This window comes from Rattus norvegicus, chromosome 1, assembly GCF_021556685.1.
Source record: "Rattus norvegicus strain SHRSP/BbbUtx chromosome 1, alternate assembly SHRSP_T2T, whole genome shotgun sequence".
NCBI lineage: Eukaryota > Metazoa > Chordata > Mammalia > Rodentia > Muridae > Rattus > Rattus norvegicus.
The window spans coordinates 237,747,175-237,808,122 of NC_141534.1; the positions used below are offsets into that span (position 1 = coordinate 237,747,175).

The 60,948-nt window shown below is 42.7% G+C and overlaps 1 protein-coding gene across 2 annotated transcripts; it reads left to right on the forward strand.

The window, feature by feature from the left end:
* Window positions 1–24,658: 24,658 nt before the first annotated feature.
* Window positions 24,659–44,424, forward strand: Kcnv2 (potassium voltage-gated channel modifier subfamily V member 2). 2 transcript variants are annotated; one of them, XR_015620089.1, is made up of 3 exons: window positions 24,659–26,254; window positions 35,525–36,272; window positions 44,084–44,424. XR_015620089.1 is itself a non-coding variant. In NM_001106370.1 (2 exon segments), coding segments are annotated over 2 exon segments (1,686 nt in total). In that variant the 5' UTR covers window positions 24,741–24,850; the 3' UTR covers window positions 35,807–39,216.
* Window positions 44,425–60,948: the final 16,524 nt, after the last annotated feature.

The following is a 60,948-nucleotide window of genomic DNA, read 5'->3' on the forward strand; positions in this document are numbered from 1 at the left end:
TGTCTATTATCATATCATGTGATCAAGTTGCATGATAAAAACACTCTGATCAAAAATAATGTGGAGAAGGAAAAGATAGATTTGGCTGGCACTTAGCAGTCACAGTCGCATGGGAGAAAATGAAGAAAGGAACCTGAAAACAGGCAAACTTGCTATTTCACACAGCATTAAATCCAATCCAGGAAATCAATTCACACCCAAAAAGTACAGCAGGAACAATGCAGGATGCTGCTAGCTAACTGGCTCCTAGGCTCATGTTTAGTAGTTTTTTCATACAGGCTAAGGAATGCCACCACCGACAGTGGGCTGGGTCCTTCTACATCCATTAATAATCAAGACAATCCCCCACAGACATATTCATAGGCCAATCTGACCTGAGTAATCCCCCATGGGTAACTCTAAGCTGAGCCAGGTGGCCAGGTAAACCTAACTGGGGAAGCACACTTAATGACTATCTTCAAAATAAAATAATTATGTTAATGTACTCAAACGTCTTCAAAATGTGTAGTAACCTGGAAAAACAGCATTGTGTCCTGTCCTGTGATCTGTGTTAATGGTAAGCAGATCACATAAAGATGGGCAGATTGTTTTATCATATGCTCAAATATTCCTGTGGAAAACATAGCCAGAAAACAATAATAGTGTTTGCTTCCTTGGAGGGAACCTGACAGCTAGAGGCTGTGGTGGGAAAATGGACTATTACTACTATAATGAACCTTTGTAGCTCATGAAGTTTTTTGGTTTTTGTTGTTCTTTTGATGCTTTTTATTGGATATATTTCAGTATTAACATTTCATATGTTATTCCATTTCCCGGTTTCCAGTCCATAAGCCCCATATCACCTCCCCCTTCCCCATATGGTGTTCCCCCATATCTATTGCCTCCCAACATTCTGCTGCACTGAGGGTCCAACCTTGGCAGCACCAAAGGCTTCCCCTTCCACTGCTGCTGTCTATTTTCTGCTACATATGTAGTTGGAGCTCTGAGTCAGTCCATGTATAGACTTTGGGTAGTGGTTTAGTCACTGGAAGCTCTGGTTGGTTGGCATTGTTCTTTTTATGGGGTTGCAAGCCCCTTCAGCTCTTTCTTTTTTTCCCCCATTTTTATTAAATTGGGTAATTCTTATTTATTTCAAATATTATTTCCTTTCCTGGTTTCCTGTCCATCAGCGCCCTAAACCCTCCCCCTCCCCTCCTATATGTATGTTCCTCTGCCCATCCTCTCCCTATTATTGCCCTCCCCAACAATTCCCTACACTAGGGTCCAACCTTGGCAGGACCAAGGGCTTCCCCTTTCACTGCTGCCTCTATTCACTGCTACACATGCAGTTGGAGGCCAGGGTCAGTCCATGTATAGACTTTGGGTAGTGGCTTAGTCCCTGGAAGCTCTGGTTGGTTGTTATAGTTGTTCTTAAGGGATTGCAAGCCCCTTCAGCTCTTTCAGTCCTTTCTCTAATTCCTCCAACGGGGGTCCCATTCTCAGTTCAGTGGTTTGCTGCTAGCATTCACCTATGTATTTACATGTTCTAGCTGTTTCAGGAGAGATCTATATCCAGTTCCTGTATATATATATATATATATATATATATATATATATATATATATATATATATATATTATGGGCCACATGTGGGGCAGGCTCTGAATGGCTGTTCCTTCAGTCTCTGCTCTAAACTTTGCCTCCCTATCACCTCATATATGGATATTTTTGGTCCCCTTTTAAGGAAGGAGTGAAGCAGCTGCATTTTGGTCATCCTTCTTGAGTTTCATGTGCTCAGTGCATTGCATCTTGGGCAATTTGACATTTGGGCTAATATCTATTTATCAATGAATGCATACCATGTGTGCTTTCTTGTGCTTGGGTTACCTCACTCAGGATGATATTTTCTAGTTCCATCCATTTGCCTATGAATTTCATGAAGTCATTGTTTTTGATAGCTGAGTAGTACTCCACTGTGTAGATGCACCATATTTTCTGTATCCATTCTTCTGTTGAAGGGCATCTGGATTCTTCCCAGCTTCTGGCTATTATAAATAAGGCTGCTATGAACATAGTGGAGCATGTGTCTTTGTTGTATGTTGGAGCATCTTTTGGGTATATGCCCAGGAGAGGTATAGCTGGGTCTTCAGGTAGTGCAATATCCAGTTTTCTGAGGAACCTCCAGACTGATTTCCAGAGAGGTTGTACCAGTTTGCAATTCCACCAACAATGGAGGAGTGTTCCTCTTTCTCCACATCCTTGCCGGCATCTGCTGTCAACTGAGTTTTGATCTCAGCCATTCTAACTGGTGTGAGGTGGAATCTCAGGGTTTTGATTTGCATTTCCCTGATGACTAAGGATGTTGAACATTTCTTTAGGTGCTTCTCAGCCATTCAATATTCCTCAGCTGAGAATCCTTTGTTTACCTCTGCACCATGTTTTTTAATAGGGTTATTTGCCTCTCTGGAGTCGAACTTCGTAAGTTCTGTGTGTATTTTTGATAATAGCTCTCTATCAGATGTAGGATTGGTAAAGGTCTTTTCCCAATCTGTTGGTTGCCCTTTTGTCCTAACGACAGTGTCTTTTGCCTTATAGAAGCTTTGCAGTTTTATGAGACCCCATTTGCAGATTCTTGACCTTCGACCATAAGCCACTGGTGTTCTGTTCAGGAAATTTTCCCCAGTGCCCATGTGTTCGAGATTCTTCCCACATTTTTCTTCTATTAGTTTGAGTGTGTCTGGTTTGATGTGGAGGTCCTTTATCCACTTGGACTTAAGCTTTGTACAGGGTGATAAGCATGGATCTCTTTACATTCTTCTACATGCTGACCTCCAGTTGAACCAGCACCATTTGTTGAAAATGCTATCTTTTTTCCATTGGATGGTTTTGGCTTCTTTGTCAAAAATCAAGTGACCATAGGTGTGTGGGTTCATTTCTGGGTCTTCATTTCTATTCCAGTGGTCTATCTGTCTGTCTCTGTACCAATACCATACAGTTTTTATCACTATTGCTCTGTAATACTGCTTGAGGTGAGTGAGGGTGACTCCCGCAAAAGTCCTTTTATTGTTGAGGATAGTTTTAGTTATCCTGGGTTTTTTGTTATTCCAAATTAATTTGCAAATTGTTCTTTCTAGTTCTATGGAGAATTTAATTGGAATTTTGATGGGGATGGCATTGAATCTGTAGATTTCTTTTGGCAAAATGGCCATTTTTACTATATTATTCCTGCCAATCCATGAGTATGGGAGATCTTTCCATCTTCTGAGATCTTCAATTTCTTTCTTCAGAGTTTTGAAGTTTTTATCATACAGATCTTTCACTTGCTTGGTTAAAGCCACACCGAGGTATTTTCTATTATTTGGGAATATGTGATTTGTTTGATTTAATTTGATACCCAGCCAGTTTGCTGAAGTTGTTTATGAGGCTTAGTAGTTCTCTGGTGGAACTTTTGAGGTCACTTAAATATACTGTAATATCATCTGCAAATAGCGATATTTTTGGCTTCTTCCTTTCCAATGTGTATCCCTTTGACCTCTTTTTGTTGTCTGATTGCTCTGGCCAGGACTTTGAAAACTGTTGAATAAGTAGGGAGAGAGTGGGCAGCCTTGTCTAGTCCCTGATTTTAGTGGGATTGCTTCAAGTTTCTCTCCATTTAGTTTAATATTAACTACTCGTTTGCTGTATATGGCTTTTACTATGTTTAGGTATGGGCCTTGAATTCCTGTTCTTTCCAGGACTTTTATCATGAAGGGGTGTTGAATTTTGTCAAATGTTTTCTCAGCATCTAATAAAATTACGTGGTTTTTATATTTGAGTTTATTTATATACTGGATTACGTTGATGGTTTTCCTTATATTGAACCATCCCTGCAGACCTGGGATGAAGCCTAATTGATCATGACGGATGATCGTTTTGATGTGTTCTTGGATTCCGTTTGCAAGAATTTTATCGAGGTGATATTCATAAGGGAAATTGGTCTGAAGTTCTCTTTTTTTGTTGAGACTTTGTGTGGTTTCAGTGTAAGAGTAATTGTGGCTTCATAGAAGGAATTGGGTAGCGCTCCATCTGTTTCTATTTTGTGGAATAGTTTGGACTGTATTGGTATGAGGTCTTCTATGAAGGTCTGATAGAATTCTGCACTAATCCTATCTTCTCCTGGGCTCTTTTTGTTTGGGAGACTTTTAATGACTGCTTCAATTCCTTTAGGAGTTGTGGGGTGGTTTAGATGGTTTATCTGTCCCTGATTTAACTTTGACACCTGGTATTTGTCTAGAAAATTGTCCATTTCCTCCAGATTTTCAAGTTCTGTAGAATATAGACTTTTGTAGTAGGATCTGATTTTTTTTTTTTTTTAGTTTCCTCAGATTCTGTTGTTATGTCTTCCTTTTCATTTCTGATTTTGTTAATTTGGACACACACTCTGTGCTCTCTGGTTAGTCTGGCTAAGGATTTATCTATCTTGTTGATTTTCTCAAATAACCAGCTTTTGGTTCTGTTGATTCTTTGTATAGTCCTTTTTCTTTCTACTTGGTTGATTTCACCCCCGAGTTTGATTATTTCCTGCCTTCTACTCGTCTTGACTGTATTTTCCTCTTTTTGTTCTGGAGCTTTTAAGTATGCTGTCAAGCTGTTGATGTATGCTGTCTCCTGTTCTTTCTGCAGGCACTCAGAATTAAGACTTTTTCTCTTAACACAGCTTTCATTGTGTCCCATAAGTTTGGGTATGCTGTGCCTTATTTCCATTAAATTATAAAAAGTCTTTAATTTCTTTTATTTCTTCCTTGACCAAGTTATCATTGAGTAGAGCATTGTTCAACTTCCATGTGTGTATGTGGGCTTTCTATCAGTTTTGTTGTTATTGAAGGCCAGCCTTAGTCTGTGGTGTTCTGATAGGATGCATGGGATTATTTCTATCTTCCTGTATCTGTTGAGGCCTATTTTGTGACAAATTGTACTTCCTTTGTTTGGTGTATTTGATGTTTTGACTATTATATAACAGGAGCAGTTTCTTTTCTGGTCCAATCTATTTGGAGTTCTGTAGGCTTCTTGTATGTTCATGGACATCTCTTTCCTTAGGTTAAGGAAGGAAGTTTTCTTCTATGATTTTGTTGAAGGTATTTACTGGCCCTTTAAGTGGGAGTCTTCACTCTCCTCTATACCAAGTATCCTTAGGTTTGATCTTCTCATTGTGCCCTGGATTTCCTGTTTGTTTTGGGCTAGGAGCTTTTTCCATTTTCCATTACCTTTGACAGTTGTGTCGATGTTTTCTATGGTATCTTCTGCTCCTGAGATTCTCTCTTCTATCTCTTGTATTCTGTCGGTGATGCTCGCATCTATGACTCCTGATCTATTCTCTTGGTTTTCTATCTCCAGGGTTGTCTCCCTTTGTGCTTTCTTTATTGTTTCTATTTCCGTTTTTAACTCCTGGATAGTTTTATTCATTTCCTTCTCCTGTTTGGTTGTGTTTTCCTGTAGTTCTTTAAGGGATTTTTATGTTTCCTCTTCACAGGCTTCTACTTGTTTACTTGTGTTGTCCTGTATTTCCTTAAGAAAGTTATTTATGACTTTCTTAATGTCCTCCATCATCATGATAAAATGTGGTTTTAAAACTAGATCTTGCTTTTCCGGTGTGCTTGGATATCCAGTGTTTGCTTTGGTGGGAGAACTGGGCTCTGATGATGCCAAGTAATCTTGTTTTCTGTTGCTTGGGTTCCTGTGCTTGCCTCTCGCGATCATGTTGTCTCTGGTGGTAGCTTGTCTTGCTGTTTCTGATGGTGTTGTCAGCACTCCTGTAGACCTGTTTTCCTGTTTTCTTTCAGCCAGTTATGGGAAGAGAGTGTTCTGCTCTCAGTTTTGTAGTCACTCCTACGGCCTGGCTTTCAGCTCTCAGCAAGGGCACCAACAGGAAGGGCCCTGCCCCTACTGCTCCTAGGTCCGTGTGCGCAAAGGGCATAGATGGCATTAGGTGTTATTTCCTAAGTCGGGAATGTGGGCAGAGAGTCGTCTCCTCTGAGTTCTCAGAAGTGTCCAAACCCCTGAGGGTCTGCCTCTCCCATGAACATGTGAATTGGGTATAAGGAGCTGTTTGACCGGTTCAAGTCAGATCCAGGCCCAGATCTGGACCACGGGGCTCCTGCAGCTGACTGATCATATATTCCTGTGTCCACAGGCACTGTGCAGTTTCCTCTTAGGACAGGAATGAGGGCAAAGTTTGGCAGAAGTCTGGCCCTGCAATCTAAGAATTGCCTGCACAGCTAGGTGTTCAGCTCTCTCTCACAAGTGACATGAGAGCCACTTATGAAGTTTTAAGATGACTATGTATGAGCTAATCAAAAAATCTGAATTGCAAAGTGAAATCCCCATTCAAAACAAATGCTTTCCACTTATGTACCTCACCTGTTCCCTTGCTTTCTGTCAACATCCTTGCTTACATATATGACCAACAGTGAACTCCTCCAATAGCACTCTCTCTCCCTTCTATGCTACCACCTCAGCATTTGAAAATCATCTGAAAGATGATAAAAACCCTCTCCCTGAAAAGAAGCCTGACTCATTTGAGAAGACATTACAAATTTCTTACATTCAGATCTGAAATTCTAGTTTGAAACCTGTTCTTATCTTTTAAAGCATTTTTCTCAACCTCTGTGTCATGACCTCCTTCAGGGAGGGATATTGAGCGACCCTTTAACACTAGGCTCCTAAGACAATCAGAAAACACACACTTATAAAATTGTGATTCATACCAGTAGCAAAATTACAGTTATGAAATAGCAATGAAAATTTTAAAGCTAGGTTCTGATAGTTAAGTGGTTCTTAAACAAGGCTTGAAGCCCCACACTTTGCCCACATGCAATGAAGGTATGAGTTCTAAGTGAAAAACTAACAGGAGGTAGAATCCAGAGACTGGGAGACGGGCAGGTTTACTGACCTGGAGTTAGAGAAGGTTCTAGATGATACCAACTGGCGAGTCTGTGGGATGTTGAGCAAGTGAAACCTGTGCTTCCTTAGTTATAAAGTGAGCACTGGAACTACAGGGCTTCAGCATCACTCCCTGCTTAAAGGTGGCAGTGTCCACAGGCAGCAGTTGTCCTCACTTTGTGCTGAAGTGCATTAATGGCCAGACAGATAGTGAGACCTGTTTCTCTTGGGGCTGAAACACTGTCTTAGGGTTTCAGTGTTGTGAAGAGACACCATGACCAAGGCAACTCTTATAAAGGACAACATTTCATTGGGACTGGTTTGTAATTTCAGAGGTTCAGTCCATTATTGTCATGGCAGGAAGCATCACAGTGTTCAGGCAGACATGGGGTTGGAAGAGCTGAGACTTCTACATTTTGAACCAAAGGCCCCAACATGAGACTACTGGAATAGCACACTGGGTGTAGCTTAAACATAGGAGACTTCAAAGCCCACACTCACAGAAACACTCCCTTCAACAAAGCTACACCTACTCCAACAAGGCCACACCTCCCCTAATGTCTACTTCCCATGGACCAAGATATTCCAACTTCAACCATGGCAACTCTTATAAAGGAAAACATTTAATTGGAGCTTACTTAACAAGGTATACTCCATTATTGTCATGATGGGAAGCAAGGCTGAATTTTCCACATCTGGATCCACAGACAACAGGAAGAGACTGATACCAACTTCCTAAAAGTGACACTCCCTAGGGCCTGTGGCATCCCTTTTCATCCTAACTATCGCATTCTATTCCCTGGCGCCCATAGGCTTATAGTTACATCATAAAGCAAAGGCATTTAGTCCAACTTCAAAAGTTACCATGGTCTATAGCAGTCTCTAATGTGTAAAAACTCAAAGTCTGTTTTAAGGCTCATGACCATCTCTTAATTGTAATCTCCTATAAAATCAAAATCAAAAAAGCAGATCATTTACTTTTAACATATAATGGCACAAAAAATACTTTATCATTTGAAAATGTAGGAATGGGAGCACAGTGGGGATATACTGGACAAAAGCAAGACCAAACCTTAGCTGGGCAAACTCCAAACCCTGCATCTCCACATCTGATATCAAAAGGATCTTCAGATCTCCAACTCCACACTTGTCTCTCTTGGGCTAGGTTCCACTCTCTGTTAATAGGTCTCCTTGGAAGATACTCATGGCTCTGGCATCTTCAGTGTCTTCAGGGCTCCAAGGCAACCAGGCTTCGCCTTCACAGCTTCATACAATGGCCTCTCTGGCCCTCCCTTCAGGGACACCTCTGACACATGCCTGGCCTCAGAGACTATCCGTATAGTTACAAAGAGCTTGCTCCTAGGACTCTAATCTTGACTATGACTTCTATGACTCTAGAACCCCTTTCATCTGCGACTCTACACTCAGAACCATGAGGGTGAAGCTTCCAGGTTCTACTGCTTCCTGCTACATGGTCCCATCATTCATAAAGGAAATATTTATATGAAAATCTCCCCAAAGGGTAAATTTTTAAAATGTGCTATCCAGAATGCAGGTAAACAATCTAGATGCCTTACACATTAAACTCTTCTGAAAATTACCAACTATTAAATGGGAAAAAAATTCATGAACAGATAATTCTAAGGAAAAAAACATCACATCTCTTAATCACATAAATGAATGTTCATTCATGAGTATAAACAAACAAACAAAAACAAACTATGTTTGCAATGGTGGGGGGCAGGCAGTGGCAAGATGTATAATTAGCCAAAAACTCAGAAAACCTAGAAAAGAGCACACATCCAACATTGTAAAGACTTGGCTTCTGCCCCTCACCACAACAAAAATGAATTGAAACAAAATTAAAACTAGCACATACACTATTTTTTGTACCTGCTCCAAAAATGATAATAAATTTTATCTAATGAAGAAAATTAGTGTTTAACCTGGAAAATTTCTGAAAGGGGAAAATCTTGGCACTATCCATCAGTTTTCAGTGAGTATCTTTCATCTTAAAATTTCTAACAATTCACCCCTCATCTACCCTGAATATGTAAAAAGTGGTATACATTCAATGTCATTCATGGCTCCATTGATTTTGTTGTTATCATTGCTTGGTTTCTAAGAGCAAAGAAAGAAAATAGCCTAATTGTCTATTATCATGTCATGTGTTCTAGTTGCATGATAAAAACACTCTGATCAAAAATAATGTGGAGAAGGAAAAGATAGATTTGGCTGACACTTAACAGTCACAGTCTCATTGCAGAAAGTCAAGAAAGGAACCTGAAAACAGGCAAACTTGCTATTTCACACAGCATTAAATCCAATCTAGGAAATCAATTCATATCCAAAAAAAATACAGCAGGAACAATGCAGAATGCTTCTAGCTAACTGGTTCCTAAGTTCATGCTTAGTAGCTTTTTCATACAGGCTAAGGAATGCCACTACTCACAGTGGGCTGGGTCCTCCTACATCCATTAATAATCAAGACAATCCCCCACAGACATATTCGTAGGCAAATATGACCTGAGAAATCCACCATGGGTAACTCTAAGCTGAGCCAGTTTGACAGTTAAACATAATTGGAGAAGCACAATTAATGAATTCTTCAAGATGAAATAATTATGTTACTGTCCTCAAGATCTTCAAAATGTGTGTAACCTGCAAAAACTTCAGTGTGTCCTGTCCTATGATCAGTGTTAATGGTTAGCAGATCATATAAGATGGGCAGATTGTTTTATCGTATGCTCAGATATTCCTATAGAAAACATGGCCAGAAAACAATAAGAGTGTTTGCTTCCTTAGAGAGAACCTGAGAGCTAGAGGCTGTGGTAGGAGAATGGATTATTTCTACTGTAATGAACCTTTGTAGTTCATGAAGTTTTAAGATGACTATGGATGAGCTAATCAAAACAAATGGAGTTGCAAAGTGAATTCCCCATTAGAACAAATCCCTTCCTCTTCTGTACCTCACCTTTTGTCAACATCCATGCTTACAGGTATCACCAACAGTGAACTTCTCCAATGCCTCCCTCTATCCCTCCCATGCTGTCACCTCAGCATTTGAAAGTCTTCTGAATGATGATAAAAACCCTCTCCCTACAAAGATTTCTGAGACATTTGAAGAAGGCATTACAGATTTCTCTCATTCAGTACTCTGGGATTCTAGTTCGAAATCTGTCCTTAACTTTTAAAGCACTGTTTCTCAACCTGTGGTTGAATGACCCCTAAACAGGTGTGCCCTAAGGCAATCAAAAAATACACATGTATGACATTGTGATTCATAACAGTAGCAAAATTAGTTATGAAATAGCAATGAAAATTTTAAAACTAGGTTCTGATAGTTAAGTGATCCTTAAAGAAGGGTTGAAGCCCCACACTTTGTCCATGTGTCATGAAGGTATGAGTTCTAAGTGAAAAACTAACAGTGAGGGAGTTCCAGAGGTTGGGAGAGGGGCAGGTTTACTGATGTGCAGTTAGAGAACGTTCTAGAAAGATACTAACCGGTGAGTCTGTGGGACCTTGAGCAAGTAAAACCTGTGTTTCCTTAGCTATAAAGTGAGCACTGGAACTACAGGGCTTCAGCATCATTCCCAGCTTGAAGGTGGCAGTGTCCCACATGCAGCAGGTGTCCTCACTTTGTGCTGAAGTGCCTTAATGGCCAGACAGACAGTGAGACCTGCTTCTTTGGGGCTGAAACACTGTCTCAGATTTTCAGTGCTGTGAAGAGACACCATGACCAATAAAGGACAACATTTAATTGAGGCTGGCTTTCAATTTCAGAGGTTCAGTCCATCATCATCATGGTAGGAAGGATGGCAGTGTCCAGAAAGACATGGGGTTGGAAGAGCCGAGAGTTCTACATTGTGATCCAAAGACAGGAATAGGAAACTATTGGAATTACACATTGGGTGGAGCTTAAGTCTAAGAGACCTCATAGTCCACGCCCACAGTAACACTCCCTTCAACAAGGCCACACCTATTCCATCAAGGCCACACCTCCTCTAACTTCTACCATGTGTTCTCAACCATGGCAACAATTATAAAAGAAAATATTTAATTAGGGCTCACTTACTGAGGTATAGTCCACTACTATCACGTTGGGGAGGATGGAGGAGAGTTCCACATCTGTATCTACAGACAAAAGAAAGAGACTGAGACATGCTTCCTCCAACAAGGCCAGACCTATTCCAACCTCCTAATAGTGCCACTCCCTAGTGCGTATGGGGGCTATTTTTATTCGTCTTCTCATATTGTATTCCTTGGCCCCCATAGGCTTATAGCTATATCACAAAGCACGATGTATTCCGTCCAACTTTAAAAGTTCCCATTGCCTACAGCAGTCTCTAATCTATAAAAACCCCAAGACTTTTTTAAGACTCATGACCATCTCTTAATTGTAATCTAGTATAAAATCAAAATCAAAGGAGAAGAACACTTACTTCTAACATATAATGGCACAAAAAATACATTACCATTTCAAAATGTAGGAAATGGAGCACAATGGGGATATACTGGATCAAAATAAGACCAAAACTTAGCTGGGCAAACTCCAAAGCCTGCATCTCCATTTCTGATATCAAAAAGCTCTTAAGATCTTCAACTCCACACTTGTCTGTCTTGGGCTAGGTTCCACTCTCATTTAGCAGGTCACCTTGGCAGATACCCATGGCTCTGGCAACTTCAGTGTCTTCAGGGCTCCAAGGCAACCAGGAGCTTCATATAATGGTCTCTCTGGGCCTCCCTTCAGGGACCCCTCTGACATATGCCTGGCTTCAGTGACTTTCCTTAGTTACAAAGAGCTTGCTCCTATGACGACTTCTATGACTCTAGAACTCCTTTCTTCTGTGACTCTACACTCAGAACCATGAGGCTGAAGCTTCCTGGTTCTAGTGCTTCCTGCTCCATGGTCCCATCATTCATAAATGAAATATTTATGGGGAAAAATCTCCCCAAATGTGTATGCAGTCCAGAATGCCGGTAAATTTAACTCCTTTGAAGATTACCAAGTATTAAATTGGGAAAAAATTCATGAACAGATAATTCTGAGCAAAAGAAATATCACATCTCTTAATCACAGAAATGAATGTTCATTCATGACTATAAACAAAAATCAAAAACAAACTATATTGGCAATGGTGGGGGGGGCAGGAAGTAACAAGATGTATAATTAGTCAAAAACTCAGTAAAAGAGCACATCCAACATTGTAAGGACATGGCTTCTGCCCCATACCGCAAGAAAAACAAAATAAAATCAAATTAAAACTAGCACATATATTATCTATTATACCTGCTCCAAAAGTAATAATAAATTTTATCTATTGAAAGAGTGTTATAAACTGGAAAATCTTTGAAAGGATAAATACTTGGCACTATCAATCAGTTATAGGTAAGTAACTTTCATCTTAATTCCATCTTTAGCAATTTATCTCTCATCCTCCCAAAATATGTAAAAAGTAGTATACATTTGATGTCATTCATGGCTCCATTGGTTTTGTTGTTATCCTTGTTTGGTTTCTAAGAGCGAAGAAAGAAAATAGCCTAATTGACAAATGTCATGTGTTCTAGTGGCATGATACTAACACTCTGATCAAAAATAATGTGGAGAAGGAAAATACAGATTTGGCTGACACTTAGCAGTCAGTCGCACTGGAGAAAATCAAGAAAGGAACCTGAAAACAGGCAAACTTGCTATTTCACAGCATTACGCCTAATCCGGGAAATTAATTCACACACAAGTAGTACAGCAGGAACAATGCAGGATGCTGCTAGCTAACTGGCTTCTAGGCTCATGCTTAGTAGCTTTCTCATACATGCTAAGGAATGCCACCACCCACAGTGGGCTGGGTCCTCCTACACCAATTAATAATCAAGACAATCCCCCACAGACATATTCATAGGCCAATCTGGCCTGAGATATCCCCCATGGGTAACTCTAAGCTGAGCCAGGTGGCCAGGTAAACCTAATTGGGTAAGCACAATTAATGAATATCTTCAAAATAAAATAATTTTGTTAATGTACACAAATACCTCCAAAATGTGTAGAAACTGGGGAAAACAACAGTATGTCCTGTCCTATGATCTGTATTAATGGTTAACAGATCATATAAAGAGGGGAAGATTGTTATATCATATGCTCAAATATTCCTGGGGAAAACATAGCCAGAAAACAATAATAGTGTTTGCTTCCTTGGAGGGAGCCTGACAGCTAGAGGCTGTGGTAGGAGAATGGATTATTAGTACTATAATGAACCTTTGTAGCTCATGAAGTTTTTAGATGACTATGTATGAGCTAATCAAAACAAATTGAGATGCAACGTGAATTCTCATTAGAACAAATCCCTTCCTCTTCTGTACCTCCTCACCTGTTCCCTTGCTTTTTGTCAACATCCTTGCTTACATGTATCACCAACAGTGAACTCCTCCAATGCCTCCCTCTCTCCCTCCTCTGTTTCCAACTCGGCATTTTAAACTCTTCTGAAAAATGATAAAAATCCTCTCCCTACAAAGGGCCTTGACACATTTAAAGAAGTCATTACAGATTTCTTCCATTCAGGTCTGGGATTCTAGTTTGATACCTGTCCTCATCTTTTAAAGCATTGTTTCTTAACCTGTGTGTCATGACCACCTTGAGGGAGGGAGGTTGAGTGACCCTTTAACAGGAGTTACCTAAGACAATCAGAAAACACATGTATGACATTGTGATTCATAACAGTAGCAAAATTACAGTTATGAAGTAACAATGAAATTTTAAAGCTAGGTTCTGATAGTGAAGTGGTTCTTAAACAAGGGTTGAAGCCCCACACTTTGTCCACGTGCCATGAAGGTATGAGTTCTAAGTGAAAAACTAACAATGAGGTACAATCAGGAGGTTGGGGAAGGGGCAGGTTTACTGACCTGGAGTTAGAGAAGGTTCTAGATGATACTAACTGGCGAGTCTGTGGGACCTTGAGCAAGTGAAATGTGTGTTTCCTTAGCTATAAAGTGAGCACTGGAACTACAGGGCTTCAGCATCACTCCCAACTTAAAAGTGGCAGTGTCCACAGGCAGCAGGTGTCCTCACTTTGTGCTGAAGTGCTTTAATGGCCAGACAGATAGTAAGACCTGCTTCTCTTGGGGCTGAAACACTGTCTTAGGGTTTCAGTGTTGTGAAGAGACACCATGACCAAGGCAACTCTTACAAAGGAATACATGTAATTGGGGCTGGCTTTCGATTTCAGAGATTCAGTCCATTATTATCATAGCAGGAAGCATCACAGTGTTCAGGCAGATATGGGGTTGGAAGAGCTGAGACTTCTACATTTTGAACCAAAGGCTCCAACATGAGACTACTGGAATTGCACACTGGGTGTAGCTTAAACATAGGAGACTTCAAAGCCCACACTCACAGTAACACTCCCTTCAACAAAGCTACACCTACTCCAACAAGGCCACACCTCCCCTAATGTCTACTTCTCATGGACCAAGATATTCCAACTTCAACCATGGCAACTCTTATAAAGGAAAACATTTAATTGGGGCTGCCTTACCGAGGTATAGTCCATTATTGTCATGGTGGGAAGCATGGCTCAGTGTTCCACATCTGGATCTACAGAAAATAGTAAAAGACTGATAACAAAACTGTTAGAAGTACCACTCCCTAGGGCCTACGGGGGCCCTTTTTGTTCTATCACATTCTATTCCCTGACCTCAATAGGCTTATAGTTAAAGCAAAGGCATTTAGTCCAACATGAAAAGTTCCCACAGTCTATAAAGTCTCTAATCTATAAAAACCCAAAGTCTGTTTTAAGACTCATGATCATCTTTTATCTGTAATCTCCTATAAAATCGAAATCGAAAAAGCAGATCAGTTTCTTCTAACATAAAATGGCACAAAAAATACATTACCATTTCAAAATGTATGAATGGGAGCACAGTGGGGATATACTGGACAAAAGCAAGACCAAAACTTAGCTGGGCAAACTCCAAACCCTGCATCCCCATGTCTGATATCAAAAGTTTCTTCAGATCTCCAACTCTACACTTTTCTCCCTTTGGCTACATTCCACTCTCAGTTAGCAGGTCTCCTTGGAAGATACCCATGGCTCTGGCATCTTCAGTGTCTTCGGGACTTCAAGGCAACCAGACTTCATTGTCACAGCTTCATACAATGGCCTCTCTGGGCCTCCCTTCAGGGATACCTCTGACACATGCCTAGCCTCAGTGACTTTCCTTAGTTACAAAGAGCTTGCTCCTATGACTCTAGACTTGACTATGACTTCTATGACTCTAGAACCCCTTTCTTCTGTGACTCTACACTCAGAACCATGAGGCTGAAGCTTCTAGCTTCTATGGCTTCCTGCTACACGGTTCCATCGGTCATGAAAGAAATATTTATATGAAAATCTCCCCATAGGGTCAATTTTTAAAATGTGCAGTCCACATCGAGGGTCAACAATCCAGACACCTTGCACATTAAACTCTTCTGAAAATTACCAACTATTAAATGAGGAAAAAAAATATGAACGGATAATTCTGAGGAAAATAAATATCACATCTCTTAATCACATAAATGAATGGTCATTCATGACTATGAACAAAAAACAAAAACAAACTATGTTGGCAATGGTGGTGGGAGCAGGCAGTGGCTAGATGCATAATTAGTCAAAAACTCAGTAAAAGAGCACACATCCAACATTGTAAGAACTTGGCTTCTGCCCCTAACCACAATCAAAAAAAAATGAAATCTAATTAAGACTAGCACATATACTATTATTTGTACCTGCTCTAAAAGTAATAATAAATTTTATATATTGAAAGTGTTATAACTTACAAATCTTTGAAAAGGTAAAATCGTGGCACTATCAGTTATAGGTAAGTAGCATTCATCTTAATTCCATTTTTAACATTTATCACTCTTTTACCTCAAATATGTAAAGAGTATAACACATTCAATATCATTCATGGCTCATTGGTTTTGTTTTTATCCTTGTTTGTTTTCTAGGAGGAAAGAAAGAAAATAGCCCAATTGTCTATTACCATGTCATGTGATCAACTTGCATGATAAAAACACTCTGATCAAAAATAATGTGGAGAAGGAAAACGTAGACATGGCTGACACTTAGCAGTGACAGTCTCACTGGAGAAAGTCAAGACAGGAACCTGAAAACAGGCAACCTTGCTATTTCACACGACATTACATTCAATCCAGGAAATCAATTCATCCCCAAAACAGACAGCAGGAACAATGCAGGATGCTGCTAGCTAACTGGCTCCTAGGCTCATGCTTAGTAGCTTTTTCATACAAGCTAAGGAATGCCACCACCCACAGTGGGCTGGGTCCTCCTACATCCATTAATAATCAAGACAATCCCCCACAGACATATTCATAGGCCAATCTGACCTGAGAAATCCCCCAAGGGTAACTCTAAGCTGAGCCAGGTGCACAGTTAAAGCTAATTGGGGAAGCACAATTAGTGAATATCTTCAAAATAAAATAATTATGTTAATATACTCAACATCTTCAAAATGTGTAGTAACCTGGAAGAAAAGCAGTGTGTCCTGTCTTATGATCATAGCAGATCATATAAAGATGGGCAGATTGTTTTATCGTATGCTCAAATATTCCTGGAGAATACATGGACAGAAACAATAAGAGTGTTTGATTCCTTGGAGGGAACCTGACAGCTAGAGGCTGTGGTAGGAGAATGGATTATTTCTACTATAATGAACCTTTGTAGCTCATGAAGCTTTAAGATGACTATGTATGAGCTAATCAAAACAAATGGAGTTACAAAGTGAATTCCCCATTCAGAACAAATCCCTTCCTCTTCTGTACCTCCTCTCCTGTTCCCTTGCTTTTTGTCAACATCCTTGCTTACATGTATCAACAACAGTGAACTCTTCCAATGCCCCCTCTCTCCCTCCCATGTTGCCAGCTCTGCATTTGAAAGTCTTCTGAATGATGATAAAATCCCTGTCCCTACAAAGAATCCTGTGACATTTGAGAAGACATTACAAATTTTTTTCATTCAGGTCTGGGATTCTAGTTTGAAACCTGTTAATATCTTTTAAAGAATTGTTTCTCAACCTGTGGGTCATGACCTCCTTGCGGGAGGTTGGTTGATTGATCCTTTAACAGGAGTCATCTAAGACAATCAGAAAACACAATGTATATCATTGTGACTCATAACTAGCAAAATTACAGTTATGAAGTAACAATGAAAATTTTAAAGCTAGGTTCTGATAGTTAAGTAACTGTTAGACAAGTGTTTAAGGCCCATATTGTGTCCAGGAGTGATGAAGGTAAAAGATCTAAGTGAAAAACTAACAGTGAGGAAGAATCAGGAGGTTTGGGGAGGGGCAGGTGTACTGACTTGGAGTTAGAGAAGGTTCTAGAAAGATACTAACTGGCATTTCTATGGGACCTTGAGTAAGCGAAACCTGTGTTTCCTTAGCCATAAAGTGAGCAGTAGAACTACAGGACTTCAGCATCACTCCCAGCTTAAAGGTGGCAGCGTCCACATGCAGCGGGTGTCCTCACTTTGTGCTGAAGTACCTTAATGGCCAGACAGTGAGACCTGCTTCTCTTGAAGCTGAAACACTGTCTTGGGGTTCCAGTGCCATGAGGAGACACCATGACCAAAGAACTCTTATAACAACAACATTTAATTGAGGCTGGCTTACAATTTCAGAGGTTCAGTTCATTATCATAATGGTAGGAAGGATGGTGGTGTGCAGAAAGACAGGGGTTAGAAGAGCTGAGAGTTCTACATTTTGATCCAAAGGCCCCACAGGAGACTACTGGAATTACACATTGGGTGGAGCTTAAGCTAGGAGACTTCAAAGCCCACACCCACAGTAACACTCCCTTCAACAAGGCCACACCTATTCCAACAAGGCCACACCTCCTCTAAGTTCCATTTACCATGGGACAAGAATATTCAAACCACAACCATGGCAACTCTTATAAAGAAAACACTTTATTGGGGCTGACTTACCAAGGTCTAGTCCACCATTGTAATGTTGTGGAGGATGGATAAGAGTTCCACCTCTGCATCTATAGACAACAGGAAGAGACTGAGGCATCCTTTCTCCAACAATGCCAGACCTATTCCAACCTCCAATAGTGCCACTCCTTAAGGCCTACTGGGACCATTTTATTTGACCTACCATTCTATTTCTTGGCACCCCATAGGCTTATAGGTATATCATAAAGCAAAATGCATTTAGTCCTACTTTAAAAGTTCCCCTAGTTTATAGCAGTCTCTAATGTATAAAAACCCAAAGTTGTTTTAAGACTCATGACCATCTCTTAACTGTAGTCTCCTATAAAATTAAAATCAAAAAAGCCGATCACTTACTTCTGACATATAATGGTACAAAAGATACATTACCAGTTCAAAATGTACAAAAGGTTCCACAGTGGGGATATACTGGACCAAAGCAAGACCAAAACCCAGCTGGGCAAACTCCAATCCCTACATCTCATATCTCATGTCAAAATGCTCTTCAGATCTCCAACTCCACACTTCTCTCTCTTGTGCTATGTTCCACTGTCTGTTACCAGGTCTGCTTGGCAGATACCCATGGCACTGACATCTTCGGTGTCTTTGGGGTTCTAAGGCAACCAGGCTTCACCTTCACAGCTTCATACAATGGCCTCTCTGGCACATGCCTGGACTTAGCTACTTTCCTTAGCTACAAAGAGCTTGCTTCTATGACTCTAGACCTGACTATGACTTCTATGACCCTAGAACCCCTTTCTTCTGTGATTCTACACTCAGAACCATGAGGCTGAAGCTTCCAGCTTCTACTGCTTCCTGCTACATGGGTCCAGTGAAATATTTATAAGGAAAAATCTCCCCAGATGTGTTTGCAGTCCAGAGTGCAGGTAAACAATCTAGATCATGACACATTTAAACTCCTCTGAAGATTACCACGTATTAAATGGGGAAAAAATTCATGAACAAATAATTCTAAGGAAAAGAAATATCACATCTCCTAATGACATAAATGAATGTTCATTCATGACTATAAACAAAAAAAACAAAAACAAACTATGTTGGCAATAGTGGGGAGGCAGGCAGTAGCAAGATGCATAATTAGTCAAAAAACCAGTAAAAGAACACACATCCAATATTGTAAAGACTTGGCTTCTGCCCCTAACCACAAGGTAAACAAATTGAAATCAAATTAAAACTAGCACATATACTATCATTTGTACCTACTCCAACAATAATAATAAATTTTATCTACTGATAGAGGGCTATAATCTGGAAAATCTTTAAAAGGATAAAATTTTGGCACTATTAATCAGTTATAGGTAAGTAACTTTCATCTTAATTCCATCTTTAGCAATTTATCTCTCATGCTCCCCAAATAAGTAAAAAGTGGTATACATTCAATGTCAGTCATGGCTCCATGAGTTTCCTTGTTATCATTGTTTTAAGAGCAAAGAAAGAAAATAGCCTAATTGTCTATTATCATGTCATGTGTTCTAGTTGCATGATTAAAAACACTCTGATCGGGCCTGGGGATTTAGCTCAGTGGTAGAGCGCTTACTTAGGATGCGCAAGGCCCTGGGTTCGGTCCCCAGCTCCGAAAAAAAAGAACCAAAAAAAAAAAAAAAAAAAAAAACACTCTGATCAAAATGAATGTGGAGAAGGAAAAGATAGATTTGGCTGACACTTAGCAGTCACAATCTCATGGAAAAAGTCAAGAAAGGAACCTGAAAAGAGGCAACCTTATTATTTCACACAGCATTACGTCTAATCTAGGAAATCAATTCATACCCAAAACATACAGCAGGAACAATGCAGGATACTGCTAGCTAACTGACTCCTAGGCTCATGCTTAGTAGCTTTTTCATACAGGCTAAGGAATGCCACCACCCACAGTGGGCTGGGTCCTCCTACACCAATGATAATCATGACAATCCCCCACAGACATATTCATAGGCCAATCTGACCTGAGAAATCCCCCATGGGTAACTCTAAGATGAGCCAGGTGGCCAGGTAAACCTAATTGGGTAAGCCCATCTAATGACTACCGTCAAAATAAAATAATTACATTAATGTACTCAAACATCTTCAAAATGTGTAGTAACCTGGAAAAACAGCAGTGTGTCCTGTCCTATGATCTGTGTTAATGGTTAGCAGATCATATAAAGATGGGTAGATTGTTTTATCGTATGCTCAAATATTCCTATGGAAAACATGGCCAGAAAACAATAAGAGTGTTTGATTCCTTGGAGGGAACCTGACAGCTAGAGGCTGTGGTAGGAGAATGGATTATTTCTACTGTAATGAACCTTTGTAGCTCATGAAGCTTAAAGATGACTGTGTATGAGCTAATCAAAACAAATGGAGTTGCAAAGTGAATTCCCCATTCAGGATAAATCCCTTCCTCTTCTGTACCTCCTCACCTGTTCCCTTGCTTTTTGTCAACATCCTTGCTTACAGGTATCACCAGCAGTGAACTCCTCCAATGACTCCCTCTCTCCCTCGCATATTTCCACCTCAGCATTTGAAAGTCTTCTGAAAGATGATAAAAACCCTCTCCCTACAAAGAATCCTGACACATTTGAAGAAGGCATTACAGATTTTTCTCATTCAGTTCTGGGATTCTAGTTTGAAACCTGTCCCTATCTTTTAAGGTATTATTTCTCAACCTGTGGGTCACGACCTCCTTGGGGGAGGGAGGTTGTGTGACCTTTAACAGGAGTCACCTAAGACAATCAGAAAACACACATGTCTAACACTGAGATTCATAACAGTAGCAAAATTACAGTTATGATGTAGCAATGAAATAATTTTATGGCTGAGGGGTACCACAACTTGAGTTACTATATTAATGGGTCACAGTATGAAGACTATCCTTTTAAGGGAAAGTGGAGAGAATAGAAAGAAAAAGAAAAGAAAAGAAAAGAAAAGAAAGATGGAAGGAAGTAAAGAAAGAAAGAAAGAAAGAAAGAGAGAGAAGAGAGAGAGAGAAAGACAGACAGAGAGAGAGAGAGAGAGAGAGAGAGAGAGAGAGAGAGAGAGAGAGAGAGAAATGGTGGTATAGACCTGACTCTCTTGCAGTATTGTTAGGGAAAATCACGTGGAGACATTCAGCTGTGTGAGTGAGAGGGAAGATACTCACCCTGTAGATTCTATGACCTCATAATGGCCTTGCACTATTACATCATCACATCTTGCCTAGCAAGTCAGTGTGGTTTTTGATTGGCTGGAAGTCCTGCTTCACAGGGAGGGACGCTATGCTTTGTCTTGTCATCCTGGTCAAAAACCTGGCATTGGGAAAGGTTATTGGCCCTGGAATGGAACCTGCTCTTGTTATTTTGCCTAAATGATTGAATTGTCTTCCAAATATTTCTGCTTAATACCCATAGATCCATGGGAAAAGTTCCTGTAGGGGAGAGCAGTCGATGGCAAAATATAGAACTGTTCAGAGTACTGAGAATAAGAGAGTAGGTGCTCAGCTCTGTAGGACAGCCAATCAATCACAGCAGCACCAAGATTCAGGGACCATCTTGGAAAAGGAAGAATGCAAATTGAGAGGCTGAGGAGGAGTGCTTGAAATGCTTTCTGGACCTGGCATGGCTGACTATCACAATCATGAACTCACAACAGTTCTGTGGTTACCTGCATAAGATCTACCTAAGATCAAGCCAGACAAAACGGTAGCATTGATTGAGTAGACAATCTCCTCTTACTGAGGTGTTATTGGCAGTGGGTAGTTGTCAAGGAAGGGTAAGTTACTCTATTTGGAGGATGTGTCCACTGATCCATTTCCCATGATCTATTGGATTTCCCTTTCTCATGCACATATAGGCAGCATTAACTGTAGCTAGTGGATATGGTGGTTTCCTTAGACTCACCAAATGTTCCCATTTGGTCACCAGTTGGTGGCATTGCTTGGGGAGTTTGAGGAGGTACAGCCTTGTTAGAAGAAGTATGTGCAGAAGAGCGAGTGCTGGCTTTGAGAGTAGGTAGAGTTCACTTGTTTATCCTAGGGGTTGAAGTGGTCTCGAAGCTTCCTCCCCTGGCCCCTGCACACCCCTGCTCTTCTTCTCCTTATGCACTCTTACTGTGGAACCATAAGGCCAAATAAATGCTTCCTTCTATTCAGTTGCCTTGGCCATGGTAGCTCATCAGAGCAATGAGAGGGTAACTACTACAGTAAATCATAATAATATAAAAAGAAGTGAAGTTGGAATGGGCCCTGTTAGGGGGACAAAGAGAGGGGAAATGGTAGGGTAGATAATGTTCCATTGCATACTTCTATGCCAAGTCTTAAAAGTAAGGAGATGAGTGCAGATGCTATAAAATTAAAATAATGGCTTTCTTTTACCCCGCACTAGATCTGCACTAGATCTGGCACCATAGTGCCCCAAGACATCTAGAGGATGTCTTCATCTCAGTCAGCAAAGCGCTTCACCCACTCCGCTCTATCCCATATCACACTGCCTATGGCTACTCTCTGAGCCTGGCAACAATCTCTACCCATCTAGTTCCCAAGGCAGGCTGCCACCATGCCAGACATACACATCCCAATTCCATGGCAGCCCAGTGTCTCCAGCCACCACAAACTCTCTTGAATTCAATTAAATCACCACATGAAAGAACACACAACACAATAACTCTGATCCAACTGATAAGATATAATTGCCCACCTAAACATACAAAGCCCTGTACACAGCCATCCCTTAAGAACATTCATAACGACCTGTAAACGTGCAGAGAGGAATCTTAACATCAGCCTCCATGCTCTCTCCACTGCTTCTTCCTTCTCACTCCAGTCTCCTCCTCCTCTCTAAAACTTTTTTCCTGCCTATCCTTCCTTCTTGTCCAATGACAGGCCTCATTCTATTTTGACCTGCCTACACCTGCGTGATAGCATCATCCTACAGGGCACCACAGCGGCATAAATTTGGTGGGAGTAACCAACCAATATCTGATTCAAGTTAAGGCCACTCCATGAAATGGAACCCATCCCAACACTGCTAGGTGCCTAGGATCCTAAGGCAATGCAGCTCAGGGATCTAGGAGAAAACCATCTACCACTGTTCTGCTAAAACAATGTGACCATAAAATGACTCCTACATCCATAGATCTGTGCCTTGCTAAGCTGTGCCAGAAGCTTCCTCAGCAGATGGGGAACAATACAGAGACTCATGTCCAAACAATATGAAGAGAGAGATTTTTTTGAAACACCAAGCCTGAAAGGGATTTCTCCATCAACTCCTTCTCCTCAGGCCTCAGGGAGCTCTGCAGAAGAGGAGGCAGAAAGATTGTAAGAGCCAGAGGAGATGAAGGACACCAAGAATCAAGGTCTTCTAGATACAAGATCGGAGCCCATATGAATTCAGAGACTCCTGCAGCATGCACAGAGCCTACATCAGCCTGCACCACATGGGGTCCTAGAGCTGAAGAGAAATAGGCACATGCCCTCATCCCTGTCACAGAAACTCTCACCTATGGATAGACACTTGCAAACAAAATGAGTTTTCTCTAAGGGAGACTCCTAGGGGAAACAAACCACGCTTTGGGATAGGCCTCATGCCCAGCAGTAGATGAACAAACAGCACAATGCTATCTCAGTGGGGGATCGGAGAGATGGCTCAGCAGTTAAGAGCACTGGTTGCTCTTCCAGAGGTCCTGAGTTTGATTCCCAGCAACCACATGGTGGCTCGGTAATGGGATCCAATGCTCTCTTCTGGTGTGTCTGAAGACAGTGACAGTGTACTCATATATAAAATAACTAAATCTCAAAAAATATTTTTAAAAATTATCTCAGTGATGTCTTCAGAGATTCTCTGTCTCAAAATGTCAGGGCTTTTTTTTTTTTTTTTTTTTTTTAACTTACAGGTCCTTTGCGGAAGTATTATGGTTTCTGGTCTTGAATTTTTATATGATTCCTCTCTTCCCTGTCTGTCTCTCTGTCTCTCTGTATCTCTCTCTGTATCTCTGTCTCTGTCTGTCTGTCTGTCTCTGTCTCTGTCTCTCTGTATCTCTCTCTGTATCTCTGTCTCTGTCTGTCTGTCTCTGTCTCTGTCTGTCTGTCTCTCCCTCTCTCTCTCTCTCTCTCTCTCTCTCTCTCTCTCTCTCTGTCTCTCCCTCTCTCTCCCTCTCTCTCTCTCTCTCTCTCTCTCTCTCTCTCTCTCTGTGTGTCTGGATCTATGTGTTTCTTGTGTTTTTTCTTCACCTCTTTTTCTTTTTGGTCACTGTGTCATATGCTGATATGTTTGATTTATTTTTATTTGTATTATTATTCCTTAAATGCCTGTTTCCCCCCTTAGGGAGAGATAGAAAGGGTGTGACTTTGAATGGGAGGGTAAGTGGGAAGGAACTGGGAGAAGTGGGGGAGGGAAAACCATAACGAGAATATATTATATGAAAAAATATATTTTCAATAAAAAGAAAACCTTCTAGGGAATCTAAACAAAGGGTCCTAAGCTGACGAGTCACGAGGTCAGCTCTCTGCTGTCATTACTTTCTATGGTGGGATTTCCGAGGGCAGGGGCTTCAATCTCAGGTTTAAGGATGAAAGCAGGGGCATCCATCTCTAGCTAATTCAGTTGATTTTATCTCAGCACACATATCCTAAGCACTTCCCCAGGGCAAGGCTGACCGACATTTTTATTAGCAATAATCTCTGCCTTCTTCTGATTATCTGGAGATTTAAGACCACATAATCACCCTCCGCGTCAGAGGTGGGGGGGGGGGCGGGGAGAACTGGCTAAGAGGCCCAAATCCCTCCTAACGCTTGCTTCTTCCCTATCAGCAAGATTAGAGCACTCAAGTCTCTCTGCCACTAAGTATTCAGATCTGGCAGGCTAGCCTGGACTTTTTCAGGCCAGGAGAAAGAGCAGCTTTGAGAGTAATGCCTGGGGCCCCAGTCTGCTGGTCTCTCTAAAACAGTACAGGGCAGTGAACGCTAGAGACAGGCAAGGGGTCTGACTCTGAACGCCATGCTGAAACAGAGCACCGAGAGGAGATGGTCCTTGAGCTACAAGCTCTGGAATACCTCAGAGACTGAGGATGTGCCCAACACTGGAAGCAACCAACACCGTAAGAGCATCTGCTCCATGGGAGCCCGCACTGGCTCTCAGGCCAGCATCGCACCACAGTGGACCGAGGGCAACTACAATTACTACATCGAGGAAGATGAGGACTGCGGGGAGGAGGAGGATTGGAAGGATGATCTTGCTGAAGAGAACCAGAAGCCCGAGGGCCCCCCAGCTCCACTGGATGGCCACACTGACACTCCAACCCAGCTGTCTACGCTAAAAGTAAACGTAGGCGGCCACAGCTATCAGCTGGAATGCTGTGAGCTGGCCAACTACCCCAAAACGCGCCTGGGTCGCCTGGTCACCTCCACCAGCCGCAACTGCCAGCTGGGCCTGTGCGATGACTACGAGGCAAAGACTGACGAGTACTTCTTTGACCGTGACCCGGCGGTCTTCCAGCTCATCTACAACTTCTACACATCAGGGGTGTTGCTGGTGCGAGACGAGCTGTGTCCACGAAGCTTCCTGGAGGAGCTGGGCTACTGGGGCGTGAGGCTCAAGTACACGCCACGCTGCTGTCGCATCTGCTTCGAGGAGCGGAGGGACGAACTGAGCGAGCAACTGAAGATCCAAAGGGAGCTGCGTGCGCAGGCGCAGGCCGAGGAGGCCGAGGAACTCTTTCGGGACATGCGCTTCTATGGACCACAGCGTCAGCGCCTCTGGAACCTTATGGAGAAGCCCTTCTCTTCCGTAGCCGCCAAGGCCATGGGGGTGGCCTCCAATCTCTTCGTCCTCATCTCCGTAGTGGCCCTGGCGCTCAACACGGTGGAGGAGATGCAGCACCAGGCGGAGCAGGGCACAGGTGGTGGGGACCCCAGGCCCATATTGGAGCACGTGGAGATGCTGTGCGTGGCTTTCTTCACTCTGGAGTTCCTGCTGCGCCTCGCCTCCACCCCCAACCTGCGGCGCTTTGCACGCAGCGCCCTCAACCTGGTGGACCTGGTGGCCATTCTGCCTTTCTACCTGCAGCTGCTGCTGGAGTGCTTCACGAGCGAGGACCAGAGGCATGGCAAGGGCTCCCCACGGGAACACGACCTGGAGACCGTGGGCCGTGTGGGCAAGGTGGGCCAGGTCCTGCGCATCATGCGCCTCATGCGCATCTTCCGCATCCTCAAGCTAGCCCGCCACTCCACAGGTTTGCGGGCCTTCGGCTTCACGCTGCGCCAGTGCTACCAGCAGGTTGGCTGCCTGATGCTCTTCATCACTATGGGCATCTTTTCCTTCTCTGCAGCGGTCTACTCGGTGGAGCACGACGTGCCTGGTACCAACTTCACCAGCATCCTCCATGCCTGGTGGTGGGCTGCGGTGAGTAGCGTGGCACTTGGGCTATTGCATCCTTCCTATCAGCACAAAACACTCTGATTCCCGCCCCACCCCGCCCCGCCCTGCCCCCAATCCTTTGGTCAAGCTTGTCAGAGCACCTCTTCACCACGTGGTTGCCTCCAGCAAAACCTGGATGGATAAGGTTGGAGCAACATCATGATTGTAGTTTCCTATCTGAGGTTTACATGACCCTAAATTTTTTTCAAATCCAGATTTAATCTTAAATTCCTTGACGGAGGGAGAGCTGGTTAGGTGTAGCATGAATCCTGTAATCCCCGCACTGGGGAGAGAGGAGGACTAGCCCACGTGTTAGAGGCCAGCTTGGGTTACTTGAGACACCTATTATCTCAAAAAAAAAAAAAAAAAAAAAAAAAAAAAGCAAAACGTGGGTGGGGGAGAAAAATTTGACAGGCAGAATTTTGGAAAAGTGAAAAACGATTCATGTTTTGCACATTCAGTCACCTCTCATTGGACACTTAGTGTCCTAAATATTTTGTAAAACTGACTTCATGTAAACATAAGAAGCACATGGCTGTTGTCACCATTTCTTTTTAAGAGGACGAAAAGCAGCACCAGTCTTTGAAGGACACTATAGATACCTTACAGAAGAGGGTAAGCGTTGGCTGAGCAGTGCTGATCCTGAGGACTGGCTGCCTCTTGTCCTGGCCCAGTCTAAAATAAGTCTGTCCTGTTCTAAGGTCCACAACCTTTCCTTGCTTTACCACTGTGTCTCACAGGATTTGTCATACCTTGCTTAAACTGACTGTTAATATCTGAGTTATTCTTATCACTGTCTTGAGAGCTTGACTCTTCAAAGTAACCCAGGCCATTTACTTAAAAGGCCTGTTTCTGGTTTACTAGATGAATCCTTTTTGAAAGATGCTAGCTGACCGACTCATCTCAGAGCAGTGAGTAATTGAATAGATCCTTGGGTTTTCTTCTGCCAAGCAAACGGGAAAATCTTTAAAGACATTAAGCAAAAACTGAAAAGATTGGTTATTTACAACATCATTGAGGGTGTCAGCATGTAGTCTGGTATAAAATTCTGAGATAAACTAACCCCAAGGCTATTGACAGAGCAGTGTACCATGATGGGAGACGTAGAGGGGCTAGCCTCCAATATTCCAACAGTTAACCATACTTCTGGCTAAGAAATGTGAGATTCCATGCCATCATTCCCGTTCCTCATTCCCGTGTCTCTGGAAGAGGAAGTTGGACTCAATGTTCCCTGCAGTTCCACGAGTCTTCCTTCCTTTCCATGATTAAAATAAGCTGAACTTTCCTCAATGGCGGGCTATGGTATCAGGCTCTTCTGAACAGGCTTGTCAACGGCTGCTGCTCTGATCATTCTATCTGATATCCCAAGAGACAAAAGGTCATCTCCATAGGAGATAAACCATGTGACAGATGGAGTTCACAGAGGATGATTTATCCCCAGCAAATGACATTTACTTTGGAGGTGCCGAAAGTGGGAATGCAAACAGTCAATCCACACACTGATGATATAATAGAGTTTTAAAGTCGAAACTTTGCTCCTCCACAGATCTTACTGTGTATAGGCAGCAGTATGATGGGACCTTCAACTAGTTTTAACCCACAGTATTTGTGTTAATATGCTAATATAAATATTTTACTAGGCCTGTTAATACTGGAATTTTTTTTTACTTTTAAAATAGTTCTGATGTTCCTGACCATTGGTTACTTAATTTCCTGTACTGATTAATGAAAACTGAAGAGTTTTTGTTGTTGATGTTGTTGTTGTTGTTGTTGTTGTTGTTGTTGTTAAGGAGTTCATTTTATTCAAAATTAGTGGTTTTATTTGAAGATAAAATTTACAAGAGAATTTACATCACCATTTGCTTTTCTATCTGTGAGACAGTTTGGCTATTATTGTTTTAACCAATGGGAGGAGTTTGAGGGTGTAGAGCTTGTACCTTTATCAAGCACTGTGTTTGCACACTAAATCTCACCTATTCTGACTTCCTCATTTACCAACCTTACCCCATACCAATGATCTTTATCCATTTTATTCTTGGGTTTCTAGAATACAGATCATTATGAGGTACACACGTGACTGATAGCTTGTGAATTCTTCCTGGGCAAACGTAAGAGCACAGTAGAAACCATTTCCTTGATTGTTCTAGGCCTGTGGCATTCCTCAGGACCGAGGCTATGAACTCAGCTCTTCTTGGTACTCTGATTATCTTGCCTGTTGTGTACTTATGCACTGTATTATCAGGATCAAGGAGGACAGAACAGCATGAAATGATATACACAAAGTGTCCTGCTTCTTAAGTGTAGCTATGAAGTAAGAGGATGCAGACTGTTAGGATTAATGCTCTGAATAACCCACAAAGGTCCATTGTCTTCACTGAGGGTCTACAGTGGGCCAGGTGATACCCTAAGCACTAAGCATTGTTTGATGCCCAGGAAGGTATTTTTTCATTATGATGCTTGCATTTCAGTGCAGACAGATACATACTGATTTCTGAAGTCAATGAGGGGAAACATATGGGATAGCAGGAGAGAGCAGTTGGGATGTTAGCATCCCTTTTTCATGGTATAGCAGAAACGTCAATTTGGAGATGAGATGACATTGAGATCAAGTTTGAACCATGAGAAGAAATTCCCTTAAATCCACATAACTAGTCAGACTGAGACTCTGAGAAGTGGAATTTTGACATGCTAATTAAAACATAAATAAAAATGAAGAAGTGGGATCTTAAAAGTGACTGGCCCACAAGTATTTTATTAATCACATATAAATGTTACCAATAAATTGAGTACAACCCCAAAATACATATACATCTATTTACTTATAAGTAATGTATCTTACAAGTTACTGACATGATGTGTCACAGCCCATGCCAACACTCAGTGACTTCAGACATCATGCATTCATTTAGCATGTGAGTATAAAAGTGAGCTCCTGAATCTGCATATGGTCATACATACTTTCGATCCTAGCATTTAGGAGGCAAAACCAGGCCCATCTCTGAGAGATCAAAGCAAGCCTGAGCTACAGAGCAAGTTCCAGGCCAGCCAGGGCTGCACAGTGAGATCTTGTCTCAAAATAAAGAAATAAATGCGGATGAGCAACTGTTGTGGATGGTTTAAACTAGAAGCTCTTCTCATCTGGTGACACTCGCCCTCATATGACTGTCTAGCTGGGTGAAAGACGATATGAAGATAGGATGAGATACTAGGGCTAAATGTATGTCCTTCCTACGTCAACAGGCCTGTCTCTAAGGCTGTGGCAAAGGTCAGGAGAGAGAGAGAGCACAAACATAACTATGCACATCACTTCTGTTCATATTTCTCAAATTGTTGTTCAATATCACTCAACCCAAAGCAAGTCCCATGACCATGCTCTCAGGCAAGGGTGAGAGCAAGTCAGCCCAGTAGAAAAAAGCTCTGAGATTAAGAGAAAATACCTTGATGACGGGATGATACTATAAGTTAGGCCCAATAATGCAATCATTCTACTGTAGTCATATAATACAATTCAAATAAATTATAGCCATACACCCACACATCAAAATGTCAAGATGGAATCAAAAGAAACATGATAGGTATTTTCTTTTCCTTTTTGTTTTCTTTGACAAAGGGTCTCCAGTGTAACTCTGACTGTCCTGGAACTCACTAACAGACCAGGATGGCCTTGAACTCCTGGTTGAAGGTCCACCTGCCTCTGCCTTCCAAATGCTAAAATTAAAGATATGAGCTCCCACTCCTGGCTGTGATTGATAGTCTCTTACACTACCCTAGAACTGTGCTCTTTGGACCTCATAATGAAACACAGATTCTCCAACCCATTCTATCTATGTTCTTACCCATATAGGACAACTCCCAAACAGATCTGCTTTCAATATTGTCCCTCTTTCTAATGCCAAGAATCTGTCAACCCTCTGTAATTCAACTCAGGGTTTTAAGAGGAATAAGTCACTTCTGTTATTATAAAGAGTTTTTAATTATTCGACAGATCTTATATCTGCAAGAATGAATCCCCCATGGAACCTTCGGTCTGCAATTGCTCGTGTAATAGTATGTAAAATAGACCCATCTCAACCTGTCAAATGCTGGTTATTTGCGAGCATTAGTGTAATAAAAATACACATGTAACATTCTAGCCTGGAGTACGTAATTAATAAATAGAACCTACCACATCTAACTAGCTGATGTGGTATCATATGTAAGCAATAACCTCTGATTCCAGATCTTTTGTGGGGGAAATTAATACAGAAGTCATTCCTTCTCTACCAGGTCCTGAGGGGAGGGGTGTTATGAGACACACGGAAGGGCAAATTTCTGACTCTGCAGATCAACAGGCCATGCCTGGAGCACTGTCAATCATGCGTTTGGTGTGGGGGGGGGGTGGCGGCTCAGAATTGCCTAAGAGTGAATAAATTAATTCTTTGGGTCAACAATAGCTCTGTGATAAAGCTGTAACCATCAGCTTCCTGGGTGGGTTTGTTTTCAAGTAAAAAGGCCAGTTGGACCTTCAACAAGCCATTTCCTTTGGACTCTTCCAGATCAAGTTAATGTTGTAGGAGTCAAAGAGGAAACTATGGCATAAACTCGTCGCTTTGAAAACTCTCCCAAAAGGAAAGTTATCTTAATCTGAAGCACCAGATAATTGTGCCCCATAGAGATGGCTCCCATCTTTGTTTTCCTAAGTGATAGAATCATTTCCTTGAAAGTAGTTGGTCTTTACAAGATCACTGAAAATGCATTTTAATTGACTGCTTGGAAAAGACGCATGTGAAGATTACAATCAGGAAAATGGAAATCAAAGTGTGACTGTGCTATGAGGAAAAATGCACAGTTAATAGGAGGTAGAAGAGAAAAAATAACAAATGGAGAGAATAACTATTGGCCTTAGAACAGGAAGAACAAATGGGAGATGGTAGTGTTGTCAGACTTGGGCACATGGGGCCAGCCATGTATAGCCACTGCAGATTGATATGGTGGCACCATGAGGCAGGTGCTGAGAGTACTGGGAATTTCAAACTATCTGAGCAAGACGGTGGTGGTGGTGGTGGTGGTGGTGGTGGTGGTGGTGGTGGTGGTGGTGGTGGTGGTGATAGTGGTAGTGGTGATGGTGGTGGTGGTAGTGGTGGTGGTGGTCGTGGTGGTGGTCATGGTGGTGGTCATGGTGATGGTGGTGGTCATGGTGGTGGTGGTGGTGGTGATAGAGGAGACCAGAACAGAGATCCTCATAACTCCTTCCTACCTCCCAGTGTCCATGCCCCTCCTCCGAAAACTGGCCAGCAAGGAAAACTAGGAAATGTAGACCATAGAATCCTTGCAAAATTACAAAAAGTGTTGACGTTCTAGCTTCTTCAGAAACATTCGTAAATGAAGCAACAGCTCAAAGACTCTTTGGTTTGTTATTTTATGGGTTCCTGCTCTGAGAGTGGACCCCTATTGTGTCTCAAAAGGATGGTCCCCCTCTTTTTCAAGATGACTTCAGTGGAATGTGATTGAGTATCAAAGGGCTAGAGAGCATCAGATAAGCTGGAGCGGCACAGGGCATCTTTACTGTCTGCTTTTGTATGGTAGACCTCTGACTTTCATCCATGGATTTGCCCTAGCTCAGGCCAGTCTCCTCCTTACTGTACCACCTACAGCCATGATATAACCATGACACCCAGTAATGTCCAAAGGAGAGTTACTGTTTAGTGTTGATCTCAGTCTTTGGAATGCTTTGAGGAATTGCTCCAGAGTGGGTGCATTCGGTATTTTTGAGGAAGGCACCTGACAACAAAATTATCAGAATGTGTACAGCCGCTCGTACCCACCTGAGTTGTTTCTTTAGATTATAATCCTCAAGGGAAATATTCGTTACATCAGCAACATGGATAAGTAACGTTTGAAGAACAACATCAACTCTTGAGTTTTAGGAGGAAAAACAGTGAGCCTTTTCTGCCTCTACTTCTTTGGGAAAACCAGAAGGGGGTACTAATTATTTTCTTAATTACCTTTATTTCCTGGCATCATCCCTCCTAGATTCATGAACTACTAGCTGCCAAGGCATTTTATCTATACCCCACTCTTCATGACGGAGACAAACATTGCTTGTTGTAGGAGAAATTCCATTGTGGTATTCCTGTTCAGAGGACATCCTGATGCTTTGCTGAACACTGCTTCGGCAGGTCAGGCTTGTTGATTAGTGAGCAAGCTGTCAGGGGAAGGTCATGCTCTGAACCTTGAAAGCCAAAACCAGGGGACATCTGTGACTTTTCAATAGGACAGTCAGCTTTCAGGTAAGACTGGCTAAAGAGCCAAGTTCTCTAGATATTTGGATGAATCACAGACACTTTGGTCACAGATTCCAAACTCATCTTCTGCTAATCCAGAACTTACTCTATGAGGTCATTTGAGGTCAGTCTGGGGCCTTCAGTGGTAGTATCTATGGAGATGTGACATGTTCTATGGAATCTACAGAAACTACCCTAAACCAAGAAGTCCTAAGTTCTATTCCAGTAGCAAGGGAAGAGAACAAGTTTACAATAAGAGATAGTGTCCTACACCATTAATCCGAGTACTTGGGAGGCAGAGGCAGAGGCAGAGGCAGAGGGGCAGAGGCGAGAGGCAGAGGCAGAGGAGGCAGACATATATATCTCCATGAGCTAAGCCTGGTCCATACAATGAGTTCCAAAACAGCCAGAGCTACACAGTGAGATCCTGTCTTTAAGGAAACGAAAAGAACAAGGTTACATACTAAATCAAATTATTCCCAAAACAGATAGCAAAACAACTCTACACATTGAACAGCTTCTTGGGAACCAGACAGACATAGCCTCCTACTAGGAGAGGTCTCTTCTCTGAAACTAGAAATCCAAGATACCCAGGATTTTTGAGGCCTGATTATGCATAACAGATATTTGCTCTTATGTAAGACAAATAAATTTGCTTTTGACTTTTCCCCCAAAGTTCAGCCAAGAAACACAAATAAGAATGATGTAATTATACCATCATTTTAAAAAGAAAAGAGAAAAGAAGAAATGAAATGAGGTCTTGATAATTTATGGGAAACAAAAGAAAGTAAGGTTGGGGGTGAAGCTAAAGGCAGTATGGGAATTAATTAAAAGCTTAACAGTAGCACTTTCTCTGTTCTATGTCCCCCCCAGCCCTGCTCCCCAACACGCATACTGTCGGACCCTTGTGTATCTGATGAAATGCAAGGCCACTGGCGCTGTATGCTATTCTAAAGCTGTGTCTTTCTTCCACTTGTCCCAGTAGCCAAACTCTCTTCAGTGGTCTCTATGGAGAATCAGTTGACTGGTCATCCTGGGCTGTAAGTAATAGTGAGAGGTGAAAACCACAGCCAAGCTCACACACCAAGAGAGAGGTGTGACTCTGGTGTGGCCAGCGACAAAGGACATACATGCAGACACACAGGTACACATACAGACGTGGAGCTGAACCGAGGTGTTCATCTCTGGTTTCCTCTGCTCATTATGTTCTTAGCCAGAGTGTGGGAAAAGCACATCCTCTACCAAAGTCTCCCTCACCCTGCATTTACACAAAGTCTGAAGGAGCCTATGTCTACAGCCTCTAATAGACACAAAAAGAAGTCAAGTTCCTGGTAGAGAGTATGCCCATAAGTGTTTGTGTTTGCTTCTCTTGAGCTGGGGCCAGCTCTCAGACAGGGTCCCTCAGGTCTCCCTCAGGAATGAGCTCCCACAGCCTGTGAGTAAACACACCATGGGTTCCTATTACAACCATGTAAGGTGGCAACTATCTCTGTTATATGCCAAAAATAGAAACTGAGGCAGAGAGAATTTAGCTGCTTTGCCCAAAACCCACATAATTGTGAAGTAGGTTTGGATCAGGGACGTCAGCAGGTATGGTCCTTTAACCCTGTCTAGGCCACCCTGCCTCTGCCGTGCTTGTTTGCATTCTAGAGCGGGAAAAGGGGGTTCTCTTGTCAGATGTAGAGCAGTGAGCCTTGGGACCTGCCCCTCCTTGGAGGCATCCCTTTCCCTGTCTGTGGCTCTTTGCCACTGGCTTTGCCCAACTGACTCCTGTCTCCATCTCATTCTAAACAGTCAGCCACATTTGAAGGTTCAGACTAACCACTGCAGCATCCTTAGCACAGAGCGTTTACATCTCTGAGCGGAAAGAGGCCATCTCAGAATGGCCAGGGAGTGACTTTGTATAATTACTGCCACCTGTTGGAAGCTCAGGGGCAAGTGTCACACAAGCCCATGGAGCAGCAAGCAGGCCTGGAGTTGGGCAACAGGAAGGTTTTACCACTGCAAGCAACAGCCCTGCTTCAGAGGCTTCTAGGGACTTAATCTAGGGACCAGTGGAAGCACATGAGGCATGGAAGTAGTCCCCCGGGGGCTTCCCCAGGGTTTGCTCGGGCTATACTAAGAGGTAACTGGTCCTGCGAGGATCTGTGTTTTAAACAGGAAGCTTGTTAATGGAAATAAATCTCTAATTAGTGGGATTTCAAACAGGGCGACAAGAATGAAGAAAGGAATTTCATGAAAGATGAATGTAGTTTTGTTCTATGAGGTCTTCCGAGGGCCCTTTTGCAAAGCAATGAGTGTGTTTCTCTACATGTGTCAAAGGGTCTCCGTTAAAAAGCCAATTGAACTACACAACAGCTCTGGGCAGTGTTGTAATCATCCGTTTTAAAGATGAGGCCAGCATAGTAGAGGTAGTCAGCACCCAGGGTGGCCGATACAGGGCCCACTGCTTTGTAGTTAGTTTTGCGTTTCATCTTTACTAGAACCCTGAGTGACGGTCCCAGTGTCTAAATATATGTCCCAAGATCCACCAGCTGAAAAGGGTCAGTCTGGACTTGAAAAGTGATCTGTTTTCTTTGAAGATCAAGCTTTTTCTCAGACATCCATAATGAAGGTGAATCCAGAGAATCCCCCATCCTAACACCGGCCCCAACTGGAAGGGGCACGGAAGCAATTACTGAACACCGTCCGTGATAGGAATTCAGCATATGTTATATAAATGCTTGTTCCTACAGCTTCTTAGCGTCGATCTTATTTCCCTGTACTGCATATACAAACACTGGTGTGCCAGTCGGGATTTAAACCAGTCTTTAGCTCCACGGCTTGTAGTCCTTGCATGGCATAATCCTGCAGGCAGCTCTGAAAGCTGCCTCCACCCGAGCTCTTAGCGATTCCCTTGTGCACCTCCAGGGTGGTGCGGCTCTTTATTGCAGGCTCCGTTTCCTCATCATTCTCAGGGCTAACGGTTCCATACTGCTTTCCTTCCTTTTAGGTAAGCATCTCTACCGTGGGCTATGGAGACATGTATCCAGAGACCCACCTGGGCAGGCTTTTTGCCTTCCTCTGCATCGCTTTTGGGATTATTCTCAACGGGATGCCCATTTCCATCCTCTACAACAAGTTCTCCGATTACTACAGCAAGCTCAAAGCTTACGAGTACACCGCCATCCGTAGGGAACGGGGAAAAGTGAACTTTATGCAGAGAGCCACGAAGAAAATGGCTGAATGTTTATCTGGAAGTAATGCACAGTCCGCCACAAGGCAAGAGAATTAAGGCTTCATTAGGACACAAGGCTTATAGAACCCATGAATTTCAAAGCTTCGTTGCTTCTTTTAAAATTATGCCCCGCCTCCCCCCGCCCCTGGCAACAGAGGGGCGTGTGAAGCCCACGCAGACAAAGAGCATTCAGTTCAAAGTTCTAACTCTAAAAATGCTCATTTGGGCCCAAATTCAAAACTCCTCACATGGCCCTTTAGCTAGATTGTGTTTATGTATGACGTCAGTCCTGGAAACGGCTGCAAGGAAGCAACATCTTAGATTTCTCTTTTAGTTTCTCATGGCATCAAGCTTGATGCATATATTTAGACATGAATTGACTAGAGATGATTTTTCCTAGTTCAAAGCAGGAGGAGGGGCCCTTAATTTTCCAGAGAATGGAGCGTCTCAGCAGGAGCAGGAGAAACTTTGGAATCAGACCAACCTCTCAGCCAGAATCCCAGATCTACCAGCTGGATGGTTTGTAAGGAACCTACTTCAACCCTCTGAGCCTTGGTCTCTTCAACTGTGAGATGTAGAATGAGTTTTGATGATTTGAAGGATGAGTTTTGGGTTTGAAGATAAGTGCTGTGTACATGATAGCTGTTCAAAGTGTCTGAGTGAGTAACATCTGATATATCATTCTCAGTGGTTTACAACCAGAGGCAAGTCTTCTCCCCAGGCCACATTTGGAGATGTTTTTGATCATCACTATAGTTAAAAAGGATGAGGCGGGTTCCTAGCATCTAGTAGATTAGGGAGGCATGGGGTGCTACAGATCCCTACAGTATACAATAGTGTCTGCCCTACAAATTACTAGATGTCAGTAATGCCAATGTTGAGGAATGTCTAGAATTACTATGGGAACCCAAACTTGGTCCATGACATTTTTCTGTATGTATGAATTTCTCTCTCCCTTGAAAGGAGCCCCCAAGTGACCTCTCTCTTAATGCAGACTTCCGTTCTTTCTGTTTCCCAGAGAAGGGGTGGGAGAGCAGTGCTGCCTCCCCAACAATGGCTGTAAGGCAAGCGCTGGAAGACCTCTCTAGGCTGAGGGTTGGAAACCAGTGCCCTTTGGGTCATTTCTCTTCTTGAGATCTTTCTTTTAATTCCTTTCTGAGTCCACAGGGCTCCTGTAAATTGAAGTCTTAAAATCAAAGGCTCATTTGAACAGAGCACACAGAGATTTGCCCCCTAGAACTGGAGTTCGTGGTGCTATAGAATCCTTCTCAGGGTATGACTGCCCCATCTGAATCATATGTAAGAATAATTGTGCTACTGACAGAGGCAAATGTTAGTGACTATACATCTAGTCTTTAACTTCATTTAACCCTCAGTACATCCTTAAGTTAGATGCTCTGGTTCTATTTAAGGAGAAATGGAGACTTAGAGAGGTTAAATGGTCCATCCACACTCTCCTAGCCACTAAAATAGTGGCTTTAAGCATAGGTTCATCTGAGGGAGGCACAAGGCTCTGTTGGAAGTCTAAACGTGTGACTTTCATACATCGGCATCAGTGCCGGTTAGTTCCCATCGTCAGCTTGATGCAATCTAGAGTCACCTGGGAAGTGGGAACCTCAATTGAGAGATTGCTCTGACCAAAGTGGTCTGTGACCATGGCTGTGTCTGTGAATAGTTATCTTGACTGATGATTACAAGAAATTTTGGCTTGATAAGTAAGCACTAACACTTAGAGATGATTATTGTTATGCCAAGCCCACTGTGGGTGACATCATCCCTAGCAAGTAAGCCTAGGCTATATAAGAAGGCTAGATGAATGTGAGCCAGGGAGCAGGCCAGAGAGTGAGCCATCAAGCATCATTCCTCCAAGGTTTCTGATTCAAGCTCTTGCCCTGATTTCTCTTAGTGATGAATTTCAACCTAGAAAAGTAAGATGAAATATACCCTTTCCTCCCCAAGTTGCTTTTGGTCATGGTGTTTCACAGCAACAACAAATCAAAAGAGTGTCTTACTCTGTTTTGCGGGGCTGTTACAGAATACTGTGGATTGAGCAATATATAGTACTTATTTCCCTCAGCTCAGTTAGAACTCCAAGAACAAGACACAGGCCGGTTGGGTTATACGTTCAAGCTGCTCTCTTCAGTCAAGTTGGTGTCTTCTTGGTGCATTCTACAGAGGAGACTGTGTCCTAAAAGCATAAGGCGAGCTTCCTGAACACTGCCTCCAAGTATCTTATAAGGGCCGTGATACCATAACTCATGAAGGAACAGCCTCATAGCTTAATCAGCCCTAAACACTTCAGCTCTTAATATGCCATTGTGACAACACACCTGACTTACAGAGGGACCTATTCAAGCCAAAACATAGGGTCAACTTGAATTTTAGATGAGCAGCAATTTGTAATAGAAATATATCTCAAATATTGCATAGTATAGGCTTCTAAAATTCAAATTTAACTACAAGTCTGACATTTTGCTTGTTAAATCTGATAATCCTGTACTGTTGTTTTTCAGTGTCAAGTTTTCTTCATTTAGTTAACCCCCAAGCCCTAAACAGCACACCCTTCAGCCAAGGGAGTCTTTTCTCTTGCCAGCTAAAAGGAGGGGGGATTTTTGAACGAGTCTCCTTGCCAGAAGTAATCACATGAACTCAGTCAGCTCACATATCCACACAATGCAATCAACAAGGCGGCCGCCCTGCTGTCCATCCCCAGCCCTGGAGCACTTCAAACTCCAGGAATGGATTTGCTGATGAAGTGAAACTTCTGGGCTATCATGGGGACCAGGGAAGACCTAATGATCATAACACTCCTTCTGCTCTGAGAGAGCAGACCCAGAACTGCAAGGCAGAAGAAACTCCCTGAGAGACAGGATGGGGGCACATGGGGTATGGGGGGAGGCACTGATAACAAATCTGGAACTTTCCAGGTTCCTGGGATGCGATCTAGTCAACAGCAAGAGGCCTCCTCCCAGTCTCACTGGCCACATCTGTTCAGACAGCTGTGCACTGCCTCCCCCAGGGAGTAAGAATGTCAGGCAGAATACAATTAACACACACAAAAAGAACATTTTGTGAGCTTGTGTACCAGGCATAGGAACATTATTTAATTTAATACTTCAGTTGCGTTATCAAGGTTTCCCTGGTCACTCACAAAGGCTTAATCACAATCAACCTACTCTTGATTTTAAAGCTGATTCTGCAATAGACTCCACTTAGTTGAACCATATGAAGCTGACATTTTCATCAAACATGACTGAATATTGGCAGCTTCTTCTGGCATGACCTAAGAGTTATGTGGTTGTAATTTCTCTCAACTTGTTCCCACATTGTTAACATAGAAATAATAATGGTGTTTTCCTCACAATGTGGATGACTATTAAATGACATTGTGTATATTTAAAACTTTAGCATCCTGACACATGTTATGTATTAAATAAAGGCTGATCGTCCTCTTCCTCTTTCTCTTCATCATCTCTGTTTTCTCTTCACCATTTTGTTGTTGTACAAGAAAGCTGCTCATATTTCAGTCAGTGTCCTCTGTCATCAAGAAGAAGCTGTGCTCTTCAGGGCTCAGTAGTTGACCCAGCTCAGACATCATGGAATGAAGAAAGGACAAGACACACAGACACATACACAGAAAGCTAGGCTTCGGACCAAGCACGGTAATGGAGACATAGCAGCCAGGAACTCAATGCATTTCTTTTATCCAACTGAATTGAGGTGGCAGGTTTACTGTATATAGCAGAACAAGGAGGAGGCAGGTTTAGCTAGTCATAAACCTTAGCTAGAAGGTTTATGAGAGAGCAGTCTCAGGCTATAAACATCCAGGAGGAAGCTACAGTTGAAACTTCCTATACACGTTATCAACATTCACACAAATGTTTCATAGGGAAAGATTTTGCCTTTCTGATGGGTCTGATGTGTTGAAGTCCTTGACAGGGCCATGCTCATGTCAAACAAGACACATCCACCGAGAGGGCTCTAAGCAGTGGTTCCTACCCTTCTTAATGCTGCAACCCTTTAATACAGTTTCCCCATGTTGTGGTGACCCCCAACCGTAAAATTACTTTTGTTGCCACTTCATAACTGTAATTTTGCTACTGTTGGGAATCATAATGTAGATATCTTATAGGCAGGATATCTGATTTGTGACCCCCAAAAGGGCATGACCCACAGGTAGAGCTATTGCTGCCCTGAATGAACCAACTTTGAATCTTTACCATCCAGGGCTATGCACAAGGTCCCAAGCCAATGTGTTCAAAAGGACTTCCTGTAGTGATGAAGACATTGAACCATGCCCTATACAGTGACTACTAGTTAGATCGCAACTGTTGCTTCTGATTTACCTCATGGGAAAAAGTGACATGTTTACAAGGAACCTTTCTTAAAAGTCAAAGAAACTAATTTTATCACTATAAAAAACAAACGAACAACAGAACAACATTATTCCAAAAAAAAAAAAAAAGTTAGGTCAAGGGAAATGGATTTAAATACTACTAGCCTCTAAACACTGGTGACTAGGACAGTTTGAATGAGATGAATGTGGTGCCTAAGCCCAGCATTCTTCCCTCCCCCTGTCCTCTGTTGACATTTCTAATCTAGTTATTATTCCCCACCTAGCTGTGTGGCCACAAAGGTCTGTATAGGCAGATTCTGAGCCTTCTGCCAGGATATCAGAGATCGGAAGACAAAAGCTGAGTCCCCACAGCTGTAGTTCAGCTTACCAGCTCTCTATTTTGGTGACAGCATTCAGAATTCCCCTGCAGAGGCTTTCCTCCTGCTGTCCTTCAGTCTAGGAGTAGAAGAGTCCCCTCACTGTTGCTTGTCCCCTAGTACCTCATTACTCTTACTTGGTCCCTTTCATCTCTGTAAAGAGAATGTTTATTAAAGTCACTTTGGTGGTCCCCTTGGATCCGTCAGCATTTTCCAGCTGAAATCCTGATTGATGTCCCAAGTGCATTGCGAAAAGCAGTTTGTATTCCCCAAATTTGCCAGCAAAACAACAACGCATGCGTGCACACGCGCAGCTATGTGTGTTTGTGAGTGTGTGTGTGTGTGTGTGTGTGTGTGTGTGTGTGTGTGTGTTTGTGGACAGTCATGCCTCCACAGGTTATCATCCTAGGCAATGAAACCCAGCTCTCTACTTTAAAGGCCAAGAGGCACATCCAGTTCATAGATGATCAGGGATGACCGGCACCTCAAAGCACAAAGTGGTTTAGCTCTCCTGTCCAACGCTCCCAGCTCTGCCCTTTGCAGAGCAGTTTTCCAATTATTCAGTCCACTGGGTGCACTTCGTAAGCCATTCCACTCATACAAATAGTTTCATGCATATATGATATGCATAGGGCCAGCTAGAATATTTGCAACTAGGAACAGAAGCTCTGATCCTCTCAAAGGACATCAGGAAATTACTTTGTCCAGGTTTCTACCTGACTTGCCTTGTTTTGTAGGTTGATCCCTCTGCAGACAAATGCCAGCAGAGTTTCACATGCTGCCCTTTGCCTATGTCCAAGTCAAACATTGTTGACCAATGTATTACTCTTTCAGATGTCTCCTAGTGCCCTGCTCTTTTGGGGGTGGGGCTGGGCAGGATTTTCTAATTCAGAAAAGCTACATGGATTCTGTTCATGTTATCCTTCATTCTTATACGTTTTAGAAAATGACCCTAGGAAGATTTCAGCTTTCCTCTCTGGGGATCTGATAATGGAGGTACCTGGCACAATAGCTATCCTATCCAAGCTGGGTATAACTGCACATGCCTGTAATCCCAGAACTCAGAAGGTTGACACAGAGGACCTGGAGTTGTAAGTTACTCGGAGCTACATAAAAAGATATGTGTACTTGTGCATGTGCTTGTGTGTGTGCTTGCAGGTACCCACGCATGCATGTGTGTGCACATACATGTACACATGTATAAATAATCTGATAACACATATAGGATACACGCAGAAGGAGACAGCCACTGGGCTTGGCTTGAGCATTTGAAACCTCAAAGCTCACACCTAGTGTCATACTTCCTCCAACAAGTCCACACCTCCTAATCCCTATCAGGTAGCACCACGCTCACCCCCCACTAAGCATCAATCATTCAAATCTGTGAACCTATGAGAGCATTTCCAGTCAAATCACTACAGATAGACAGAAGCAACATATAACAGATACCTTCCAATTAAAAGCTCACAATTTTCACCAGAAACAGACTGGAGAAGCCTGATATAAGAGAGAAATCAAAGGGAACATTAAATTGTGGCTCACAAATAACCAACAGAAACCAATGGGATGCAGAGGCAGTCTGCTGGCTCCCTCGCTGAGTTCTCTAGCTCAGCATGAGCTTTCTATTCTCTCCTCCCACTGTGAGCATTTTTATAGCATGGGGTGAATGCTAGTTACCTGTGTGAGAAATGGTTCACCTTCAAGGACATACAGTTTTTAATACTCTTATTAGTTACTGTTTCCCTCTCCCTGTTACACAGACAAGGACCCAACCTGCTCAGCACAGGTTTTAGAGGAAAGAAAGGAGAGCCTTCTGTATTTTCAGGGTTCACTTTTAACACAGTAGGCTATATGACAGTTTACCAATATAATTTGCATGAAAGGAGCCAGGGCTTTCAGGAATGCTAAACAAGCACTCTACTAACTGAGCTACACCTTCAGCCCTGCATCTGGGTTTTGTGAGTGAGTGTGAGAACAGAAGCCGTGATAGAACAACCATCAGGCTGTGAGGAATGAGCCTGAGTAGAACCCAAGGCCAACCTTGTGAGATATGCAGTGTAAATGAGAAACCTGCCTGGCCTGGGAAGGTACTACCATTTGGAAGTCATTTCTTTCTGCGGTGAGAGCCTAAGCCACTTGACGTGCCCTCCATTCTGTATCTGCATACATCTTGATGTTGTCTTTGCACAGTGAGGGTGGCTGAAACTTCCCTGTCTCACAACAGAGAAATGACCTGAAATATGTTTGTGTTCTAAATGTTCGTGATCCCCAATTCCTAGTGTCTTACATAGTGCTAGATGATAGTGCTGCTTAAAAGGTCACTATGAGATAGTGTCCTCCAGGCATGACTGGAATGCTACACACACGAAGTCCAAACAGCATGGTTGCCTAAACAAAACCTGCATAATGACTACCCTGGTCCACATGTCGATGGGGATGGGGAAAATGTCACAAGCCCCACTCCTAAATGAAGAACTCCAGGGATTCAGTGGCTGCCAAGAGAAGAAGAATCTATGTCTGGGTAAAGCTCCTGATAGTTTATCCAATGCCAGTGTTTGGCCCTAAACGCATCTACACATAAGCAATATGAAATGGTGAAGTGTCCGGTGCCCATCGATGACCACCGTTTTTCCAGGTTGCCTGCCAGTGAGTACATCTAACATATAAGATACCAAAGCACCCAGACTCCATCTTCCTTCCCATGCATCACTGTCCCTGCTGCAATGCAGTTCCTTAGGAAGGCTCTGTGAGGAAGGTACTGCTATCCATTTCCAGTAACAGAAATGGAAACTAAATGAGTTCTCTAGCTCAGCATGCAATATACCCAAGGTTCCAGAGACAAAATGATTATGAACTAAACCCAAATCATGTGCTTTCCATGCTGCCTCCATAGCCGCTCCACAAATGCCACCAGAATCTGGTAGTTTAACATGAAACAAAACCGGTCCATTGTTCTACCACCTACAGATGTTTTAGATCAATTTATGGAGAAGGGAGAGAAAACCGGGTTCCCCTAAGCCAATACCTCTTGAAAATAAAACTTGGCCTTCAAGAAGAAGGTTCTGCTTTTGTACCAGTTTCATGATCCAGTTCTGAGGAGCTGCTCCCTCCTTCCTCTGTTTTTTTTTTTTTCCCAAGGTCTCTGAGCTCACCTGTCAATTATTTTGGTTTCATAAGTAGCAAGAGACAAGGGGCTAGGGCCAAGTTTCCAGCCTGATTCATTCCCTAGAGAAATGGAGTCCATACAGAGGGAGGGAGAGAAGCCAGACACGATGGACCCATCACCTGACCTCCACACTTCCCAGTTTCCTCCAGGCCATTTATTTCATTAAAGTACAGATGCTCAAGGGAAACTCGGGAGTGGGGACAATTTCGTTTTTCCTGTGCCTTGGAAATTAAAATTCCTTCCAAAACATAATTTGCTTTGTTCTTTGAAAAAGCTAAGGAGAAGGGGAAAGGGGGTCAGAGGAGTATGAATAATGAAATGAGAAGCAGGGAGGACGAAAGGGAGGGTAGAATACAGGAAAGATGCATAGAAGAAGTGAGAGAGTAAGGTGGGAAGGAAGATGAGAAAAGGAACAGAAAAGCACTGAATCAGACCCTGTGTCTTCATTTTGACAGCACTACATGAAACTTTCATCTCATCTTTAAAAAATTCAGTTGGTCCAGATCATGAATCACCACTACACTGTGTGATGGTTTGCATATGCTCGGCCTAGGGAGTGGCACTATTAGAAGGTGTGGCTCTGTTGGAGTAGGTGTGTCACCATGGATGTGAGCTTTAAGACCTTCATCCTACCTGCCTGGAAGTGAGTATTCTGCTAGCAGCCTTCAGATGAAAATGTAGAACTCTCAGCTCCTCCTGCACCATGCCTGCCTGGATGCTGCCATGTTCCCGCCTTGATGATAATGGACTGAACCTCTGAACCTGTAAGCCAGCCCCAGTTAAACATTGTCCTTATAAGAGTTGCCTTGGTCATGGTGTCTGTTCACAGCAGTAAAACCCTAACTAAGACACACTGTCAAAGGTATTTTATGTAATTTCTTCCTTGTACCCCACTAGTATCCCCCAAGAAAAGTCTCAAACTCAAACATACACAAATGTAATTTATAGCTGTGGCATATCTTGAGATGACACAGAGTAGTGAGAAGCCCCCCTGACCTGTGTTCAGAAAGCAGTCTTAGCACTTGGTTCTCACACAACAAATTCTTCTCAATAGCTGTGGAAGTGCCAAGCTTTGTTGTAGCACTGGCTTGAGGTGAAGAAAATGCCCTGCCTTTGCAGAGTTTCCATTCTAGAGGAATAAATAACAAGGGGAATGCGTAGCCTCTCAGTGATCAGCCCAATAGCAGAAAAGAAGTAACACATTAGGGTGGATCCCAAGTTTAAATGAGAGAAGTAGGGTAGGCTTCCCATGGAGGGTGACTTGAAGAAGAAAAGCTGATTCTGCAGATGCCTGGGAGCAAGAGGAATTACCAAGTATTTCTCACAAACACCCTACGGGAAAGCATGAGGACGCCCAGCCAGAGAGCAGCCCTTGAAAGGAAGATTCGCAGCCACTCATGCTTCATGAATCATAATCCTAGCACATCTGCGGCTGGGGCAAGAGGAAAGCCTAGGATTCCAGGCCAGTTAGTTACATAATAAAACCCCACCCCATGTCCCCCAAAGAGATTTATCCCATCCAGGAGTGACCTCATGCTCTCAGTGTATCCAGGAGCAATGCAAGGGTGTGGGAAAGATGAGAAAAAGATCCTGGTACGCTCAGAATTATCACATTCAGAGGTTGCAGGGAGTGAACTGGGAGAATCAGAAGAGCTGATCAAAAACTAGGGCATGTGCAACCAACTTGATTGGTTATTGTACCTGGATGGTCCAATCTAGAGCCAGATGGATAGTGGGTGTCTAAAATAGGGACACAGACAAAAGTGAGGTCGGAGACAAAGGGTATTGCAATGGTATCTTGGTAGACACAATAATCTCTTAAGTAGTACAGAGTTATTGGATGGTGAGGCTCACAAAGAGCCAGCTCATACCCTCCAAGAAATTAAAGAGAGGATCTGGGGATCAGCAGATACTTGTGACTGGGAGTGGGGATCTGATAGCTTGCTTTCAGCTTGGCTTGGTTAGGAAGGAAGGATCACAATGATCTGGAAGCAGTCGTAAGTAATTAGGAGGATACCTGCTTTACTCCAAACTGAATAGGCAGAAGCCTCTGGATAGACTAACACCATTCACAGAGTGGACTACAAAGCCCACAGTGGGGAGCCAGGAAGAGTTATGACCATTGGCATTTCACTAGAGAACACACCCAGTATTTACCGGACAGGTGGTCCAAAGATGCAACAGGCCCTACAAGGCAAAGAATCGCTCCACAAAATGGAGGCTTGTCTTATCCTGTAGTGCCTTCTTTTAGAACATCAATGCAAGCCTAGTGGTGGTGGTGCATACCTTTAATTTCAGCACTTGGGAGGCAGAGATAGGCAAAAATCTCTCTGCGTTCAAGACCAGCCTGGCTTACAGAGTCAGAACAAGTTTCAGGATGGCCAGGAATATTCAGAGAAACCCTGTCTTGGGGAGACTGGAGAGGGTGGTGCAGAAAATTAACACAAGCAGGAAGTAAGGAGGTCCAGCCTGAAAGAGCAAGGTGAGGAATACAGGTGCTCTCGTCGGTGATGGGCATTGCACAGAAGGGCTGGAGAATGTGGAAAGTGTAAGGAGTTGTTGTTAGAGGGGGGCGAGGGTGGGAATGAAAGCCTGGGGCCTGAGTGATTCTACAGTGGACCAGGCTTCTTCAGGAACTGTTACAAGCGTGAAGAAGAGGTGGTGGGATGGTCCTGCTGGCCCCAGGGCAGATGGCAATGACAAAACCGTGCCGTGTGTGTAAGGTAGGAGAGACATGTTGCCCTGGATACATCTCAACAGAGCCCATGATGGATGCAGAACACTGAGAGACTAGGGTCAAGTTTTCTAAAGTACCAAATGCCTGATGATCCCTCTCTGCCCTGGAGGAGGCTGGAAGACGAAAGGCTTTCCATGAACCTTCCAAACTCCTTTTGAGTCCTGCCACATCCTGCTCATGTCCTTAGGCAGAACACTTAACCTTGCTAAGCCCGTTTGTCAGCTCCTATGTTGGCCCAGTGAGACGTATTTCTCAGGATTCGACAAGGTCTGCCTGGCATCTAGAAGATAGTCCAGCATGTTAGGTGCTCGCTACTGTGAGAGCCACAGCCTATGCTTAGGTTCCACATAGAAGGTCAAGTTCTGTCTCTTTCTTACCATGAGACCTGGGCTGGTTATTTAACCCTATGGGGCTTCAATTCCCTCGTAAATATGATGGGAAAACCATAACATGTAATAGGACTATTGAAAGGAATCATTGGAAAGAAAATATAACAAGCTGAAAGCTTTTCTCCCTGTTGGAAGAGACTCAAAAAAAATGAATTTTCTCTCTCTAGTGACTTCTCTACCAATCATTAGGCTCTCTCTGCTCTGGCTGCACACTTCTTTGTTTTAGCAAAACTCAAGAGTTTCTTTAGGAAGCTTCAAAGCTCCTCCTCAGGTCTTTAGTTTCGGGGTAAGATCCTGTTCAACCAAAAAGCAACAGAGGCTGGAATTTGGAGTGACATTGAACTATGTGTAGCCCAAGTCTGAGGAAAGAAGCTGAATGTTGTGAGAAAAGGGAAAAGGAGGCCTGCCTGGGTTCCACAAAGACATACCTACATAGTGCTCTGGGGCAGAGTAGGCAATGTGCAGGGTTGCATTGGGTGTGTAACACACATGTGACCCTAGCATTTGTGAGACCAAGGCAGGAGGACTACAAACCTAGGTTATATGTCAAGACCCTGGAGGTAGAGTTGAGTAGAGGGAACTAGATGCGGGAGGTGTTACTGAAGAGTGCAAGTCTTGGCTTCTACCTCAGTCCTGTCAGGTTAGTGACTATTTCCGTAGCCAGAGGTCAATACCACCATGTGATATATGCACAAAGTGTTTTTACTCTTTCCCTCTCTTGCTTTTGGTTCACTGTAGCAGGCCATCTGTTCCAAGGCACAGGGAGATAGCTACAGGGTCACTGTTGCCTTCTACCTAGGTATCCCTGGAGGACACTTGCCCTTTCAGTTCAATGTGGTGACAGTTGCCTGCAGTGAAATTGCCTTGCCACTGTGGGTAGCTGAGTGAAGTCATCTGCCCTGGGGGCCTTCTGCACCTCGTGTTTCTGTTTACCAGCAATTTCCTAATTCCCTAGCTTCCAAAGTTCAACCCCTGGCTGTTCCTTCAAGTCCATGTAATTTAGGACCAGTCATTCAAGACAGCTCTCTGTCCCAGCCTGTTCTCTGTGCTTTCTAGTCTATGTCTACATGAACACCTATCACAATTCATGATACAGAGACATGCCACTTGCCTTCCCTGCCATGGCTTCAAATCTCTCTGCAACTATGAGCTTAAATAAGCTGTCTCTGTCTAGTATTATGTCACAGGCAGCAATGCAAAATTAATACAATCTCTACCAAATGCGGGTGACTTTAAAACAGGTCAGTTTGTCCACCTACGAAATGGAAGGAAATGACTCTCTCAGCAAAGGTCATGGGAGAAAATGTTTTACAAACTGCAGAATATGGTGCAAGCATAAAATTCTGACAATGAAAATGATGTATGAATTTATATATAAAATCCGTATCATACTTATAGCTTGGCTAGGAGCAGAGAGGGGACAAATAACAGAGTCTTCCTATTAACAGGCCCTCTGCCAGGAAGGTCAAGTGAAGTCATTAATGTTTGTCTAACTTCTGACCTGGGTCCAGATTCCTCTTTCCTGCTAAGAAGCCTCATCTACCCAAAGCTACCTTCTGGCCCAGAGGCAACCAGAGGCCTCTCTGCCCTCAGCCGTGCATGGCAGAGATAGATCTGGAACCCCAAAGCCAATCAGAGTGACCTCTCAGGAGCATTTGACCACTTCCATTCTATAGGATTCAAAGAGGCAGAAGCACCTATAGGCATGGTATAGAATGCTAAGAAACTGGATGACTGAACAGCCAAGAGAAGAAAACCCAGATTCCCTTTCATCCTTCTCTGATGGCTTGCATGTTGATACCAATCTCCACATTAGAGACTAATGGAACAAGGCAATGCACAACTGCAAAGAGCTGTGTATCTCTTGCCTTTACATAAGAACCACAGTTTGTGGTTCAGGATGGGGTTGTAATGTGTTCTCCACAAGCATGTTGAGTCCTCTCTGGATCTACAAATACAACTCATTTGGAGACAGGGTCTTGGAAGGTGATCCAATGAAAGTGAGGTCATTAGTATGAGTCCTAATCCCACATACCTGTGCTCATAAGGAAGGAGGGATAAAGGCATACCTGGGAAGAATGATATGTGAAAATGAAGACAGGAGATCAGTTGACCAGACTATGGACCAAGGAATAGCAATGATTATCAAAAAGTTCCAAGGAGCCAGAGAGAATCATTGAAACGTCTGACTCAGTCCCCAGAAACATCCAATGCCACTAAACATGATCTAGGACTTGCTACTCCAGAAATGGAAGACAACTTTCTGTTGTTTAAACCATTCAGTCTGTGGTCCTTGTTATAGCAAACCCAACAATAAGTACAAGAACATTGGAAACCATGAGCACAAAGCCAGATGGGTCAAACAACTGATTTGAACTTCTGCACCACCACCTTCTACCACTCCCTGACCTTATCAGGTCACCACTTCTTCACCTATCAAATAAGAGAATTCTCCATAGCTTATGGCCATGAAAAATCTAACCAAGTAACAAAGGCAAGCATCTAGTTACAATGCCTGTATTGGGTTTCAAACCTGAGACAAGTGGGTTGGAGTGTTTATTTAACATATAGAAGTGGACCTGGCTTCCAGTTTCTCCTAGCTGGTTACAAGGCCCTCCTGCCTGCTACATCTACCTTAAACTTGTCTAGCCCAAGGGCTGTGCTCCCATTTCCCTAGCTGTTCTTCCCCCTATAATCCAACCATCTTGGTTACCTGGTCTTTTCATCTGCTCTCTCTTGAACCTTCTGGCTACTGCACCTGGTTCTCCTCTCTCCCAGGTCTCCTCACAGGGCTCAGTGTCTTGACCACTCTGGACTCTCCCAGCTGCCCCGCCTCTGGCTATGCTCTCTTCCCTTTTATCTGCAATAAGCTTTCTCCTCTAGCATAAGTAGGGCCAATCATTTTCCTTTCCTTTTATTTCAGTATTTTTTTTTTCATTCAGCCTGCCTCCCAGCACCTACTCAGAAGTGGCAATGTGCTTATTATGATCACCAGAAGTGAGAGCTTATCTTCTCAAATTCCTTTACCCCTCTAAACCACTCCACCCCTCACAAGGCAAGCAGAAGGACCTTTGTCCTGTCAGGCAGTGGGGATACCTAATGGAATGCTTTGGGAAAAAGACTCCAACGGGCTTCAGTTGCTGAACAAATTCAACAGCTTTAAACTCTATGCTTATCTCACAGTTGCATAGATGAAAAACTTGAGGGGTGTGGCTAGGTTCTTTGTTTAAGGATTTCGTGCCTGAAGCAAAGTTAAAATTAACTAGGTTTTACCTGGAGGACCTCTATGGATCTTTTGCTTCCTCTGGAACCACTCAGTTTCCGGGAAAATCCAGTTCTCTGTAGTCATTGAAGTGAAGGTTCTCTGTTCTTAACTACTCTCTGATAACTGCAGTGGAGAAGCATTGAGTTTCAAACCCCCTTATATCTTAGATCTTTCTGACGTTTGCCACTGGCTGCTCTTAAAGGGCTCTTGAGATTAGATTAAACCTGCCTGGAGAATCTCTAGGGCTGTGTGGTAAACAAATGGTTACTTGAAACATTATTCAAAGGCAGGCTGGAAGAGGCCTTAGTGACTCAAAGTGTAATTTCAGCACTCGACAGGCAGAGACAGGAGGATTATCTTGAGTTCCCAGCCAAGCTACATAGTGAATTCCAGGCCAACCTGTGTCAACAACAAACAATAGCAAAATACAAAAGACATAAGACCCCAGGAGAAGAAAGCTAGGAAGGCACTGTACTGTGAAGATGAGTGTTTAATGTATTATAATGGAGTTTTAGCGAGCAATAGTAGGTGCAAAGTCACTGACATAGTCATCAGAGTCATCAGATTCTGGCTGAACCAATCCAACAGGATTCTTGCTCAGACAACATCTGGAGGTAGGAGAGGGAGAATTTGGTCAGATATGGACAGTGGTCAGGTATCAAGGCTAAACTGGCTGAACTCACTCAGCAGGGTTTCACTTAGTTGTGTGGTGAAAGGTGAGGCTTCATTAAGCTGAGACTATGTCACATGAGACATAGTCACCCAGAAGTGACATTCACCGTCCAGTTGCTACATGGGTTCTATTCCTAGCTCTACCAATGAGCCAGGGAGAAGCCCTGTGCACATTCTGTCGTCTTTCTGAGCTACAAATTGATTTTAATTTGGATAGTCTGCCCATGCATATCTTTTTAACTCTCAGATGATCTTGTCTTCTCATGTATTTCTTTTTAAACAAGCCCTGCAACCCAGTGCAGGGCTACTGGCCCTTAATGCAAATTAGATTGAATGGGAAAGTTTTTTAAAAAATTCCCCAGTGGCTAGGGGTGGGCTCTTTCTGGAGATTTTGATTCCCAGGGACTCCGGGAAAAGAGAGCTGAGTCTAAGAATGTGTCCTTCCTGAGTAGAGCATGCGGAGAAGGGGATGGAAGCCTTTCGCTTACATCGAAAGTCTTCAAGGGTGGAAGGTGGTGGAGGGAGAAGAGGCTGGACTGAAGTGAGCGCACTCCAGACCAAGATTGCTCTCCGAGTCACATAGTTTCAGTTCTGTGTGTTTGCCTCTTAATGGTGTCTTTATGAGTAAATGGAGGATACAAGCTCTTAGATGTATATGTATTTCTACAGAATCCAAACACTGGGTTCCAGGGGCATGGCTCTCTGGACTATGCCTGTCTGGCGCCAAGTATAGGCTCTCTGTCCCCAAGAGCAATGGATGGAATTTATATCTTTGTCTAAGGACCCCAGGTATATGAGTAGGAGTCTTCATGTATTAATGTGGTGTACATGTTATTAGAACATGTAAAAATTTATGTAACGTAAACTTTATCTCATTCAATAACAGCACGATAGTGCACAATTAATTCCCTTCTCTGTTATAATCTTGGTGTACAAATTTCTCCTTTTAGATTTCAAATTCCTACAGTTAAAATGTGCTGGGAAGAAACATGAAAAAAAACTTTGAAATAAGCAAAGATATTTTGAACATCCTTTTATTTGCAATTTTATCATTATTATATCATATTATACTATATTATATGTCTGCATATGTGTGCAGGATGTGCATTTGGGGGCACACACATGCCACACCATGCATGCGGAGGTCAGAGAACAACTTGGTGGAGGAATTTGTTCTCTCCTTCCAGCTTTGTGTGGGTTCCAAGCATCACACTTGGGTCATTCGGCTTTCATGGCAAGTGGCAAGTGCCCTTGGCCACTGAAACATCTCCCTGGCCTCAAACTCCCTTTACATACAATGCAAAGGATTTTCAGGATTCTTCAACGTTATCCAGTTCTGAAGAGGTCTGTACCTTTCATAGTCTTTGACTAATGTGCAATCATGCAGAGGAGCTGAGAGGACGTAGCAATTCATTGGAGAAGCCTAGCCTTTTGTTTGAGGAAAGCTTAGTACTGTGTTACTGCCCTGTAGATATTGCGGTTTTTGTGCTCATTAGCAGGTATTTGTAAAGGTTCTCTCACAAACCCTTTTTATGACAAAAAAGCAAAGGTGGCCTTCCCATTCTTTGGAGGGAACATATTCATTTCCCTTTGAGGAAAGTTAAGGCAGTCTGGGAATCCAGAGGCACAGAGACAGAGAAAGGGCACAACTATTGAGGAAGACGATATAACCTGTTTCAACTATGGGACTGAGAGCATTACAGAGACCCTTTGCCAGGAAAGCAAGGCCAAAACAAACTGTCATCAGGAATATTGATCTGGAAAACAAAGTCAGTGGGAAAGCCATTTTCTTGAATATTTCATTGCTTTGGCACGGTCTTGCTATGTAGCCCAGGCCAGCCTTGAACTCTTGATTCCATGTTTCTGTCTGCTGAATGCTGGGATTATCGGTGTGCATAACCATGGCTGGATCTTTCTTATTTTAAATCCAGACTCTTACCCTAACCTAGCTAGAACATTAGCCATCGTGATAAAAACCAATCAAGTGCAGTTGAGTGGAGGGGTATTTCTTTAGTAGATGTAAAAGATCTAGACATCTGTTCCACGATGTTAAGATTTTGACTCAAACTTACAACTCCTTCAGTCTCCATTCTCCACAGGGGCAGAACCAATAGATGTACACTTAGTTATATAAAGATGTATTTGAGTCATTTACAACTAAGGCTATTCTTTTTTTTTTCCAGAGCTGAGGACCAAACCCAGGGCCTTGTGCTTGCTAGGCAAGTGCTCTACCACTGAGCTAAATCCCCAACCCCACAACTAAAGCTAAATAGTCCTACAGTGACTGGCTGCTGGCTGGGGAGCTGAGCAAGCTTGGTCTCAGTAGACGTCTCAGGACAAAAGGACTCGAAACACAGCCCCAGGTGAAAGTTGAAAGCCTGTGAGCAAACATCTTACCCAGTGGCTGACGGAAAGCCCAGTCAAAACCAGAAGAATGTGGTATCTGATGTCAAAAGGGATGACGGCGTGCTAAATGAGCATCCACCCAAAAGAGGGCTTAGAATGTGTTGACTCAGGCCTTCCCTTTCTGCTTTTATTCCCCATGGTTCTCTAGCCTTTTGAACCCCACCAACATTCAGAGCGGGTCTTCCCCGCCCAACTCATTGACTCACATACGGGTCTCCTTTGAAAACACCTTCGCAGTCACAAGCAGGAGTATGCTTTGCCAATTTTCTAGGCATCTCTCAACACGATGAGTTAACAAGGATTCATCATCATGACAACATTTCTCTGTAAGCCTGGAGATCCTGTCATAGGAACTGAGCCTAAAGAATTAATTAGGTGGTAGCTTTTTTATCACACGACTCATCTGAAGCTAAAGAAACATACTTGCAATTTGTCCAACCTTGAATAAATTGATCTCTGAAATTGCTAATGTTAGTTAGTTCATTAGTTTTTTTTTTACTTTGTTTGTTTGTTTGTTTGTTTGAGACAGGGTTTCTCTGTTTAGCCCTGGCTGTCCTGAAGCTAGTTCTGTAGACTAGGATGGTCTCGAACTCACAGAGATCCTCCTGCATCTGCCTCTGAGTGCTGGGATTAAAGGTGTGAACCGTCACTGCCCAGTTACTAGTGTTACTCCTAAGTAGGTTCTCTTCTAGACAAGCCTCCACGTGCTGCCACTTTAAATGACTATTAATGTGTTTGCACCGGACAGCCTTACCCCAGCAGTCTTCTTACTTCTTGCAAGTAACAAACCTCTCCACTTTCAACTCTGGTTGTGCTTATGGGCCTTGCACTAGCCACAGCCTGAGCCCATGACAGTCAGTCACATTCTGAAGGCCTTCCGTGGCTTTGGTAACTGTCCACTTAGACCTAGATATTTTACCTTTTATAAGGGTGTTTACTGTAGTCTACTCATAATTTCTGAGCCCAGTTCTATAAGTGAAAGAATTCCTTTAGCCATCTCAGCACCTAAGAGTACCATGTGCGTGTGCCTGGGCATGCGTGCACAGCTCTGAATTCAAAGTAGCAAGATCAAGTCCTGTTTCAAACCGTTCTGTGTGGGTTAAAAGTAATTTACTCTAGCAAATAATTATTAACAGGAAACTCTAATTCTTTGTTTAAAATATCTCAGCTTTTGACACAACAAATATTATTTCAGAAGACTTAGTGTAATAGATTGCAATTGCACTTCAGCATGCAGTTTCAACAATTCGGTTTTCTCTTTTCTTATTTGTTTGTTTTTATTTATTAATTATTTTTTTACTTATTTACTTTATATCCCTCTCACTGTCCCACTCCTGGTCACCGCTCTGACAGTCCTTCCCCAGTCCCCCCTCCCCTTCTCTGAGTGAGTGGAGGTCCTCCTGGGTATCCCTCCACCCGGTTTTTTATTTTCTCAATTGCTTTGGCTGAAGCACAAACTTCCTTATCTCAGCCACACTTTGCATTGACTGTGTGCCTTCATTTAATTTTCTTTTATCTTGTATGTGCATGTATGTCTGTGTACCACATGCATAGCTGTCTCGCCAGCTCCAAAGTGTGCCTTCATTTAAGCTTTAAAATCTGTCTATATTTAACTAGAAAATTGATAAAAATCTTACTGTGTTTAAAGTAATAGGCTAGGGGCTGTAGGTTAGTAGTAAACCACTTGCCTAACATGTCTACCATAGCCTTAGGTGAACACCTAGTACAATAACAATATTTAAAATTTATTTCTGATGCAATGGCATAGATACAGTTTACATTTTACCACTGTAGCTTGTGGTGTCGGTATAAAGTGCACAAATAGCTCACATACTGTAGTCAATACACAGGGGGAGCACCAGTTGAGTTAAAGCCATCCATTGACATTGCTATTAACTAGAAACTCTCAACTGCTAAATAAGAAAAACCAACGTGCGCAGCTCCCACATAATCACACAATAATGTATTGAGGAACAATTAAAGTGAAAATTAGTCCTTGCCAGGCACAGTGGCACACAGCTTTAATCTCAGTACTTGGGAGACAGAGAGACCATGTCTTAAGAAGAAAAAGGAGGATGAGGAAGAAGCAGAGGAAGTTAGGTCAGTCGAAACAATAAATGTGTGGTTTTTGTGGGAGTACATTTTGAGTAAGAGAAAAAAGATGAGTTTTATTCCCTTTCCTCCTTTTGCCCATTACAAGAACAACCTTGACAGTATTTGTGTGTTGATCAGTTTTACATCAACTTGGCACAAGCTATAATCTTGGAAAAAGCAATTCTCTGTAGAGAAAATGGCTCCCTAAGATTTGCCTGTAAGTCTGTAGTGTATCCTCTTGATTAATGATCAGCGTAGGAGGACCCAGTCCATTTGGTCAGGTGGGTCCTAGATGGTATACGAAAGCAGGTTAAGAAAGCCATGGGAGTGGGCCAGTAAGCAGCACCCTTACAGCTTCCTAGCCTGGCTTTCTCAGTGATGGAATGGGAACTGAGAGTTGGAAAAAAAATAAACAATTTCCTCTCCAAGTTGCTTTCAGTCATGATGTTTACCACAGCGACTGACATCCTAACTAAGCCACGCTGACCTTAGGCTTCTGACCTGTAGAGCTGTGAAGACATTGGTCTCTGTAGCATAAGCACAGACGCTGTAGAGCTTTGTGGCAGCAGCATCGTAGACCAGCTGAAAGCAACCACAGCCTTTTCTCTGCAAGCTTGAAGCACACATAGATTTTCTTAAGGAAATGGCTCTTAAGGGAGAAGAGATAAGACACAGTGTATTATAAAGTATATTATAAAGATGTAAAGGGGAACAATAGTACAGCAAGGGTTAAATTGTGGTGGGGGAGAGAAGGGTGAAGGAAGAAACAGGAGGAGAGATAAATAGAGATAAACAAAATATAATATTACTGCCTACTACATGTATGTAGGATGATGTCACAGGTGAGGCAGGTACAGGATAGAAGGAGGCCTGTCATTGGAGGAGAAGGAAGGATGGGCGGGAGAGAAGTTTGAAGGAAGAGGAGGAGACTAGGAGAAGAGAGACGGAGAGAGGCGAGAAGCCATGGCAGGTGATGTTAAGATTCCGCTCTGTGTATTTACAGGTTGTTATTAATGTTCTCAAGGAATGGATGGTACTGGGCTTTGTATGTTTAAGTGAGCAATTATATCTTACCAATTGGATCTAAGATTATTGTGTTGTGTGTTCTTCTATATGAGGGTTTGAATGTAGGAAAGTGTGCGGCTGGGCTGTGTTTCCGCCAAGATATCTAGCAGATATCTTGGGGCATCGCAGTGGGGACCTAGCGGGGTAAAAGACAACTACTCTTTTTTACCTTTATATTTTTACAACAACACATATATGTATACACACACACACACACACACACACACACACACACACACACACACACACACACACACACCCCACAGGCTAAACAAAAAGAAATTAGTGCCAAGAATGGATTGCCCTTTTTGGATTATTGACCAGCGAGGTCTGATAGACCTCTAAACAATACAGGCTGCCTTAGTTAGGGTTCCGCTGCTATGAAGAGACACCGTGAGCATGGCAATTTTTATAAAGGACAACATTCAATTGGATGTTTCCACCATTATCATTATGGTGGAAAGTATGGCAGTGTCCAGATAAACATGGTTCTGGGGGAGCTGAGAGTTCTACATCTTGTTCTGAAGGCAGCTAAGAGAAGACTGGCTTCCAGGAAGCTAGGAGGAAGCTCTCAAAGCCTAGCCCCACAGTGGCACACTTCCTCAAACAAGGCTACACTTCCTCTAAGGCTGCACCTCCTAATAACGCCACTCCCTGGGGCACACATATTCAAACCACCGCAGAGGCTATTGTCAATGTTATTGGTTATCCCCCAGAGCTTGGAAAACTTTATTGCTGAAGATACCATGTACTTAAGTCATAGACTATTAAAAGATATAGCTGATACTGATCTAGAAGGTTCATCTCTACTGGCTGGCTTTCATACTGCTGAAATGTTTTAAGCATTCTACTAGATAATAAAAACAATCGTCATCTAGTTGTGAACACAGGGAGCTACAATAACAACTAGCCTGATAATGCATGCCAACTGGTGTAATAGTGGTGTGAACATCATAGGAGTAACCAACCTTTTTCTGATTGGATTTAACTCATGTTCTACATGATGAAATCATACCTGGCACTCTTGTTGGGACAAATACTTGTGACTAGGACAGGTCATAGGCTCTAGAAGAAATCCTATTACAGTTATTTTGATAAATGAATTTAGTATTAAACTAACTCCTAATGACTTACCCACAAATTAATGCATATCTTGACCCTCATCAGAGAAGCTTCTATTTACAATAGATGGTGATTAACAAAGAACCCACATATGACTATGATGCAAAAACCAAGAGACTGTGGAACGCTTAGCCCTAAATAGGACAGCTCCTCTTTGAAAGGCTCAGGGATCATTGTGGAAGAGGGGCAGAAAGAGTGTAAGAGCCAGTGATGGTAGGCAACTACACAGAAACCAGAAACAGTGCCCTCCAGATTCACCAGAGTAACTGCACTTATGAACTCACAGTGGTTATGGTGGCATGCACAGGACTTGGGCAAACTCAAGCCAGACAAAATCCCAATATGGAGGGAGAAAGTGGGCATGATGTCCCACCCATAGCTCAGGACCTGGTAGTAATTGTTAGCTCTTGGGAGAGAGTCAGTTTTCTTTCAGAGTGCTACCCTTAGTAAATCAACATTTTTCCAGTAAATGACCAAATATCCAAGAATATATAGGCAGCATAAACTAGGTGTGTGTGTGTGTGTGTGTGTGTGTGTGTGTGTGTGTGTGTGTGTGTGTTATATTTAAAGAGAATAAAAAGTTGAGTGGGAAGGGAATTAAAGGCTTAGATTTTTCGAAACCTACTTTAATTAAGTTCTTAAATGCTCTAACCTCCCTTCTAGACCACCAACTGGAGGTAGCAGAAAAAGATAAGTTAATAGGACAAGGGGGATGTGGACCTGTTTAGAAATAGTTCTTTGGGGCGATTCTGATCTTTGTTATCAGGATATCAGCAGTCCAGTCCAAATATCAGACTTGAGTCAATAGCAGTGGCTCGATCCAGAAGAAACCACAAGCCTCTGCGAAAATGGCAGAAATATGTGGAAGTAGCAAGAAACAGGCAGAATACCAAGAGGTACATTTCTCTCCATGAAGTCACAACAAGTGAAGATCGGTAAAGACCAGCAAAGCATAGCAAGGTGAACCAATGCAAGAGCATCGTTAGAGAAGACTGGCGAAGTGCTTCAAGTGTTTCAATGCAAGAGCATCCGCTCACTGTCTGTGTGGTTTTATATATATTCTTTCTGAACATCAGACACCTGCTCAAGTGCCTTCTCTAGCAAAACATCATGTGCCCTCTCACAAGACAGCTTCCAGAAAAACACCATGGGTCCGTTCTCAGAAAAACATCCTCTCCCATGTCTGCTTCACCAAAACATCTTCTGAGACAGCTTCCAGAAAAACATCACACGACACAACTGAGTCTCCAAAGACACTAGAGATTTCCACTTCAGGGAAGGAGGGTGGATCTGGACAGAGGGTGAATATGATCAAAACACATTATACAAAATTCTCAAAAAAATAAAAAAGAGATGTGGAGAAATTTAGAGACCCAGATGTTCTCTCCATAACTAGTGAGTGCCCTCTCTGAGTATTACAGCATGTATAGTCTAAAAGTAGACATATTGTTATGTAAAATTATAGCATATACTATCACGAGTACAAAATTTGAAGGTTTCATATCATGAGTCCAGTAATATCTCAACATCCTATATATATTCCCAGTTATCTGGTTTAATTGTTTTCTCTCTTTAGTATCTTTTTATCTAAAGCAGCTCCTTCCCATTGGATATTTTTTAATGTGCCACATTTGATTTGACAGCTGCCTTAAAATGCCATTCAGCCTACTGTATTGTTATGGTTACTGTTGTGATCATTGTAAGAGAATGAACACTGGACAGAAGCAACTTATAGGAGGGGGATTATCTCTGCTCCCAGTTTCTGTCCATCATAGCAGGGACAGCATGGCAGCTGGACCCTGTAACACAGCTTGTTCATTTCTGTCTTAGTTAGGGTCTTATTGCTGTGAACAGACACCATGACCAATGTAAGTTTTATAAAGGACAACATTTAATTGTTCAGAGGTTCAGTCCATTACCATCAAGGTGGGAGCATGGAGCATCCAGGCAGCCATGGTGCAAGAGGACCTGAGTTCTACATCTTCACCTGAAGGAAGCCAGGAACCAACTGAGCATCGTCAGGTAGCTAGGAGGAGGGTCCCCAAGCCCACCCTTACAGTGACACACTTCCTCCAACAAAGCCACACTTTCTAATAGTGCCATTCCCTGGGCCAAGCATATGCAAACCATTACAACATCTTAACGGATCAGGAAGAAGAGGCAGGTCAAGAAGCAGGGATGAACTGTAACTGTCAAAGGCTATCTCTAGCAGCCTATGTCCACCAGCCAGCCCTAAGGTCCAGAGATTTTAAAACAGTTTCCCAAAGCAATGTCACTGGCTAGGATCAAGTAGAGAAGCACATTAGCCCTTGTAGGACATTTACATTCTACCCATAACACTGACTTCTGTCTCACATGTATTTTTCATAAACCAGAAATTGAATCTGGAGATGAGATTCAGGTTAAACAACTTTGGAAAAAGGAATTTTCTGTGCGCTGTACACCTTATATATAGTGAAAGAACATCGGGTTAGCAGATATTCAATGTCTAGTCATCCTGAAATAGGGATATTAGCTTTACTTAGCTAGAAGTCTCTCCTGCAATGCCACACTCTGCTTTGAAACTTGTATGAAATTGGAAGCATGGTCCTCTGATATCAAACAGCCTATTTCCCAACAGATTTTTATTTTATACATTGATAATCCTTCCCTGAATTATAACATCAGTGTAAGATTTCTTGTAATTGCCAAAGCCAAGCGTTTAAATTTAAAGGAAGGAAAAGAAGAAGAGGAGGAAGAAGAGGAGGGAGAAGAGGAGGAGGAGGAGGAGGAGGAGGGAGTTTGACTCAAAGGTAGAGCACATGTGTCTTACTGTGCACAAGGCCCTAGGTTCAACCCATAGCAATGAAAATAAAGAGTGAACGGTATCTAAGGCTTGCAAGACCTTATTTTGAAACTCTGGATAAAGAATTTTATTTCATTTTCTAAAACCCCCCACATCAGTCCTTCCCCGAGGTATTGAGAGCTGGCCTTGGTCCCAGCAGGCAAGAGAGACAGAACAAAGAGGATTTTCCAAGAAGAAATACTGAAGGGACTATTTCAAATGCTATTTGGTTATATAAAAATATAAATCCTGCCATCATTTAAAATGGCATGAAAATCCTAAATCATTGCTAAAATGAGTTAGCAAATGTTTTCATTATAAACATAACCTGTGCACAGGCTCATGGTACAACCCATCCCCCCCCCAATACAAATTACTAATTCAAAAAGGGAAAGAAGTGGCTTCAAACTAGTGGTGCCAGATCCTCCTTAATTAAGTAGTCCAAGTTAATGTCATTAACAGTAGGGCAATTAAAAGCAAGTGTCACTTAAAACACTGGAGAACTATGCTGTTGTTGCCCATGTTATAAACCATTCATTATCAGGCAAAATCAAGGTTATGAACATTCTAAAGTAACTATCCCCTTTTCCACCAGTTAGAGTAGGGGATGAAATTCAGATCACTTACCTAGCATGTGAAGGCCTGGGGCTTGATCCCCAGTAATAAAAGAGAGGATGGGAGGAAAATAGGGAAGGGGAAAAGCAGATGGGCAAAGAGATGTGGAAGAGCTATCCCGGATTAGAAAC